At 47.9% G+C, this 69597-nt stretch overlaps 3 protein-coding genes across 6 annotated transcripts; all 3 read right to left on the reverse strand.

Moving 5' to 3' along the window:
- Positions 1-5200: 5200 nt before the first annotated feature.
- Positions 5201-5511, reverse strand: LOC128561255 (cystatin-A-like). Its single transcript, XM_053555205.1, has one exon. It carries the CDS (start codon positions 5495-5497, stop codon positions 5201-5203), a length of 297 nt encoding a protein of 98 aa, XP_053411180.1. The 5' UTR covers positions 5498-5511.
- A 10530-nt stretch (positions 5512-16041) lies between these two features.
- FBRS (fibrosin) lies at positions 16042-28793 on the reverse strand. 2 transcript variants are annotated; one of them, XM_053555028.1, is made up of 18 exons: positions 27237-28793; positions 26784-26960; positions 26018-26053; positions 25893-25922; positions 24811-24859; positions 24418-24718; positions 22710-23011; positions 22297-22502; positions 22137-22181; positions 21802-21897; positions 21503-21571; positions 20369-20398; positions 19919-19990; positions 19492-19609; positions 19306-19386; positions 18241-18324; positions 17903-18110; positions 16042-17814 (listed from the first exon to the last, which is right to left on the reverse strand). In XM_053555028.1, exons 1-18 carry the CDS (start codon positions 27690-27692, stop codon positions 17235-17237), a joined length of 2940 nt encoding a protein of 979 aa, XP_053411003.1. In that variant the 5' UTR covers positions 27693-28793; the 3' UTR covers positions 16042-17234. The 2 variants fall into 2 exon arrangements, with proteins under 2 accessions (XP_053411003.1, XP_053411002.1); XM_053555027.1 differs by having other exon boundaries at positions 26784-26963; positions 27237-28792.
- A 1349-nt stretch (positions 28794-30142) lies between these two features.
- On the reverse strand, positions 30143-36130 carry PRR14 (proline rich 14). 3 transcript variants are annotated; one of them, XM_053555063.1, is made up of 12 exons: positions 35711-36130; positions 34907-34978; positions 34615-34783; positions 33893-34014; positions 33640-33820; positions 33038-33081; positions 32728-32837; positions 31631-32219; positions 31425-31494; positions 31254-31345; positions 30914-30985; positions 30143-30530 (listed from the first exon to the last, which is right to left on the reverse strand). In XM_053555063.1, the coding sequence occupies exons 2-12, from the start codon at positions 34927-34929 to the stop codon at positions 30251-30253; spliced, it is 1752 nt and encodes a 583-aa protein (XP_053411038.1). In that variant the 5' UTR covers positions 34930-34978; positions 35711-36130; the 3' UTR covers positions 30143-30250. The 3 variants fall into 3 exon arrangements, with proteins under 3 accessions (XP_053411038.1, XP_053411040.1, XP_053411039.1); XM_053555065.1 differs by lacking the exon at positions 34907-34978 and having other exon boundaries at positions 35711-36129; XM_053555064.1 differs by lacking the exon at positions 35711-36130 and having other exon boundaries at positions 33706-33820; positions 34907-35416.
- Between the last annotated feature and the right edge of the window lie 33467 nt (positions 36131-69597).

Consider the following 69597-nt stretch of genomic DNA (forward strand, 5'->3'; position numbering starts at 1 on the left):
CTTGACAACTCCCTTTTTCACTGCATCAGGTTTTCCTTTAGCTCGGTCTGCAGCAATATCCTTTTCGTATTTTTCCTTCAGCTTTGCAGCCTTCTTTTCATCAGGCTGCGTGTCCTCCGCAGCAGTGTTACTCCACATCTCCCCCAGCTTCTTTGCAACATCACCAATGGATTGCCCGGAATGTTCTCCTTTGATTTTTGGGCGATATTCAGAACAGAACAAGAGAAAGGCCGAAGGAGGCCTCTTGGGTGCACTGGGATCCTTGAACTTCTTTCTTGTTTCCCCTCTAGGAGGGATCTAGGTTTTCATTTCTCTTTCATAACGGGCCTTGTCCGCCTTTGCCATATTTTCCTTTCTCTTTAGCAGACATGGTCTTCCCTCTCTCTGAGCACTTCTTAGAAAACTCTGAGAAGTTGACTGAAGCGTCTGGGTACTTCTTCTTGTGCTCCTCCCGACAAGTTTGCACAAAGAATGCCTATGATGACATTTTGCCTCTCGGCTTCTTAGGATCTCCTTTGCCCATGTTTAGTTATTTTTCCTCAGGGAGGCAAGAGTCGCCCAGTGCCCGTCCGGCTCTCACTTGCCCCTGCGCTGTCTCTATGGAGGTTAATGTACTGCAATGCTGTGAGAGGGGGAGCCAGATGCAGCCTCCTCCTCCTTTTTTTTTTAAGAGAAAAGGGGTCTAGCTCTTCCTCCATGCTGGAGTGTGGTGACATGATCAAAGCTTACTGTAGCCTTGATCTCCTGGGTTCAAGAGATCCTCAGCCTCTCAATTATCTGGGATTAGAGTTGCTGAGATGAGAGGTATGAGCTACCAACCATATCCAGCTCTCTGGCAACATTCTTTTTATTTATTTATTTTTATTTATTATTTTTTTTTGTAGAGACAGAGTTGCACTTTACTGCCCTCGGTAGAGTGCCGTGGCATCACACAGCTCACAGCAACCTCCAACTCCTGAGCTTATGCGATTCTCTTGCTTCAGCCTCCCGAGCAGCTGGGACTACAGGTGCCCCCCACAACGCCCGGCTATTTTTTGGTTGCAGTTTGGCCGGGGCCGGGTTTGAACCTGCCACCCTCGGTATATGGGGCCGGCGCCTTACTGACTGAGCCACAGGCGCTGCCCCATTCTTTTTATTTATTTATTTATTTTTATTTTTTTTGTGGTTTTTGGCCAGGGCTGGGTTTGAACCCACCACCTCTGGCATATGGGACCAGCGCCCTACCCCTTTGAGCCACAGGCGCTGCCCTCTTTTTATTTATTGATGTATTTATTTTTTGAGACAGAGTCTCACTATGCGGCCCCTGGTAGAGTGCTGTGGCATGACAGCTCACAGCAACCTCAAACTCTTGGGCTCAAGTGATTCTCTTGCCTCAGCTTCCTAAGTAGCTGGGAGCACAGCCACCAGCTACAACGCCCTGCCATTTTTTGGTCATAGTTATTATTGTTGCTTAGCAGGCCCGGGCCATGCTTGAACCCGCCACCTTCCGTGTATGTGGCTGGCGCTCTACTCACTGAACTATGGGTGATGAGCCACTGGGAATGTTCTTTTTTAGGGGGAGGGGGGAGGAACATTCTTGAACACGCATTTTTATGGCCTTTTTTGAATGTGTCTTCAGAAGAAACTTTAGGAAGTGCAGTTGATGGGCTTTGGGGAGATGATTCCTTCTGATGGGAAAAATCCGGGATGTATTTCACCCACAAACAAAAGTCATGTGCCCAGAGGATTGCCACCATATTACCTCTGCCACATTGAGTATTTTGCATTGACCACCAGACCCTCAGAGAAAATTAGGTTCACCTGAATTCTCATACACTGGGTTTGCAAAGCAGGCCAGGCTCCTAAATATCTCAGGGGGCCTAAGATATTCATAGACCCTGCTACTGTGTGGTCCTTTTAAAACCTAAATTGGGGGGCAGCGCCTGTGGCCCCATATACCAGAGGTGGCAAGTTCAAACCCAGCCCCGACCAAAAACTGCAAAAAAAAAAAAAAAAAAAAAAGACCTCAATTGGGTAATGTCATTCTTCTGCTCCAAAACTATCAATAAAAGGGGGGGAAAGTGCAGACAAAATAAACAAATTCTGCAATGGCTAGCTTCTGACTCACAGTAGAAGCCAAAGTCCTTACAAAGGCCTGCAAAATCCCACATGATCTAGTCCCTGCTTACTTTTTGGGTCCCCTCTCCTACTTTCTCTGCCTCAGTTACTCTGCTCCAGCCACTCTGGCCTCCTGGTGGAACTTCCAGCTCATCCAACCTTACTCACCTTGGAACTTCACATTGCTGCTCCCTCTGCCTTTCCCAGAGAACTGTGCTATTCCATCCTCACTCCGTCTCATCTCTGTTCCACTGACATTCCTTCAGGGAAAACTTCTCTAAACACCTATATAAACTAGCATTCCACGACTTTCTAGCCATAAGCTATTTTTTTTTGCTTTTATTAAATCATAACTGTGTACATTGATGCATTTATGGGGTTCAGTGTACTGATTTGATATACAATGTGAAATTCTTACATTGAACTGATTAACACATCCATCACAATTATACTCTTTTCTTAATAGTTTTGAAATGTATATTGCATCATGCACATTAGGTGAGGTCCCCCCAAATACCCTCCCTCCTCCCACCTCCTCTGCCCCTCCCCTCTCTCTCCTCTTCCCTTCTACTTTCTGGACTATAGTTATGCTTTACCATTTGTATGAATGTGTATATGATTATATATTGATTTCATAGTAATATTAAGTACATTTTTCCCCATTCTTTCTTTCTTTATTATTATTATTTATTTTTTATTATTTTTTTGTTTGTTTTTGTAGAGACAGAGTCTCACTTTACTGCCTTCAGTAAAGTGCCATGATGTCACAGGACTCACAGCAACCTCTAGCTCTTGGGCTTCAGTGATTCTCCTGCCTCAGCCTCCCGAGCAGCTGGGACTACAGGTGCCCGCCACAACGCCTGGCTATTTTTTGGTTGCAGTTCAGCCGGGGCTGGGTTTGAACCCGCCACCCTCGGTATATGGGGCCGGCGCCCTACTCACTGAGCCACAGGCACCACCTTATTTTTTATTTTTTTGAGACAGAGTCTCATTATGTCATTCCCGGTAGAGTGCTATGGCATCACAGCTCACAGCAACCTCAAACTCTTGGGCTTAAGCGATTCTCCTGCCTCAGCCTCTCAAGTAGCTGGGACTACAGGTGTCTGCCACAATGCCCAGCTATTTTTTTTTCCGGCTGTAGTTGTTGTTGTTTGGCAGGCCAGTGTATGTGGCTTGTGCCCTAGCCACTGAGCTACAGGTGCTGAGCCTTTTCCCCCCATTCTTTCTTTCTTTATTTTATTTACTTTTTTTTGGTAGAGACAGAGTCTCACTTTATTGTCTTCAGTAGAGTACTGTGGAGTCACAGCTCACAGCAACCTTCAACTCCTGGGCTTAGGTGATTCTCTCACCTCAGCCTTCCAAGTAGCTGGGACTGTAGGCGCCCACCACAACGCCCAGCTATTTTTTTTGTTGTTGTTGCAGTTTGGCCAGGGCCGAGTTTGAACCTGCCACCCTTGGTATATGGTGCCGGCGCTCTACCTACTGAGCCACAGGCGCCACCCATTTTTTCCCTATTCTTGAGATACTTTAATAAGAAGAATATGTTCCAGCTCCATCTTAAAAGATGTGAAGTCTCCATCTTTTTATGGCTGCAAAGCATTGCACGGTGTACATGTACTACAATTTGTCAATACATTCATGGGTTGATGGGCACTTGGGCTATTTCCATGCCTTGGCAATTATGAATTGGGCCATAATAAACATTCTGGTGCAAAAGTCTTTGAAGTAAAATGGGTCATCTGGGTCATTTGATCATCTGGGTATATACCTAGTAGAGGAATTGCAGGATCGAATGGTAGGTCTACATTTAGTTCCTTGAGTATTCTCCAAACTTCTTTCCAAAAAAGTCGTATTAGCTTGCATTCCCACCAGCAGTGTAGAAGCGTTCCCTTCTCTCCACATCCATGCCACATATATATATATTTTTAATTTTTTTGAAACAGGATCTCACTGTTGTCCAGGCTAGAGGATAGTGGTATGATCATAGCTCACTGCAGCCTAGAATTTCTGGGCTCCAGCAGTCCTCCTGGCTCAGCCTCCCAAGAGGCTGGCTGGGAATACAGGGATATACCACCATGCCCAGCTAAGATTTAAAAAACTTTTGGTGGCTGGGTGTAGCAGCTCACAGCTGTAATCCTAGGGCTCTGGGAGGCCAGAGCAGGAAGATCAGTTGAGTTCAGGAGTTTGAGATCAGCCTGAGCAAGCGTGAGACTCCATCTCACAAATAGACAAATAAGCCAGGCATTATGGTGGGCACCTATATAGTCCCAGCTACTTGGGAGGATGAGGCAGGAGGATCACTTGAGCCCAGGACTTTGAGTTCTATGAGCTATGATGCCATCACCACTGCATGCTAGCCTGGACGACAGAGCAAGACTTTGTCTCAAAAAATTTTTAGTTTTGAAAAAAAAAAAATTTTAGTTTTGTAGACACAGGGTCTCACTCTGTTGCTCAGGCTGATCTGGAACTCCTGGCTTCAAGCAATCCTCCTGCCTCAGCCCCCAAAATGCTAGGATTACAGGCATGAACTACTGTGCACTCAGACAATACCCTATTTTGTCCCCATCACAGTTACCAACAACTAACATGTTTTTCTTCTTTATTTTCTGTCTCCTTCTCTACATTTTATTTATTTATTTATTTTTGTAGAGACAGAGTCTCACTTTACTGCCCTCGGTAGAGTGCCGTGGCGTCACAGGACTCACAGCAACCTCCAGCTCTTGGGCTTATGCGATTCTCTTGCCTCAGCCTCCCAAGCAGCTGGGACTACAGGCGCCCGCCACAACACCCGGCTATTTCTACATTTTGTTTTATTTTATTTTATTTTATTTTTGAGAAAGAAAAGGTCATTTTTATTTAATACAATAATGAGAAATAGGGTGGCGCCTGTGGCCCAAGGAGTAGGGCACCTGTCCCATATGCCGGAGGTGGCGGGTTCAAACCTAGCCCCGGCCAAAAACCAAAAAAAAAAAAAAAAAGAGAAATAATTCAAGAAATAAGGTATTTGAAAAGAAATTCTTCTTTATTGATGAGCATATTTTACTAACAAGGATCATTTCTCCGTAGCCAGTGAAAGGAACCAAATCACCTTGGGAACATGCTGCTAAAAGCCGGTCAGCTCATCTTCCTTGCATTTGTCAGTCTGGTAACCAGAAAGCTTCAACTCCTGATTTTGATAAGGAAGACTTTGGAATACTTTCATGTGAATATAACGATTTTCGCCTACTCGTATCTTAACGTAGTAATTTATTCCAGCAACTACTTGAGTTTTATACTCTTCAGCTTCAAATTCTTCATAATTCTCATTTGTTTTTTCTTCAAGCTGTGGTTTAATCTTGTTAGCAATCTCCTGGATTTCTGGAGTGGCACGTTTGGCCTCAGTTAAACCTCCAGGTATCATTTTGGCTGGTTATTTCTTTGTTGGGTGAGTTGCTGGAAGAGAAGTGATCAGGTACATGTGGAGTCGAGTCTTTAAAAAGCTCCACCTCGGGCGGCGCCTGTGGCTCAGTGAGCAGGGCGCCGGCCCCATATGCCAAGGGTGGCGGGTTCAAACCCAGCCCCGGCCAAACTGCAACAAAAATATAGCTGGGCGTTGTGGCGGGCGCCTGTAGTCCCAGCTACTCGGGAGGCTGAGGCAGGAGAACCGCCTAAGCCCAGGAGTTGGAGGTTGCTGTGAGCTGTGTGACGCCACGGCGCTCTACCGAGGGCAATAAAGTGAAACTCTGTCTCTACAAAAAAAAAAAAAAAAAAAAGCTCCGCTTCTCCTTCTCTAAATTTTAATCTCTCAGAGAAAAATACCTTTGTCCTTTTTGTTCACTATCACATTGCTAAAACAGACTCTGATATATAGTAGGTGATCAATATATACAGTAGAACTTTTTTTTTTATTTTTTATTTTTTTGTAGAGACAGAGTCTCACTTTATGGCCCTCGGTAGAGTGCCGTGGCCTCACACAGCTCACAGCAACCTCCAACTCCTGGGCTTCAGGGATTCTCTTGCCTCAGCGTCCCGAGCAGCTGGGACTACAGGCGCCCGCCACAATGCCCGGCTATTTTTTTTTGGTTGCAGTTTGGCCGGGCCGGGTTTGAACCAGCCACCCTTGGTATATGGGGCTGGCGCCTTACCGACTGAGCCACAGGCACCGCCCTACAGTAGAACTTCTATAAGTTGACCACCCAGTGGATTGTAACAAACTGGTCAGCATAAGGAACTAGGCCTACTCTACTGATACGTACATATGGTGCATGTGTAATCCATGAAAATTAGGCAATTGGAAGTGGTCAATGTAGGGTGGTGGTCAACTATGGACATTCTGCTGTATTTGTTATTCATGGATAAATAAATGAATGAGTAGCTTTCACTGACACACTTAACAGGCTGTAAACAAATCCAAAGTCAGGGCATGGGCAAGAGTGGGGTGGAGCCAAATGGGCAGAGGAACTGAAGAGACAGTTCAAGTAAAGGAAAACACAAATGATCTTTCTTTCCTTTCTTTCTTTCTTTTCTTTCTTTCTTTCTTTCTTTTTTCTTTTCTTCTTTCTTTCTCTTTCTCTATCTCTCTCTCTTTTCCTTCCTTCCTTCCTCCCTCCCACTCTCTCTCTCTTTCTTCTTTTTGAGACAGGGTCTCTATCTGTCACTCTGGGTAGAGTGCTGCAGCTCAGAACAACCACCTCAAACTTTTGGGGTTTAAGTGATCCTCTTCCCTCAGCCTCCAGAGTACCTGGGACTATAGGCATGTGCCACCATGCCCAGCTAGTTTTTCTATTTTTAGTAGAGACAGGGTCTCACTCTTGCTCAGGTTAGTCTTGAACTCCTGAGCTCAGCCATTCCACCTTCCTTGGCCTCCTGGAGTGCTAGGATTATAGGCGCTAGCCACTGGGCCTGGTAGAAAACACAAATGAGCTCACGCCTGTAATCCTAACTTTGAGAGGCCAAGGCAGATGGATTGCCTGAGCTCACAGGTTCAAGACCAGCCTGAACCAGAGCGAGACTCTGTCTCTAAAAATAGCCAGGCGTTGTGGCAGGCACCTGTAGTCCCAGCTACTTGGGAGGCTGAGGCAAGAGAATTGCTTGAGCCCAAGAGTTTGAGGTTGCTGTGAGCTATGACGCCATGGCATTCTACCAAAGTGAGACTGTGTCTAAAAAAGAAAGAAAGAAAGAAAGAAAACACAAATGATTTCTAATTGTATGTCAAGATGTTCAACTTCCCTCATAATAAAAATGCAAATTAAAACGTCTATGAGTCACCATTTTTCACCTATTAGATCGCCAAACATCAAAAAACTTGTTACTTCTCAGTGTTAGCAGGGATGTGGGAAACAGGTCCTCTCACACATTTTTGGTGAGAGTAAAAACTGGTGAAAGGTTTATGGAGGACAGTTTGACAGCATCTACTTCATATTCTTTGGCCCTTGCAATTCCCTGTCTAGAAATTTATCCCGTAAACTCTTTTGCTCAAGTACAAAGATGTGCTTACTCACTGCAGTACTCCTTGTTCTAGTAAAAGACTGGAGAGAATGTAAATGTCTACTGGTGAAGGCTGGTTATTACTGTGTAGTATTACAAAGGAATACTATGCAGAAGTTAAAAAGAAAGTAGATCTTTATGTGTTAAAAACCAATAGACCCGGGTGGCGCCTGTGGCTCAGTGAGTAGGGCACCGGCCCCATATGCCGAGGGTGGCGGGTTCAGGCCCAGCCCCGGCCAAACTGCAACAAAAAAATAGCCGGGCGTTGTGGCGGGCGCCTGTAGTCCCAGCTGCTCGGGAGGCTGAAGCAAGAGAATCGCGTAAGCCCAAGAGTTGGAGGTTGCTGTGAGCCGTGTGACGCCACGGCACTCTACCTGAGGGTGGTACAGTGAGACTCTGTCTCTACAAAAAAAAAAAAAAACAACCAACAGACCCTAAGAGATAGTTCCTTGAAAAAAACTACTACACAGAACAGTGTGTATTATATGGTAACATTTGTTTAAAAGACGAAAAAAGGGCAAGGTGTCATGGCTCGCATCTGTAATCCCAGTGACTCAAAAGCTGAAGTGAAAGGATTGCTTGAGCCCATGAGTTCAAGGTTGTAATGAGTTATGATTGCACCACTAAACTCCAGCCTGGGTGACAGAGCAAGACTCTGTCTCTTAACTTAAAAAAAAAAAAAAAAGTCTCAGAGCTTAAAAAAAAGCCCACAAAAAATCCCCCAAAAAGCACCAAAGATAAAGGTCTGTCAATGAGACACAGGAGCCTACTGAAAACTGGAACAATTTAAGCATACCAAATAACCTAACGTATAAGATAAATATCCATGAGTCCATACTAATATAAATACACAGTACATGATTGAATAATAAATAAATGGGGGAGAAGAGACAAATCTCCTATGTGGAAGAATTCTAGACAATCTATGTAGAACCTTCAAAGCGGGACATAATTTTTCACTTTGGGCTATGTATAGTGACATCCTTCCAAAGGAAATAATATGGAAAGAGGGGCCCAAAAGAGTAACTTTGCAGTGGACTCTGAAAAGCACTACCTCAGCCATGTGACATGAAGTGATAAAAATGGCCCTTCACCCTCAATGAATCCCCAACAATAAAAAAAAAAAGAGTATGTTTCAGCTCCATCCATGTAAACATGAAAAAAAAAATGGCCCTTCATCTTTGCTTCCCCCCTCAAACCCAAGATTCTAGTCCAAACTTTGAGAAAAACAACATAAACATCCCAATTAAGGCATAATCTACATAAATGGTACCCCTCGAAACTGCCAATATCATCAAAAACAGGCCAGGCACAGTGGCTCACGGATATTTATCTTCGCACTCTGGGAGGCCAAGGCAGGTGAATTGCCTGAGCTCATAGGTTCCAGACCAGCCTGAGCCAGAGTGAGACCTCGTCTCTAAAAATAGCCAGGCGTTGTGGTAGGCGCCTGTAGTCCCAGCTACTCAGGAGGTTAAGGCAAGAGGATCGCTTGAGTCCCAGAGTTTGAGGTTTCTGTGAGCTATGACATCAGAGCACTCTATTGGGGGTGACAATGTGAGACTCTGTCTCAAAAAAAAAAAAAAAAATACGGGTGGAGCCTGTGGCTCAGTGAGTAGGGCGCCGGCCCCATATACCGGGGGTGGCAGGTTTAAATCGCAGCCCCAGCTGAATTGCAACCAAAAAATAGCCGGGCGTTGTGGCGGGCGCCTGTAGTCCCAGCTGCTCGGGAGGCTGAGACAGGAGAATCGCGGAAGCCCAAGAGCTAAAGGTTGCTGTGAGTCCTGTGATGTCATGGCACTCTACCGAAGGGAGTAAAATGAGACTCTGTCTCTACAAAAAAAAAAAAAAAAAAAAAAAAATTAAGGGCGTAGCCTGTGGCTCAGTTGGTAAGGCGCCGGCCCCATATACCGAGGGTGGCGGGTTCAAACCTGGCCCCGGCTGAACTGCAACCAAAAAAAAAATAGCTGGGCGTTGTGGTGGGCGCCTGTAGTCCCAGCTACTTGGGAGGCTGAGGCAAGAGAATCGCTTAAGCCCAGGAGTTGGAGGTTGCTGTGAGCTGTGTGATGCCACGGCACTCTACCGAGGGCCATAAAGTGAGACTCTGTCTCTAAAAAAAAAAAAAAAAAAAAAAAATTAAAAACAAACAAGCAAACATATATATCAAAACAAAGAAAAGTCTAGAAAACTACCACATCCAAGAGATGATGATTAAATATAATGTGTTGTACAGCGCCTGTGGCAGTGAGTAGGACACCGGCCCCATATACCAAGGGTGGTGGGTTCAAACCCGGCCCTAGCTAAACTGCAACAACAACAACAACAAAATAGCCGGGCGTTGTGGCAGGCACCTGTAGTCCCAGCTACTTGGGAGACTGAGGCAAGAGAATCGCCTACGCCCAAGAGCTGGAGGTTGCTGTGAGCTGTGATGCCATGGCACTCTACCAAGGGTGGTAAAGTGAAACTCTGTCTCTAAAAAAAAAAATAATAAATAAAATAAAAATAAAAAGTATATATAATCTGTTATCCTTGTGGGATCCTGGAATAGACAATGGACATAAGGTAAAAACTAAAGAAATTGGAACAAAATATGGACTATAGTTAATATTATCATTTTTGGTTTTCTTAGAGACAGGGTCTTGTTCTGTTATCCAGGATAGAATGCAGTGGCCTAATCACAGTTCACTGTTACCTTGAACTTTGGGCTCAAGTGATCCTCCTGCCTCAGCCTCCTGAGTAGCTAGGACTACAGGTGCCATCACGCCCTGCTAATTTCTTTTTTTTTTTGAGACAGAGTCTCAAGCTGTGGCCCTGGGTAGAGTGTTGTGGTGTCACAGTTCACAGTAACCTCAAACTCTTAGGCTTAAGTGATTCTTTTTTTTTTTTTTTTTGTAGAGACAGTCTCACTCTACTGCCTTCGGTAGAGTGCCATGATGTCACAGGACTCACAGCAACCTCTAGCTCCTTGGGCTTCCATGATTCTCCTGTCTCAGCCTCCCGAGCAGCTGGGACTACAGGCGCCCACCACAATGCCCGGCCATTTTTTTGGTTGCAGTTCAGCCGGGGCTGGGTTTGAACCCACCACCCTCGGTATATGGGGCCGTTGCCCTACTCACTGAGCCACAGCTGCCACCAGGCTTAAGTGATTCTCTTGCCTCACCCTCCCAAGTAGCTGGGATTACAGGTGCCCCCCACAAAGCCCGGCTACACGCCCTGTTAATTTTTAAGTTTTTGTAAACATGAGATCTGCTATGTTACCCAGTCTGGTCTCTAACTCCTGGCCTCAAGTGATCTTTCTGCCTCAGCATTCCAAAGGGAGGTATTAGCCACAGGGCTCTATTGTACTGATTAATTATAACAAAGGTACTATACTAATGTGAGGTGTTAATAATAGAGGAAACTGGGGCCGCACCTGTGGCTCAGTGAGTAGGGCGCCGGCTCCATATGCCGAGGGTGGCGGGTTCAAACCCAGCCCTGGCCAAACTGCAACAACAACAACAACAAAAATAGCCGGGCGTTGTGGCGGGCGCCTGTAGTCCCAGCTGCTCAGGAGGCTGAGGCAAGAGAATCGCGTAAGCCCAAGAGTTAGAGGTTGCTGTGAGCTGTGTGACGCCACGGCACTCTACCCGAGGGCGGTACAGTGAGACTCTGTCTCTACAAAAATAATAATAATAATAAATAAATAAATAGAGGAAACTGGGTGCAGGGTATATGGGGACTGTCTATATTATCTTTGTGATTTTTCTGTAAATGTAAAACTGTTCTGAAAGATGAATAATTAAGCGTCCCTTTTTTCTCTTCTCACCGTGGCCTCCCAGAGTGGTGTAATTACAGGTGTGAGACACTGCACTCAGCCTATTTCTAATCTGTAAGCTACAACCAGCACTTTCATTTATTGAATGATCATCGTGTACTAATTTCTGTGCTAAGCATCCTTTACATGCATTAGCTTGTTCAACCATCACAATGAACCTGGGCCTGGGATTACCATTTCCCTTATTTGCCTACTTGGAGAAAGGTTGCCTATAGGCCATAGAGCTGGTAAACAAAGGAGGTCAAACTCAAGCCTTGATCCATCTGATGTGAAAGACTTTTTTTTTTTGAGACAGAGTCTCACTTGGTCACCCTTGGTAGAGTGCCATGGCATCTTAGCTCATAGCAGCCTCAAACTCTTTTTTTTTTTTTTTTTGTAGAGACAGAGTCTCACTGTACCACCCTCGGTAGAGTGCCCTGGCGTCACACGGCTCACAGCAACCTCCAACTCTTGGGCTTACGCGATTCTCTTGCCTCAGCCTCCCGAGCAGCTGGGACTACAGGCACCCGCCACAATGACCGGCTATTTTTTGTTGCAGTTTGGCCGGGGCTGGGTTTGAACCCGCCACCCTCGGCACATGGGGCCGGCGCCCTACTCGCTGAGTCACAGGCGCTGCCCAGCAGCCTCAAACTCTTGGGTTCAAGTGATCCTCTTGCCTCAGCCTTCCAAATAGGTGGGACTACAGGTGCCCACCACAATGCCCAGCTATTTTTTTTTGTAGAGACAGAGTCTCATTTTACCCCCTTCAGTAGAGTGCCATGCTGTCACAGGGATCACAGCAACCTCTAGCTCTTGGGCTTCCGCGATTCTCCTTCCTCAGCCTCCCCAGCAGCTGGGACTACAGGCGCCCGCCACAACGCCCGGCTATTTTTTGGTTGCAGTTCAGCCGGGGCTGGGTTTGAACCCACTACCCTCGGTATATGGGACCGGCGCCCTACTCACTGAGCCACAAGTGCCACCCAGCTATTTTTTTTTTGAGACGGGGTCTTACTCTGGCTTAAGCTGGTCTCAAACATATGAGCTCAGGCAATCCACCTGCCTCAGCTTCCCAAGTCCTGGTACTACAGGTGTGAGCCACCGTGTCCAGCCAAGACTCTTAATCCGTGTTCTTCACTGACTCAAGTTCCTCCTTCCTCCTATGTTCTTGTATGTGCTGCCAACCTCGAAGGTTGTTTTGAAATATGTGCTTCCCACACAAACTGCATGTAAGTCAGCATTCTCCTTAATCGAGACTCTCAGAATCTATTTCTTAGAGTTGATCAGAAGGACATCACCATAAATCTTAAATTCAGCTGATTAAAAAAAGGCATCACCAGTAACGACAGCAATCATTCTTTGAGCACATTCTCTGTGTCAACCACTGTATGGTTATTATATTAGTTTACTGAATTCATACAGTAATGCTAGGAAAAGCTGTTAAAATTTCATCTTAAACCCTCATATATTCCTGGTAGGAATGTAAAATGGTGCAGACAGTTTGGAAACCAGTTTGGCAGCTCCCTGTAATGTTAAAAACAGAGCTACTGGGCAGGGTACAGTGGCTCACACCAATAATCCTAGCACTTTGGGAGGCTGAGGTGGGAGGACTGCTTGAGGCTAGTGGGTGGAAACCAGCCTGAGCAAGAGTGACACCTCATCATTCTAAGGCCATAGAGAAAAAAAGAGTGACACCCTGCTCTACAGAAAATAGAAAAATTAGCTGGGTATGGTGGCACACACCTGTAGTCCCAGCTATTTGGGAGGCTGAGGCAGGAGGATCACTTCAGCATGAGATTGCAGTGAGCTACGATTGTGTCATTGCACTCTAGTCTGACAATGGAGTGAGACCCTGTCTCAAAAAAAAGTAAGAGTTACCATTGGCTCAGCACCTGTAGCACAGTAGTTATGGTGCCGGCCACATGCACCGAGGGTGGCAGGTTCGAACCTGACCCAGGCCAGCTAAACAACAATCATGACAACTGCAAAAAAAAAAAAAAAATAGTTGGGTGTTGTGGTGGGCACCTGTAGTCCCAGCTACTTGTGAGGCTGAGGCAAGAGAATTGCTTAAGCCCAAGAGTTTGAGGTTGTTGTGAGCTGTGATGCCACAGCACTCTGCTGAGGGAGACATAGTGAGACTCTGTCTCAAAAAAAAAAGGGTGGCGCCTGTGGCTCAGTTGGTAAGGCGCCGGCCCCATATACCGAGGGTGACGGGTTCAGGCCCAGCCCCGGCTGAACTGCAACCAAAAAATAGCCAGGCGTTGTGGCAGGCGCCTGTAGTCCCAGCTACTCGGGAGGCTGAGGCAAGAGAATCGCTTAAGCCCAGGAGTTGGCGGTTGCTTGAGCTGAGTGATGCCATGGCACTCTACCGAGGGCCATAAAGTGAGACTCTGTCTCTACAAAAAAAAAAAAAAAAAAAAGAAAGAAAGAAAAAGAATTACCGGGGCAGCGTCTGTGGCTCAAAGTAGGGTGCTGGCACCATATACTGGAGGTGGTGGGTTCAAACCTGGCGCAGCCAAAAACAAAAACAAACAAAGAAGAAAGAGTTACCATATGACCCAGCAATTCTACCCCTAGATATATACCCAAGAAAATTGGAAACGTGTTCATACAAAAAAATGTACTAGAATGTTCATAGCATCATTATTCATAACAGTCAAAAAACATTTGTATTTTCAATCAAAAAAAAATTTTTTTTTGAGACAGAGTCTCACTATGTAGAGTGCCATGATGTCACAGCTCATGGCAATCTCCAACTCTTAGGCCCAAGCTATTCCCTTGCCTCAGCCTCCCAACTAGCTGGGACTACAGGCATCCACCACAATACCCAGCTATTTTTTGGTTGTAGTTGTCATTGTTGTCTGGCAGGCCTGGGCTGGATTCGAACCCACCAGCTCTGGTGTACGTGGCTGGTGCCCTAGCCGCTGAGCTACAGATGCCGAGCCTCCAAAATTATTTTAAAAAGTGGAAACAACCCAAATGTCCATCAGTTGAAGAATGGATAAGCAGAATATGGTAAATCCATGCCATGGACTATTATTTGGCAATAAAAAGGAGACAAGTTACAATGTGGATGCACTTTGAAACCGTGATGCTAAGTAAACTAGGCCAGTTACAAGAGTAGGTGAATAATATATGTGAATTATATTGCAATAAAGTTTTTCTTTTTTTTTTTTTTTGTGGTTTTTGGCCGGTGCTAGGTTTGAACCCACCACCTCTGGCATATGGGACCGGCGCCCTACTCCTTGAGCCACAGGTGCCACCAGTAAAGTTTTTCTTTTTTGAGATAGAATTTCACTACGTCGTCCTTGGTAGAGTGCCATGGAGTCACAACTCACAGCAACCTCAAACTCTTGGGCTTAAGCGATTCTCTTGCCTCAGCCTCCCAAGCAGGTGGAACTATAGGCACACACGAGAATGCCTCAGCTATTTGAGACGAGGTCTTGCTCTGGCTCAGGCTGGTCTCGAACCCATGCGCTCAGGCAATCCACCTGCCTCAGCCCCCCAGAGTGCTAGGATTACAGGTGTGAGCCACCACGCCCAGCCCTTGTGTCACATTTTGATAATTCTCACAATATTTCAGACTTTTTCAGTATTATTCTCTGTTAAGGTGATCTGTGAGCAGTGATCTTTGATGTTACTAATGTTTGGGGGCACCATAAATCATGCTCATGTAAGATATGGCAAACGTAAGTCAAAACTGTGCTCTGACTGCTCCGACTGTTCCCATATCTCTCTCCCTCAGGTTTCTCTCTTCCCTAAGATATGATATTGAAATTAGGCCAATCGATACCTTTCAATGGCTGAACTTAAGTGTTCATAGTTGTCTTATTTGAAGAAACTGCCAGTCACCCCAACCTTCAGCAACCACCACCCTGATCATTTAGCAGCCATCAACATCAAGGCAAGAGCCTCCACCAGCAAAAAGATCACGACTCGCTAAAGGTTCAGATGATCATTAGCATTTTTTAGCAATAAAATTATTTTTTAATTAAGGTACATTTTCTTTTAGACAATGCTATTGCACACTTTAATAGACTACAGTATACTGTAAATATAACTTTTATATGCATTTGGAAATCAAAAAAATGTGTGACTTGCTTTCATTATTTGCTTTATTGTGGGGGTCTGTAATAGAAAAATAACTGGAAGTATTTATCCCAACAATTAACAGCAGTTATCTCTGAGAGGTGGAATTATGGGTTACTTTCCCATTGTACTATGTATTTCTGTGTTTGCTTTATAATGACCATGTCTTTTAACAAAAAGTAGTAAATTTAAAACAATAGATATTTTCTAACATAACTATGAATGGACATACATGTGTAAACACATAGAAAGGAACTTGAAGAATGTATGCCAAATGATTGAGAGTGGTTACCTCTGGAGAAGGGAAGGGTACGGGGTTTGAGAAGGTTGGCAGATGTAGGGGAAAATGTCTTGCTCAGTGTCATTCTGTATTGTTTGAATCTTATATAGTATGTATTCCTGGGCTGTAAAAAAATAATGTGAAAAAATTCAGTGCCCAATACTAACTAATCCATCCAGAAGTAGCAGTTATTCTCTCAAGGAGGGAAAAAATTTCATCAGGATAAGGACAGCGTTGTCCTCACCCTGCCCCTACCCTAGGACCCAGCCCACCCCAACCCAGGCCACCCCATCCCACACATACTCAAAGAGGAGCCAGGGGCCTCATTGTAACACTCATTTTTATATAAATATCCGCAAGTCATGTTACAGAATAAGCCCAACCGGGGAAAAAAAGTCAATGTATGGTTTTGTTAAACTGACCCCTGCCTTCTAGGTCGGGCTCCAGCCTAGAGGCGCCTGTTGCTTTGGGAAGGCTGGGGTTGCTGCCGTGAGGCTGCTGAAGAAGCTGCCTGTGTTGCCCACCCCTGGGCCGACCCCCTTCTTTGGTGTGTGATACATGGTGACCTTCTTTGGCCCCCGTTAGCCCAGGGCAGGATTTTGGAAAACAGGGTTCAAGGGAGCAGGGCCCAGGAGTCCTGGGGGCACTTGGAAATGGGGTGAGAGGGATTGAGCCATTAAGAGATGGTGGAGTCTCAGGCTTAGAGGCTGAACCTTTTGGGTGTTGGAGCACACAAAGTTAACAGGAACAAGTGGGGGGAACCTGGGCTGTCAGCCAAGCAGAAGTATTTGCCTTTCCCTCCAGCCTAGGTCCTTTCCCCTGTTGGTCCACCTCCTGTTGGACCCCACATTCCCAGGGAGAAGCCCTAGGTTCCTGCCTATCTCCTCCTGGCTCTTCCCCCTGCAATCCCCCCTTTCCCCCACAGAGAGGCCAGAGGCTAGGAACACAGCACCAGTCTGAGGATTTAATTAACCAGGAAGGGGACTATTGGGAGGGGCACCCCTGTAAAAATGTACAAAAGGTCTGGGGGGCTATACGGAAGGGGTGATAAATATGTACATGGAACCCCCCTTCCTTTAGCCCCTCCTCCTCCAGCCCTAGGAGGGCATGAGGACTTGGGTGGTAGGTGAAGAGGAGGTGGGCACTTTGGCCTCTGGCTTAGTGAGCCCTTGGGGAGGCAGGCCAAGGGCCTAGAGGCCCTCAGTAGGGGTAATGGTGCACCTCAGGAGATCATCAGCTATGACCTCTGAAATGACCCCCACACTCATGTACACACATACACATACACCTCTCTCTCTCTCTAGAGGTTTGTGACCTCTACTCTCCCAGTGACCCCATGGTCCATGTGATGCTTATCTTATGGGGGTTGGGACTTCTGCTCCCAGGTTCCATGACCTCAGAGGTGGCTGGTGAGGTTACGACCTTTGCTCTCCAGCCCTGGCTTAAAACCTCAGCTCTAGGACCTTGTCAAAAGGAAAGGGGAGATGGAGCTTTGCCCCTGCCCTTCCCCTTCCCTCACCTGTCAGCCCGAGCTGGGCCAGGGGCCCTAGGTGGGGAATTGGGCCGAGGGGCGGGCACAAGTGGAGGTGGTGCCCCCAAAAGGGCTCCTGGTGGGGTCTTGCTAAGAAGGTGAGGGGTTCCTGGGGCCGCAGCAGGTGGTGGTGGAGGAGCCAAGCGGCTATATAGCAGGGGGTGAGCGGGCTCTAGACCATAGAGGCGGGCAGCAGCCACAGCGCCTGGTCCAGTCAGCTCTTCACCTGCCTCATAGAAGCGAGGTGGCCTAGCAAGGCGTGGGGGCCCTGCCAACCAGGTTGGCTCCAGGAAGCCGGCACAGCGCTCTGGTGGACTAGGGCCCAGAAAGGGAGGTGGCCGGGGCCTCTCAAACAGCAGGTGAAGGCCCTGAGGCCCGGTGGCTGCTGCAGCAGCAGCGGCGGCGGCGGCGGCAGCGGCAGCGGCAGCAGCGGCGGCAGCCTCCTCCTTTCGTTCTTCCTTTACCCGCACGGATTCCTTGGCTGGCCTGGCCCCTTCCTCACCAGCTCGGGCCTTGGGTGTAGCAGGAGAAACTCGAAGCTGGGGCCGTGAGAAGGGGAGGTCCCTGGGGACAGGTATGGGACAGAGAATGAAGGTAGTCCAGTGGTCAGCAGAGACTGAAGGGAGAGAAGAGAAAGCAGGGGCAAGCATACCTGTCTTTCTCCTCCTTGGTGATAGAGGGCTCCCTCCGCTCCACAGGCCGCTCCTTGTCTGAGCCTGGTGTCCGTGCGGCCTCAGGGGGACGGACCCAGGCAGGGAAGGCCAGAGGACTGCGATGCAGGCGGCCCCAGGGGTCTGGGGGGGAGGCGAAGGCTGGTGGGGCCCCTGGACTTTCTTTCTGGGCAAAGACGGCGCCGGAGTCTGGGCAGAGAGCAAAGCAGAAAGTGACAGGGGCCAGGAGAGAGAGACCCCTTCAGGTATCTTCCTAGGCCTCCAACTGAGCACATTACCCGCTGCCATAGCCCCCCACCATAACCCACCCCACACTTACTGAATGTGGGGCTGCCCAGGCCTCCAAAGGCCCCGTTGGAGAGGGCAGCCAAGGAGGCGAAGCTTGTGGGACGCCCAAAGGGATCTGTGGAAGAAAAAGGGGATGGTGAGAGACTGAAGAGTTGGCTCCAAGCAGGTATGAAGACACAGCTGGGAAGAGGCAGCAGAGCCATAAGCAGACCTGGAACCCCTAGCTGTGTGGTCTTAACAACCACACATTAAACATTTCCTTGGGCTAGACAAGGCTAGGGTTTGACATGCATGGAGTAGTATAACCTCACAACAAGCCCCATGAGGCAGACAGGATCATGCCTGCTTAGAGATGATGAAACAGGCTCAGAGAGGTAAAATGACTTGCTAATGGTCATCTAGCCAGTGAGTGGTACCATCAACCCAGGGCCTCTCTGATACCAGAGGTCAAGCTCCCACCTCCCACTCCTCTAAAGAGCCACCTGAATCCATCTTAGCATATCCCAGCCCTCTAGCAAGCCACCTGTCTCAAGACCACTGCTGGTTTCTCCCATCTGACATGCAGAGCCCTTCCCACCCTGACCCTAACTTCATGCATGTATCACAAAGCCAGCTAGAACTACCAACCTATCCCCCACCCCAGCCCCTGGGAAATCTCACAATTTCGACAACTAGGAACACTTTCCTCTATGTTATCAGGCCTCAACTCCTCCTTGTCCACTCAAACCCAGGATAAATGTAACAAAAAGCCTGCTGAGCTCTCTAGGAGTCAGTGCCCATGCCCACCCCTTACCCCAGATGGCCTCCCCCAGCCCTTTTCTTCTAGATGCCACACTACCTTCTACCACAGGCTACTTCAGAGACAGGGTATGACCTAGTAGAGACTGGAAATAACCTGTCTTTCCCTACTCATTTTATAGATGAGGAAATCAAGGCTCAGAGGGGATGGAGTAACTTGCCCAAGATCACAAAGCAAGTGAAACCAGGTCTACCCCCCATTCCAACTGCCTGTTAAGTCTGGTTTCCATCCCCAGCTTGAGAATTCCTGGAAGTCAGGGACAAGGCCTGGGTTGCCCAACATGCCCTTAGCTCTTACCAATGTGGGTGCTGGGGCTCAGGAAGGGTCCATGGGCCCCGGGAGCTGCCGTGAAAGGATTGGCTGCAGCATGGACGGCACCTGGGGCAGAGAGGCGGGAGATTCTGATGAGGCTAAGTGGGCGCAAGGTGAGCCTTGGGCTTTAGACAGGGAATCTCAGGCCCCGAGAGGGCTGGCTAGACTCACCAGTTGCAGTGAAGAGGGAGGCCGGGTGGGAGAGCTCCTGCCCAGGGGGCAGGGCCCCATAGGGCCCCGGAAGGCAGGGCAGGAGGTCGTTCCGAAAGTCAAGCTTGTGGGAGTCACCCTGCGTGGGACACAGGGAACAGTGAGTGAAGAGCCAGGTCTGGTCCTGCTCTTGCTCTCCCACCCTTAGTTCCCCTCTAAGGGCTAGCTAGCTGGCATGAAGATGGGGCTTAGATGCCTATCTTCTGCCTCTCTCAGAGCCTTCTCTGACCATTACCCTACTTAGCCAGAGAACTAAGAGTGCAGCAGTAACAGGGGACAAGAGAGAATGTCTGGCCGAGATTCTACTGAGATCTGTTGAAGGTAGATACCCAGAGCTCAGGCAACCCCTGACTCTCAGACCCACTCCCCAGCCCTCCAACCCCAGTACCTTCATCTTTTCCTGGTGTCTCAGGATCATGTAAGCCACACGCACATGCATGGCACACCACTTCCCTGGTTTCTGCCGCCCCAAGATGACCAAAGGGAAAGGGGAAGGAAAGAATGTTCACTCATCACCCATTCCAGACCTGGCCCTGGGCCCAGCCTTGCCACACAACAACCCCATTTATCATCCCTCCAACTGAGGGATGACTAGGTTCATTTTATAGCCTAGGAAACTGAGGCTCAGAGAGATAAACTGCCTTGCCCAAGGTCCCATGGCCAGTTACCTCTGAGCCTAGGCCTGTGATCTGAAATCCCCTTCATTTTCTGCTATTTTGCATCTGGCTGCCACCTGGTATTGAGCTTCTCACTTGTTCCCAAGCAAGATTCCCCCCTCAGTCAAACACCCTGACACCAGCCCCCAGCCTCATGCAGCCTGAGTCCTCACCCAACTCACCCTCAAAGGTGGCCGGAAATGGTCGGGGATCTGGGGATGGCAAAGGAGAGATTGGAAGCGATTCAGACCTGTTTACTGAGCTGGGTGCCTGATCTCCATAGCACCCATTCACCCACCAGACACCTCCCTGAGACTGCATAGCTCCTTTAAACCTTTCCTGCTCAGGCGAAAACTCCTTTCCCCATTTCTTCCCTTCTAGGCATCTCTCCTCCAACTTGACGTTTCAGAACTTGGCCCCAGGGAGGTACCCTGCTTGGACAGCTGGGGGGTGGGTAAGTGGGCAGGCAGGACAGATTTCTCAATTAGAGAAGCTATCCTATTAACAGCTTTGTTATACAGGGGTCTGTTTATGACTTCTTTAGAACAAATCCCTTTTAAGGAAGTCGGAAAATCTCTGGTCTAGTCTATCCTTTAGGAAACATGACCTGTGCTTTTCACAATGTTCTCAGAGCCCTGGGGTCTTAGGCTGCTACATATTCCAAGGGGGAGGGAAGGCTCTAGCTCCCCAGCCACTTCACAAAGGGGCAGCTTATCTTTTCATTGTTTCATGAACAAGGCTTCCTAGAATGATGTCATTTATTTTAAAAAAAGGTTCTGTGAGCTATAAAATTTGAAAACTCCTATAAAGACCACTGCTCTAAATAATCTTATTCCTAGAACAATCTCATGAAACTCTATTTTTTTTTTTTTTTTGACAGAGTCTCACTATGTCACCCTCAGTAGAGTGCCATGGCATCACAGCTCACAGCAACTTCAAACTCTTGGGCTTAAGCGATTATCTTGCCTCAGCCTCCCAAGTAGCTGGGAATACAAGCACCTGCCACAACTCCTGGCTACTTTTTTGTTGCAGTTGTCATTGTTGTTTAGCTGGCCGGGTTCGAACACGCCAGCCTTAGTGTATGTGGCTAGTGCCAGAACCACTGTGCTACAGGTGCCGAGCTACATGTACTCTTTCTATTCCTTATGCTTGGGAAATCCTGTTATTTACAGAAATTTCCTCTCATTAGATACTCAGAAAACAACTTTGATCATATTTTAAAGTGAGAAGACAGTAGTTTACTGTCTTTCAATCAACTCTGCTCTCTCCCAAAACACACTTCCAGCTTTCCCAGGACCTGCCCTAGCCCCCCTCACCTGTGTCCCCTTCTGGGGGAGCCCGCTTGGCACTGGCCCCAGTCGTGGTGGCAGCTCAGGGTTCGTGCTCTGGGAAAGGGGAGTGGAGGGATCAGACAGGATAACTGGCACGGAGTATAAAACGGGCCTAGAACCAAGCTAGGGGATGGGACAGGGTAGGGAGCATGGCTTTAAAGAAACCTGGGTTCAGAAGGGAAGGGCAGAAGGATGGTTTTGAGGAATGGGAAGAAGGTATATGGATCTGGGGTGTCTGGGCTTATAAAGGGTAGGAGGCAGTGGTGTCCAGATTGGGAGCTCACCTTGGGCTGGAAGGCCCCCTGCAGGGAGCCAAAGGAGACAGCTGGCGGGAGGCCCGGTGGTAGCCCAGGCACTGCGGGAGGGAAGGCCGTGTACGGCTGTGGAGAGAAGGGGACTAGTCCAAGCAGGGGGTACAGGTGCAGCACAAGTCTGGTCTGCCCATCAGTCCTCTGGCCTCTACCCTAAAACCTCCCAGGGAGTTCTCCCAGGCTCAGGGCTCTTGCTTTTGAAACTGAAGACTGGACCCCAATAGTCAGGGCAACACACATTGAAGCATCCACGCACGCACACACACGCACACGCACACACACACACACACACACACAAACACACTCACATTATGTCGGAAAAGGCCTTCCATCTTTCCTGGATATTTCTCAAACTATGGAAGAGAAGGGAAGAGTAAGCTGCCAGCCAGGGACCCAGGGCCTTACCCTGGAAGCCACACCCTCCCTCCAGGCCTCTGAGCCTCATCACCGGCCCAATAAGGAGCTCACCATGTGGGGGCCATGGGGTGGCAGCAGGCCCGGGGGATAAGGGGTGAAGTGCTGGTGGGTGTGCTGGTGGGTGTGCTGGTGCTGGTGGTTGTGCTGGTGGAACTGGAAGGCCAGGGGCCGGGCCGAGCCCCCTGTCCCCACCACCTCAGGGCCACCCTGGGCATTCAGGTAGCGAGAGTTCAGGTCCTGGCCGATCAGGTCCTGCTCTGTGGGATGGGAGGGGGAGAAGGCTTTAATGTCTGTCACCACCATATCAGCCTTCTATGGGCCCAAGTGACTGGCCTTCCCTCTGGCCTTGAGCCACTCCCTCTTTAAGCCCTACTATCTGCTGAGGCCCAGATGCCCCAAAGCAGACAGGGCCCAAGCCCGGGGCCATGGCCTCCCCCACCCCCCGGCCAGGACCCCAAACTCACCAGAAAGGGCGTTAGCGGCTGAGGCCCCAGGGTGCCCTGGCACCTGCAGCAGGGGTGGGGGTGGGGGCAGGGTGGGGCCAGGGGAGAACAAGGAAGGGTGGTGGGGTGGTGGTGGGGGCCGCAGCCCTGGGGGAGGGAAGCCGTGGGTGGACAAAGGCAGGGGCAGTGAGGGCGTCGGGGGCCGGTGGGTGAGCTGCGCGGACGAGGAAGAGGCAGATGAGGAGGAAGAGGACGAAGAGGATGATGAGGGGGGAGGCTGAGCCACGGGAGGGGCCGGGGCCTTGGGGGGCGGCCGTGAAGAGCTGGGGAGAGAAGTGGGGAGATGAGTGAGGGGTTTGGGAGGTGCCAGCTCTGACGGGAAGGGGTCAGAAGCCTGGGTGATACTGTGACTCTGGTTCTCCAACATGGGAGGTGGCAGAACCCAGCCCAAGGGCCCCCCCATGGAACCAATCCTCAAACTGAGGTACCTCCCACACCCAGCGACCCTTTCTTTTCTCTCTCTAGGTCTCTTCTTTCACACAACTGCCTCTGCAGTGTCTGGCCATTTGACTTTCCCTTCTAACTCAACCACAGCACAAAACAGATCATTCATTTTGACGCTCAATTATAAAAGGCCACCTGGGTTCCCACCCTAAGACAGTAGAAGCAGAAGCACCCTGGACCGGCCCAGTAGTCAGGAGACCCGAATTCTAGGCCCATCTTGCCATTAATGCCCTGGGTGACCTTGAGCAAGTCACTGCCCCCTCTGAGCCTTAGTTTTCTCAGTAATAATAACAATGATAATGATGACGACGATAAAAATAGTGATAGCATCAACTCTTACCCTTTGGTGAGCACTTACTGCAGGCTAAGTGCTGGCACCTGTTTTATATGCTAATGTAAGTCTCCAACATTTCACATCACCTTCCCAAGTGCTGTCCCCAACAGTTTCACCATCTGTACTACACTCCTTTACTTCTTTCTATAACTTAACTCAAGTTTCTTTTTTTTTTTTTACTTAGGTCTGTCCAAAGCAATAACATGTGAAATCAAGGGGTTGAGGTACCAGTCATAGTTTTCAAAAACACTAAAAACTAACTCATGACTATTTTTTTTTCACAAACAGGATTCTTTGTTATTAAACTCATAACTATTTTAAAAAGTATACTCATGTAGACTTGAAATCATCCCATGTACCACTAATGATGAGTGTACACACTTTGGGAAACACTGCATTCGTTCAGTTAATCCTCATAATAGCTTTAATATGAAGGTGCTATTATTTCATTTCACAGAAAGAGAAAATAAAGGCTGAGAGGGATTAAGTGTCTTGTCAAAAATCACACAGCCAGTAAACAGCAGAGCAAAAATTTGAATGCGGGTTTGATTGACACCAAAGCCAGCACCCTTAATCATGTCAGCATTTCCCAAAGTGTGTTCCAAAAAACACTATCCCTAGCAGATGTGCCTTACAGAGGACTCACCAGTAAATAAAATTAGTAAACAGCACAAACTGGATTTCTCTACTTGTGAACGTATAAAGGGCTCAGATAATCCTGTAGTAATCTCAGTAAATTTGTTTCACCCAGTCTCTCAAATTTTTCAGCCTCAGAATCCTTTTTCAAGACACATCCTATAGATGCCATCCGACTCCCCGGCACAGAATGCAGGGGTTGGCAACAACATGACCAGCTCCTTCCATGCCAGATCAAACCCCCAGACCACTCACCTGCCAGTGCTGAGGTCCAGGCTGCTGCCATAGGGAGAAGTGCGGAGGCCGAAAGGCGAGACCCGAAGCTGCAGCTGGGGCTGGGGTGGGGGTGGCAGACTGGGGGTGGCCGGCAGGGGTGCAGGGGGTGAGACAGGAGGCCGAGGGGCCGGTGGAGGCGGCGGTTCCTTTGGGGGGAAAGGCACTAGCAGCGGGTCGGGCCCTGGGGGCTGTTCCTGGCTCCGCTCCAGGCCCGACACTTTAGGGACCACGGAGAGTTTTGCTTCACAGTTCCCGTTGAAGGCGCCATGGGGACCCGAGGCTGTGAGGGCAGGATGGTGGACATGCTCAGTTGAGGCCCATGCTCACCCAATTTCCCTCCCTTCCCTCTAACTCCTAGCCTTTGGGACCAACCTTTGCTGGTTGAGACAGTAAAAGATGGGTCGAGGTCATCATCGGAAACCTAAGGAAGAAAGGGATAAGATGAGATTGTGGTCAATCCAGTCTCCACCCAGGAAGGTCAACAGCCTCTGGAGCCTGCTAGGAATTAGTGGTGGTGGCAAATCTGTTCCATCAGTTTAGTTGACATCCCTCAGAGACTGTGGGCTCTCGGTGTCCTAAGCTTGGAGAAAGGAGTGGAACACCTGAGCCCAAGACTCTGACAGGCCAGGAAAACTGAGTTGAAGCAGCACTGAAGTAGTAGAAAAGCAGTAAAATCAAAACAAAAATGTCAGATGCTTTGCCCCACAGGTCTACCTGGCCTACAGATTTGTTTAGTTCATAAGCATTAGCAAATATTTTAAACTAATTGCAGGTACTTAGAAATCCAGAGTGTTTGTTAAGACCCAGACTTACAGGTGCTCTTGAGAATGGGCTTCCATTCTCACGGCAACAATTAGCTACCACCAGACAGTTGGGTGGACAAGAACTCTCTGGTTCACAAAAGTGAACTTTTGAAATGGAAACAAGGTACACATCAGGGAGTGCAAATTTAATTACTTACAGGGGCCAAATGGGTAGAGCATTAACTGCTAAAACAAATCTCAAAACAAGTTTAATGGCCCAAATAAGAAACTGAAATATACCTTTCTGGGACAAGCTCTTACCATGACTGACTACAATGGTTTAGTATACTCACTACCATCATCATAGTCTCTGCTCAGACTCTACTCTATGAGACTTTCATTATAAGAACAGACTAATGGCTAGCAGAAGGACCAGCTCAGTTCTCCAGCCACTCTAGATTTTTGTAAAGAACCAATGGTAGCTCCAAGAAATTTGGAAAGGATCATTCTTTGGTCAGCTAGCCCTAGTCACCAAATAAAAGAAACCATTTGACTTCCCAATCCCCTCCCTTCTCAAAAATCTAATCCTGGCTCAACCTAACCCATATTCTGCACTCAAGGGGAGGCTTTCTGTCACACACATTAGGTCTTTAAGCTGCAATCTCTTTTGTAAGTGGTGACACTGCCCACCCAAGTTCTAGCCCCACTCACCCTCTCGTCCAGATCACTTTCCGCGTCACACTGGGGAGAAGGAAAAACAGAGGTATCACCAGAAGGAAGAGGAGTGGGGCCCAAGGTGGAGAGGGGAGAGGCCAGTACAGGTGGACAGCACTTACTATGTATCCAGCTTCCAGAGAGTGGCGGGAGGCGGCCTGAGAAAGACCAGAGTCCAGAGATAAGGGAGGCAGATAATGTCTCAGCTCCCAGCAAGGCCCTTAAGATCTCTCATGATTTACTCTCAACTTCTTTTTCTAGCTGCTTGTCACTACTGCCGACCCGTTCTCAATGCTCTTGCCTTTCCCTAAATACACCAGGTTCTCATATCTTTGTGATTTCCCCCAAAACAACTTTTTCCTCTAATTCTCCTCTTAGCAAACTTCTGAGTATATATTTTAGGGCCTGACTAAGACATCCCAGGGGGCTTTCCCTAACCACAGCCCTCTTCCCATCCCCCAGACAGAATGAGTGGCTTCCTCATGTGGGTTTCTAAAGCATCTCTCCCAGACCTCTGCCTTCTTTAGTTTCTCAAGTTAAGGCCTAAGACTTGCTTGTTGACTACTTCTTTGCTCATAGACTGCCATCGCCTTGAGAGAAGGGCAGGAACCACATCTAATCTACTTATGATTCAAATAAGTCCTTTGACGTGTTTCTAAATTATCAACATGTTTGAAGAAGACATAGTACTAGGCAAAATCAGGTGAGTCTGACTGTAAACAGATCAGATTATCCAAGATCTAGATAGAAGCAGGGTCTCAAATTTGCTCTGCTTTCCCCTTTGCCCTTAGAGACCCGGGTCACTGTTTACAGCTGCCATTGACACTGCTGATTCTATAAGTACTTTCTACCTAAGTTTTAAAGGATGGGTATTTGGAATAAGCTCACCTCTTTCCTTCTCCGCTTATTGGGCCATTTTCTGGCCCGATCCCCAGGGGGCCGGCCAGGTTCCCGATCAGAGCTGTCCCCTGGCTCCCCAGTGGCTCCACTGGAGCCCCCCCTCTTCCGTTTCCCAGAATGCTTCAGCCGATGTTCCAGTCGCTCTGGGGGCTGAAGAGATGCATCCTTCTGTGGAGAAGGAGGTGGGGCTGAAGTGGATGGAAAAAGGAAAGCTCCCAACCTCTCTGGGGGTGACCAGGCTACTAAAGTACCCTCAGGCCGGATAACCTGGTTGGTCCCCAGAGACTAGCTCTACCTCCTCCCACCCCAGGGTGGGGCAGAGGCCTGGGCAGAGGAGCCGGTTGCTCTGGTTTGGGGTGCCAGCATTCCCCCCTCAACTCCACCCACTCTAGTACCCTTCTCTCTACACCTCTGAAATCTCCAAGCCCCACCAGGCCCCACCTGCAAGGCCTCGAGGCTGGCGAAGCTAGCGATGGCGAAGCCATCGATCAAGTCCTCCTCCTCTTCTTCCTCCTCCTCAGGCTCCTCCTCGGCTTCCCCGTCGTCTGCACCCCCGTCCTCTTCTTCTTCCTCCTCCTCCCCGCGGCTGCCCGAGCCGGCAGGCCGCTTCCGAGCTCGGGGTCGCGGGGGTCGAGGCCTGGGACGAGGTCGCCGCCGTCTCGGGCCCCCAGGACGCTCTCCAGATGAAGCTGACGACCAAGGCCTGGCGGGCGGTGGGGGTGACGACGAGGACGAGGAGCCGCGCGGGGCAGCCAACAGGGCCCGGGGCGCGTCGCTGCCTGGACCTCGGCGGCGCCGCTGCTCCCTGTCTCGATCTCGGCGCGAGCAGCGTCGCCGCCGTCGCTCCCCCTCAGGTGCCCAGCCCGGGCCCGGGGCCGCGGCCGCTGCCGTCTCCATGACGACCGCCCTCAGCGCCGCATCCGGAGGTGGCGGGGCTCGAAGCGGCCTGTCCGCAGGCCCGGGGTCGCAGGCGCGGCGAAGACGGCTGCACAGAGACGAGAGGGCCACGACTTCCCCTTTAAAGCAGGATTTGCTGGCCCCAAGCTTGCCCCAAGGCCAAGGCTCTGAGAGCCGGCGCCGCCCCCAGGTCGACAGGCCCGAGGGGCCCCCCTTTGGGCCCGGCGGGGCCGCGACAGCGAAAGCGGGGCGGCCGTCGCTTTAAGGCGAGGCCTCAAGTTGTCCAGCCCCCGGTCCCTTTAAGACGATCCGACGTTGTCCGGCGGCCTAGTGCGGTGGCCGCCCCCTGCCAGGGGTCGAGACAAGTCTCCCCGAGGAAGAGGAAGGGCCACCCCTTTAAAAGGGTCCGAAAGCTCGCCCCGAAATGCAGACCTCCCCTTTAAAAGTGTCTCAAGTCCTCCGGCTAAAACAGACCACCCCTTTAAGGAGTTTAGGGTCCTTCAAACAAGAGGCCGTCCCTTTAAGGGCTCGGAGAGTTAGTTTCTGGTCCTCCACAGGCGGCCACTTCCCCTTTAAGCTTAATTTAAAGGACTTCTTGAGTGGGGGTGGGTAGGGAAAGGTGAGAAACCCCACTCGCCCCAATTCTCCAACAGTTCAGTTCTCAATTTGTCAGCTTCTGTTCAGCGGCTTCCCCTTTAAGGCTGGCGTCGGAGTCCGCCGAGTCCAGTGGCCACCCCTTTAAGAAGATTTAAAGGGGCCTCCTCCAGGCCCAGCTCCACCAGCCTCCGCCTCCGGTCGCCATGAAAGGCGCGAGGGGGGGCGGGGCCGCGAGGCCTGCCCTCCAAAGCCCCGGATGTGAGGCAACACTGACGGGTACAGCTTCTCTGTCCGCCGACATAAAAGTCTCTTCCTCCTTTCCTCCTCTGTCTGACTTGTGTCTTAGGGGATCCGAAACGGCTGCTGGGAAGCGGGGGAACTCCAACGCACGCTCCTGTTGCCTCCTGTGGAGTCTCGAGCCTCTTCTCCGTCAGGACTTCCCTGCCCCTCCTCCCTCTTCCTCCTCAGACTAAGCCTCCTTCCTCTCTCTGCCTCTTCCCAACTCTCCGCCCCCTTCCCTCAACAAACTCAGTCGTGGATAGGTTGAGAAATATACGTCAAGGCAAAGGGCGGAGTCAACCTCATGGGAGTGGGTAATATGTAACCGCCCTCTAATCTTGGATTGGGTTACGTCATATTAGCTCCGCCCTTCCTCAAATCTTGTGACTCGACTGGTTAGAAGTAGGTGTTTGGGGCGGTCCCCTCGCATAACCCCGCCTCTTCCTGTTCTTCGTTTATTGGCCGCCTCCTGACGGCGTCGAGGCGAGGAATTGGGATGTGGTGCCCGAGGCCTGAGGGCGGTTGGCCGCTGGGTGGCGCGCGGCTGAGCTTTTGACCACCAGTTACGTGGTCTTTCCCTTTCTGCCGCTTGGCGTAGCCCACTGGCGGCCGGGCGCCTCACGCGGGCGGTGTGGTGATGCCACGGTCTGGCTGGTTGCGCGGCGGATAGCCCTGTTACGCGGGATGGTCCGAGGATTCCGCGTGCTTTGCGGGCTCTGGACGCGCAGCAAGGAAACCGTGTCCGTTACCTCTCGGTCCAATGCGACGGTGCTGGCCTCCCTAACAATTAAAAAACACCTTGCACTTGCAAGCTGAGCGCTTTCTCACATATACTTAATGGGTAATAACGATTCTATGATACTGCTACTGGCCGCATTTTACAGAAAGGAGGGGAACTGACAAGTTGTTGGTTTCCCAGCTAGGGTTTGAATTCAAGAAGCCTAGCTCCTGAGTCTGTGCTCCAGCCACTGTTCTTGTTGCCTCTAAGTTATGAAAGATGGGCCCCACTGCTAAATTTGACTGGCTTAAGATGGACAATGCCACTTCTGTCCTTGTTGCAGGGGTTGCCATTTTGATGAGGACAGTGCTCTGACATGCTCATTTTATCTGTAAAATGGCTATCATTCCCTCTCAAAGTAAAATGTGCAGGTCAAATACCTGTGACAGGTTGTTATAGGTACTCAATTATGATTAATTACTCTTAGCTCTTGAATAGGTTTTGACCAACATGCTAGCAGGAATTCAGGGATATTTTGGTCAAGGCCTGGGTCCACTATAGCCCTTTCCGTCTCCTTGATGTAAGTGAATTGGGATAACCCTGACCAGAGTTCAGGGTCTCAGTATTATCTGGAGTTGATTTAGAAGTGTCCCTGCACTTCTGATGTTTGTGGGGAGGCAGGGACACCTCCTTTAGTTTCCCATATCCCATGTTCCGAGTGTCTCCAATGATCATTTCACCGTTCCCTGCACCTGTCACCTTCTTTGGCACCACCATTTCCCAGTCCTTTCGGGGCCAACATAGAAACAGCCAGTACAGCCAATCAATCTCAAACTCAGCTAGAGACAGAAAAGAATCAGAAACATATCGAAAACTTTACTAGAAATATAGAGAAAAAAATAAAACTGCCTTGGAGGTTTCACCTCCCTTGAGGATGGATAGATATATAAACCAACAAGAGCTCCTAGGTCCGATGAGGCTCCTCCCCATCTACTTTTTCCTCCTCCAAGAACAAGGCATCTAGCTCCTCCAGCCGCTGCTGCAGCAGGGGTCCCACATCTGGGCTGGGAGCCAGGTTGGGAGTCAAGGTCCTGCCAGCTGTAGCCCGGACCCCACGGGATGGCCGCCGGGACCGAGGAAGGCTGCTATCCCGAAATTCTACAGCCCGCCGGAGTTTCCTTGAGCTGGTGAAAATCAGAGTCCCATTTCGTTCCCGGGGTTCCTCAAAGATGGTCTCAAAGGTCCTGGACATGGGGGTGGGACACAATTATAAGAAGTACTTTACCTAACAAATGTAAGCAGTGTAACCTCGTTCTTTGTACTCTTAATGATTCCCCAACAATTAAAAAGAAAATAAAAATAAAAAGGCACCTATGGCTCAGTGGGTAGGGCACCAGCCCCATATACTGAGGGTGGCAGGTTCAAACCTGGCCCCGGCCAAACTGCAACAAAAAAATAGCCAAGCATTGTGGTGACACCATAGTACTCTACTGAGGGCAATAAAGTGAGACTGTCCCTACAAAAAAAAAAAAAGTCCTGTACAAAAGAGAGAGAGGAGCTGGTTGTCAGCATGACCCTTGATTCCAGCCTTCCCACTGTCACTCCTCAAGCCTTCTAAGTTTCTTACCTTCTGGTTGTAGGTGATTGGTAATTCTTGTTGGTATAAATTTCTTCTAAGCTGAACTCCTTCTTGTTCAACCTGGTAGCAAAAATGAGAGGTCATTGAGAATCCTTGGGTTAGTGAAACATGAAAAAATGGTAAGTAAAGCCTGGTCTCTATTTTCTGGGACGTGTCAGGGATGGAAGAAGCATACAGGCAGTTCTAAGCACAAACCATGTCCACGCTGAATCAAATCCTCTAGGCTTAACTGTGCTCCTTGAAAGGAGACAAAGCCACACTTCAGGGGACATGTTTGACCCCTACACCTGTTCAGCCAAGACAGCGCCATGCTCAATGAACCTCTCACCTGATTGGTCGAGGCAGCCCCATTGGTGTAAGGTTTGGCTGAGGACGAACTGGTGTCCTGCGTATTCTAAACCGAGAAACCTTTCCCATGGTCTGGAAAAATGGGGCAGAGGGTGAAAGAGTAACATGGGCTCAAGTCCCCACTTTTCCCCCTCATCTGTACTCTTCCTACCTTGGTCTCAGGGTCTGAAAGCACCTGGTCCTTTGAGGCTCTTGGCTCCTTCCCCTTGGTTGAGCCCAATCTGCCAAGAAGGTCAAGGCTCAGGGACAAAAAAATTCACAGCAATATTCCCATCTCCTGCCCACAGGATACTTAGGGAAGGAGGCTGGGCCCAGGCTGTGGCCAGGGCTTCAAGGAAGATTTATTGAGAGCGCTACCTGGGTTCTGCTGGTTCGGAGAAGGAGGAAGTGGATGCCGTGGACAAGCAAGATGTGGCGAGAGAAGGGGAGGCTCCCACTCCTCCGAGAGGGAAGACCTCTTTCCGGAGACAGGGCCGAGAGGGTGGTGGGGCTTGGGACATTTCCCCACCACCCACAGTGTGCCGCCGTGGCCGTGGCCGGATTGGTTGGGACGGAGCAGGCGGCCAGGTGCAGGTACCTGGGCCAGGGGGCCCCAGATCAGGACAGGAGTGGCTTCGGCCCAGAGAGGGCTTAAGGAGAGGTGCTGGGGTATTGCGGTCCTGAACTCGCCACTGGCGGATAGGGGGCCGGGGGCTGACAGATGTAGTGCCCTCAGCAGCCCCAGACTGCTCGGCCTCTGAGATGGCGATCTTCAACTCCAGCTTCATGGGGGTTGATGGGGGTGGGGGTTGTGGGGCTTTATTGGGTGTGAGGAAGATGTCAGCAAAGCTCTCCAGCTTGGAGCGGACGGAACGGAAGAGGGGGGCCAAGCCCCAGGGACTGAGACGGGGACGTAAAAGGCTGGACGGTAGTGGAGTGGATGGGGGCTCCAGAGCAGGATCTGGGGCTGAGGAAAGGAGAGGGTCACAGGTAGGTATCCTCAGCTACAAGTGTCTAAGCTCCCCCTCAGTGGCCTCAGCCCTTCCCCGCAAACACTAAATTTTGTCTACAGAGGAATAAAGCTAGCCCTAAGACACTAGTCTTGCATTTAGGACATGAACCTCAAGCCTCTGAAGTCTATGCCACATCTTCACACACCTAGTTCTGTCCCAAGTGGGGGTTAATCCCACCCCCACCTCCACAGAGTCTCACTTTATTGCCCTCGGTGGAGCGCCGTGGGGTCATAGCTCACAGCAACCTCCAACTCCTAGGCTTAGGCAATTCTCCTGCCTCAGCCTCCCAAGTAGCTGGGACTACAGGCGCCTGCCACAACATCCGGCTATTTTTTTGTTGCAGTGTGGCTGGGGCCAGGTTCGAACCCACCACCCTCAATATATGGGGCCGGCGCCCTACCCACTGAGCCACAGGTGCTGCCCAACTAGGATTTTCTAAGTCTCATCTCTCCAAGTCTTTACCTGGTGGTGGGCTCTCTGGAGGGTTTTCAGGCAGGATAGATGGCTGGAATGGGGCTTCTAGGTCCCTGAGTGGAGGCATTGGCTGGTGAACCATCCTCATGGGCTCAGCTCTGAGTGAAAAGGCAAATTAAAGGCTGGAGAAACTTCCAGGTCCAGATCGCACCTGAGCCAGCACCTCCCCTGTCCCTTAAGGATTCTGAAGGTAGGAAAAGGAAGGATTGAATAAGTCAATCCTCATGCCCCTAGGTTGGCGACCTGACTGATAGCTGTTGCCTGGATTCTGTTACAGTCCCTTCTCCAGCCCTCTTACCTTTGTGCTGAGATGATAAAATTGGGGGTCTCATGGACGAAGCCCTGGATAAAAACGGTGGATTTTTGTGAGGAGGCAAGGAAGCCTTCTTTAGCTTCCTTACCCTTCCATATCCTGACTTTTTTCAGTCTCCAGATACCTGCTTGGGTGTACACCAGAAACTTTCTCATATAGTCTTTGCTCAGGCAGTGGCTGCCACCTAAAATGTCATCCTCCTTACCCTGAAAGAAGTCCACTCAAGATTCAGGCCTCCTACCCTACTTCTTCTTCTTCTTCTTTTTTTTTTTTTTTGAGACAGAGTCTTAAGCTGTCACCTTAGGTAGAGTGCTATGGCTTCACTGCTCACAGCAACCTCCAACTCTTGGGCTCAATAGATCCTCTTGCCTCAGTTTTTCTATTTTTAGTAGAGACAGGGTCTCACTCTTGCTCAGGCTGGTCTTAAACCTGTGAGCTCAAGCAATCTACCTGCCTCAGCCTCCCAGAGTGCTAGGATTACAGGTGTGAGCCACCGCACCCAGTCCTCTCCTCCCCTACTCTATCCCCACTAGAGGGCCTGCCCCCAGCTGAACCCCAGACATCCTTATCCTAAGTTCCTATACTACCTCAGCTCGGGGTCTGGCAATGTCTTCCAGCATCACCACCAGGGTAGGTTGGGGGACCCGGTCCACCTTTTGTGAAGGGCCCTCCTCTGGGCCAGGGGTTGTCCTTGATTGCCGCCTCAAAGTAGAAGACCGGTGGATGCGGCTCAGGGGCTCTCGGCACAAATGCAGTGGGTCGGGAAGCCTAGAGAAGTAACAGGAAGATCAAAGGGGCTCAGCTTTGTTCCCAGCATACCTGCCATCCTGCCATGCTCACCTGGCCTGTGAGGACCATACAGCCTGCCGGAGTGGTGAGGCAGGTGGCTGGCTGTGGACAGAATCCCGATGGTAGCTGTGGTGCCATGGGATGGAGTTCTCCTCTTTGGGCACCAGGGGGACCTATGAGAATAAGAGGTTTCGCGAATAAGGTGATGGAATGTGGCTGGTCTGGACAGGGTCTCTCTGTGCTTAACAGTGCCTTTAGCCACAAGGGTGACAGATTATGACTAGAAATCAATCAAATCCCCAAAGAAGAAGTAAATTATGCTGAATTAATGGCCAGATGTTACAGAATACTAAACTGCAGGTGTTGGACCTGGGTAATCTCACTCAGGCTGTTTCGAAAAGTGAAAAAGACAAGGGAACCTTGGGTGAGTCATTGCCTTATTTGGAGCCTCAGTTTTTCTTATCTGTGCAATAGAGCCAAAGATCTCCGCCTGCTTTCCAAGGAAGCTAGGAAGAAACCAGAAAGGTTTCTCATAATTAAAAGTTGTAGGGATGTGGTTCCAGTGCAGTTGTTGGTGGAGGATGGGCACTGGAGACCCTGCCTAGGTTAGAGTAAGTGAGAACAAAGCAGGTCTCTAGCATTAAGAAGGCTGCCTAAAGAATAGGCATGAACATGAAGTATCCGGACATCAGTTATCTTCGGTTGGATCTGGTCCAACTGTGGTTGAGGAGAGGTGTGGGGTAAAAGAGGGCATCTTAGTTCGGGGGGCTCACCATATGGGAGGTCATGACATCTTCAAGCACCACTGCCAGAACCCGCCGAGAGGCCTTTTCCAGGGGAGAAGGGGCCCCCAGCGGTTGCAGCCTCGGCCGTTTCGGGCTTCTGGCTCCCCATAATGCTCGAGCCAGGGGCTGACGGCACAGACGCGGCTGGCCAGGCGGACTGGAGGGTGAAAGAAGCAGAGAACCGTCTCCTGAACCTGTCGTTGTCTCTATAGTTTCCCGGTACAGCCGCCAGAATCCCCGTCTCCCAAGCTCAAGACAGGCGGGCGGGGTGCGCTCTCACCTGGAGTCCCTGGGCAAGTCCATGGGGAAAGCGGCGGCTCCGGGGGGTCCCTGGGGGATCCCAGGCTGTGGCCTGGGGTAAGGGGGGAGTGGGGCAGTGGGGTATGAGGGCCGGTCCCTCCCCCAGGGCTCCGCCCTTCATGGTCCGCCCGCGGTTCCCGGTAACCCACGGGCCCAAGCCCTAGGGCGCAGAAGGACGCCCACCGCCGGCCGGCGGCCCGGAGCGGGTGTCCTCCCGCTGCCGCCGTCTGGATCAGCGGATCACTCGCGCCCTGCCTGGCACCTGCCGCGAGAACCTGGACTGCGGCAGCTCCAGTTCTCCCACTGCCTGAACCTCCCGAGGCCTTTGTCCCTGCAGATTCCACGCCGAGATCCCAGTCCTGGGAGGCTCTCTTTCCTCTGGATCCCTCCCAGCTAGTGGCCTAGGACTCCACAAACCAACGACCCTCCCTCCCACTAGAACCCCTAGACTGGATCCCTGCTGAAAGACTCCTTCAGCGCGGTTCCTCCAATCAGACACCGTGCGAGGCTTCTCCTCCCCCTATGAGCTTCGGCTCCGCGAAGCTCCACTCAGACATGGGCGGTTCGAGTTTGAGCATCACTAAACTCAGTTTGGATCCCCGGGGATCCACTGTCAACCAGGTACCCCCTTCACTCCAATCCCGGGAGGTCCCGCCCACAGACACCCCCTCCCTCCCTGGGTCCCCGCCCAGTGTTCTCCCCTAGCTTGGGACCAGACAGTTCAAACGTTTTCTTCCCCGCCCTCTCTCCAGCCGCTCCTTGCCCTCCCCCGCGCGCCGCTCACCGCCGCCTCCCGCGGATCCCGGGTCTTCGGCTGCTCCCACCTCCGGCTCCTTTAAAACCAGGCTTACCCAACACTGCCCAACCGCCGAGAGCCTTCTTTTCGGAGTCTTCGGGTACCGCCCAATCGCCGGTCCCCGTCTTCCGGGGTGGTAAGAAACGAAGTGAAGCCGCCTGGTGGCCATCACCCCTAGGGGCAAGAAGCCAAGTTAGGCAGCGCCGCCATTAGAATTGAGGGCAAATATCTTGGTCCTCTTGGAACCTCAGTGAAAAGGATAGCGTCATCTTTTCAGGGCCAGTCAGTGGCCAAATACAATGCCAGGTTTCCTGAGATATTGATGCAACCATAATGAAGCTAGAATATCGCCACGTTTTTTAAGGGCAGCTTCCGGTTCTTTCGTCCTTAAGCCAATAAACATCAACTGAGTACTAACGATATGTGACATTCCCAATTTCCTAGAGTGGCCTCATTTAAAGCTGGTTCCGGCACCATCCTGGTTTCCTCTTCGAGGTTCCCAGGCCACAGGTCTGAATTTAGGAGGGGGTGGGGAGACCCTGCGTCCGAACATCTGAGGTCGAAAATTAGGACTAGTACTGCCTTCGGCTCCGTTGCTCGTGCGATATCCAGGAGAGACTGGGCTGAGCTGAAGTGGGGCGGGAGCTGGGGGCTTGGAGCTTCACTTCGCTTCAGTGTTCTATATTGCACGTCTCCCGTCTAGAGTGGAGGTGTCAGCGACTGCGCAGAGGTCTCAGGAGCATCATTGCAGGAGACCAATAACCCTCCTTGGCTTGTTCCATGGGGCCTGGCCTGCTTCCATCTTTCTGTTCCCAGCTCCCAGATGCCACTCACTTCACGTGGGCCCTGCGTACTGGGGGTGTAGTAAGGGATCAGGGGTGGGATCCACTGCTGGGAGAGGCTGCATGGAGCCTTTACTAAAGAGACAGGTGGTTGGTGGGGAGGAAGTGGCATGTACTGGCTTTTTGCACTGTGAAGGCACCTTTACCACCTAAACCAAAGCACGTGCCTGCACTAATTCTCCCCCCCACCCCACCCCATTCCCTAGTCCAAACCAGCCCTTATTTTCTTGACAGAAGAAGAGCCAAAAGCCCTCCCAGCTCAGCCTAATTCATTCTCAGGGGGTGAAGGATGAAAGTAATGAAATAGAAAGGATACTGCGATATGGAAAGAGAATCAGTAAGAGCTTCTGTGGAAAGTGAAGACTCTCCAACTCTGTCCCCAAGGACTCCTGCATTTCTTTGTAACACACTAGGCCTCCTGGGTCCTTTATAAATCCATTATGAGACTTTTGGTGAGAATAGGCAGCAGTTCTTCCACCTAGAGGTGTCCTCCCTCTGGCTAAAGGTTGGCTGTGTGGTGCCTGAGGATATTTCTTGGAAGTATGGTGATGATTCATCCAGCTCCCAAGTGCTTGGAGATTCTTCCCAACCTTAGTGAGGTGCTTCCCTAGTCCCAGGGCAGAAAAAGCCTTCAAGAGCACAGCAAGCCTAATCTTAGGTCTCTGGAATAAGTCAGCAACATCAAGGGCAAAGGAAATAATCTAAAGAAAAGGTGAGAACCTGAGAAAACAGTAGGGAGAGTCCTGCCAAACCCTAACCCTAATTGTATGACCCTAACTTGGGGCACTGGAGTTCATCAAATTGACATCTAAGGCAGAAATGTGGCGATTATTGGGCCTTAGCCCAGGCCAGCAAAGGTGAGCTTTCACAGCTTCACAGTCTCACTCCTGCCCTTTTTGTGACTGTCATTTTAACAACTCCTACCTTGGCCAGGAGCAAGTGCTCATTCCTGTAATCCTAGCACTCTGGGGGGCCCAGGTGGTTGGATTGCTTGAGCTCACGAGTTCAAGACCAGCCTGAGCAAAAGCAAGACCCCGTCTCTACTAAAAATAATAATAATAATTATAGAAAAACTGTGGCAAGAGGATCACTTGAGCTCAAGAGTTGGAGGTTGCTGTGAACTATGATGTCACAGCGCTCTACCCAGGGTGACAGCTTGAGACTCGTCTCAACAAAACAAAAGGCTGGATGCCCATAGTTTAATGATTAGGGCGCCAGCCGCATGCTCTGAGGCTGGTGGGCCCAGGCCTGCTAAACAAACAAACAAACAAATAGCCAGGTGTTGTGGCGGGCACCTGTAGTCCCAGCTACTCAGGAGGCTAAGGCAAGAGAATTGCTTGAGCCCAGGAGTTTGAGGTTGCTGTGAGCTATGACACCACAGCACTCTACCGAGGGCAACAAAGTGAGACTGTCTCAGTTAAAAAAAAAGCTCCTATCTTACTCATCACCTGTTTACACACTGCAGGGTGTGGCCAGTGGGTACTGACCCAGTGGAAAGAAGCTCTAGTGGGGTTGGCATTGTGGCTGGAGATTGGCTGTTAATGCACTTGATTGTGTCATTCTGCAGAAACTGGGCCCCTTTATACTCTGGGTTTTCCATCTTCTTTATTATTCCTGGTTCCAGTGGTCTAATGTATAAGATGGGAACATTAAACCCTGTTAAACCCTGTTAAAACCTGCTTATCTCAAAATAGACTTGGAACCTTAAGGCAAACAAGACACATCCAAATGTGCTTGAAAATTAAGTCTCGATCTACGGGTGAAAAGAGGATCACAACTGCTTCATCTTGCTCTTTAGGGCCCTATCCCTTCTGGTCCTCAAGCCAGCTGCTTGCCTCATACCTTTCTGTCTATAAGCCTCTAGCTGGAGTTCCATACCAGCCAGGGTAAGTTGGGTTGGATTGTGACTGCAGAGTATTGAGATGGGTGGAATGGTCAGTTAGGGATGGATGACTCTTTGCCAAGAACTACCCCTAAGAAATGACAAGAAGCCTGGCTGCTCTGGTTTGTATAAACCATTCAAAAAAAATTTTAACACCTCCCACATGCTGTGTGCTGTGCCCTGGAGAAAGACAGGTGCCTATCCCCTGAGAGGTTGCAGTTTTGTTTTTTTTTTCTGAGACGGAGTCTCACTCTCTCCCCAGGCTAGGTGTTTGCCTGGCTCATAGCAACTTCAAACTCTTGGGTTCAAGCAATACTCCTGCCTTAGCTTCCCACAGGTGCCCACAACAATGCCCAGCTAATTACTCTATTTTTAGTAGAGACAGGGTCTCGTTGCTAGGCTGGTCTCAAAATCCTGAACTCAAGGGATCCTCCTGCCTCAGCCTCTCAGAGTGCTAGGGTTACGGGTGTGAGCCACCGTGCCCACCCTGAGAGTTCTTTTTTTTTTTCGTAAAAACTTTATCGCCCTTAGTGGAGTGCTGTGGCGTCACACAGCTCACAGCAACCTCAAACTCCTGGGCTTAGGCAATTCTCTTGCCCCAGCCTCCCTAGTAGCTGGGACTACAGGCGCCCACCACAATGCCCAGCTATTTTTTTTATTGCAGTTTGGGCAGGGCCAGGCCTGAACCCACCACCCCCGGTCTTTGGGGCCGACGCCCTACCCACTAAGCCACAGGCGCCAGCCGAGTTGAGAGTTTTTATATCCCTGTGTACAAGATTGCCATTGGCTCTACTGATTCCCTCAAGAATGATTCAGGCAAGTTTCAGCACATTCCTGCTCAAAGCAATGTCTCTGATGAAGTGCTTTCAAGACCTCCCGTGGGGGCTCTTCTATTCTGGTCAGCTACTTCAGGTTGCTAAAATTATTGTTTTTTATCTGAGAAACCTGGTCCTGCCCATGGGCTGTCTACTTCCTCTTCCCCAGTGTCGAGAGTCTCCCGCTACCAGTTCCATCCTTAACACCCTTTTCTTGGTGGGAGGATGGGGGTTGTAGGCAGGTTTGGAGGAGCTAAGTAGTAAGGTCATAAGGCATAGGTGAGGCTGTCAGGAAGGGAGAAGGCTGAAAGGATTGCAAAGAGAGGAAAGAAGGGTGAAGGACTCTGCCTGTTAATATCTGAAACAGTCTGTCATCGTGCCAGTCATCAATTTATTGTCTCTCAGCTCAAAATTCAGTTTTCTTTTTTTCCTGCTTTGTAAAAATGGATCTGGGCCCTTTAAATATTTTTTCTTTGCCCCCTGGCATCATGTGACATTTTGTCAATAGATGTCTTGGGAGACATTACAGGAAGAAAGGGTTTTTGCTTCCTGGCTCAGTAAGCCCTATAGGCAACCTCTTACAGAGCAAGTGGGTCCAGGTTCCCAGCTGCTGCAGTGCAGGCAGCTTCCTCCAGTGCCCTACATGGTGGCCAGCAGCATCAAAGGACCAATAGCTCCCCCTGGCGCACCCTCTGGCCCTCTGTGGATGGTTTTGTAATGAAGTGTGTTTCTTTTTCTTTTTTTTTAATTTTGGAAACAGAGTCTCACTTTGTCGCCCTGGCGTCATAGCTCACAGCAACCTCAAACTCTTGGGCTCAAGTGATTCTCCTGCCTCAGCCTCCCAAGTAGTTGGGACAACAGGCGCCCGCCACAACGGCCGGCTATTTTTAGAGATGGGTCTTGTTCAGGCTGGTTTTGAACCTGTGAGCTCAGGCAATCCACCCATCTCAGTCTCCCAAGTGCTGAGATTACAGGTGTGAGCTACCGCACCTGGCCAAGGCTTTTTCTTTTATGCTATATTTCATCCTGTATAGTGGCTGCTCCTTATATCTGCTATTCTTGCATTTTTAGAATTTTATTTTCTTCTTTTTTTGAGACAGAGTCTCACTTGGTCAACTACCAGAGTCTCACTTGGTAGAGTGCTGTGCTGTCATAGCTCACAGCAACCTCAAACTCTTGGACTCAAGTGATTCTCTTGCCTCAGCCTCCCAAGTAGCTGGACTACAGGTGCCTGCCACGACACCTGGCTATTTTTTAGAGACAGGGTCTCGTTCTGGCTCAGGCTGGTCTTGAACTCGTGAGCTCAGGCAGTCCACTTGTCTTGGCCTCCCAAGTGCGTGAGCCACCTCATCTGGCCTGTATTTGTGGTAATTTGTTATGGCAGGCCTAGGAAAATAATACACATATCTAAACCTTCATTTTTCTGATTCCCTGTTACCAGTTTTTTATTTTATTTTTTGTGTGAGACAGGGTCTCTCCTTCTGTTGCCCAGGTTTGAGTCCAGTGATGTTGTTATAACTTACTGCAACCTCAAACACCTAGGCTCAATTGATCTTCCTGCCCCAGCCTCCTGAGTAGTTGGGACTACAGCCATGTGCTACCATGCCTGGCTAATTTTTTTATTTTTTGTAGAAATGGGGGTCTCAATCTTGCTCAGGCTAGTCTCTAACTCCTGGCTTAAGCAATCCTCTTGCCTCAGCCTCCCAAAGTGTTAGGATTACCAGCATGAGCTATTATGACCAGCAGATGATTTTTTGCTTTTTTGGGACAGAGTCATACTCTGTTGTCCAGGCTAGAGTGCCATAGTGTCAGCCTAGCTCACAGCTACCTCAGACTCCTGGGTTCAAGTGATCCTTCTGCCTCAGCCTACCAGGTAGATGGGACTACAGCCATCTGCCACAATGCCTGGCTAATTTTTTAATTTTTGGTAAAGATGGGGTTTCTCTCTTGCTTAGGCTGGTCTTGAACTCCTGAGCTCAAAGGGTCCTCCTGCCTTGGCTTCCCAGAATTACAGACAGGCGTGAGCCACTGTGTCCAGCCTGATTTTTTTTTTATAGTAAAAATTTCTGGGCCAGGCTTGGCGCCCATAGCACAGTGGTTATGGCACCAGCCACATACACCAAAGATGGTGGATTTGAACCCAGCCCAGGCCAGCTAAACAACAATGACAACTATAACAAAAAATAGCTGGGCGTTGTGGCAGGTGCCTATACTCCCAGCTACTTGGGAGGCTGAGGCAAGAGAATCGCTTAAGCCCAAGAGTTGGAGGTTGTTGTGAGCTGTGATGCCACAGCATTCTACTGAAGGTGACATAGTGAGAGTCTGTCTCCAAAAAAAATAATAAATACATTTCGGCTCAGTGCCTGTGGCTCAAGTGGCTAGGGCGCCAGCCACGTACACCTAAGCTGGCAGGTTCGAATCCAGCCCAGGCCCAACAAACAACAGTGATGGTTACAACCAGAAAATAGCTGGGCGTTGTTGCGGGCGCCTGTAGTCCCAGCTACTTGGGAGGCAGAGGCAAGAGAATCGCTTGAGGCTCTGTCTCAAAAAAAAAAAAAAAATTCCAGGCCAGGTCCAGTGGCTCACATCTGTAATCCTAGCACTCTGGGAGGCCAAGGTGAATGGATTGCCTGAGCTCAGGAGTTCCAGACCAGCCTGACCTTGTCTCTACTAAAATTAGGAAAAGTAGCAGGTAGGGTGATGGGTGCCTGTCATCCCAGCTACCCGTGAGGCTGAGTCAAAGGGATATCCTAAGCCCAAGACTTTGAAGTTGCTGTGAGATACGATGCCATGGCACTCCACCAAATAAATAAATAAATAAATCCTTTACAAATTACCATGGGATTTCTCTCTTTGTTGGATCTAGACTTAATCTATCACCAACAGAAATACAGATATTAGTGTTTCCCATTAAATAAAATGGAATATCCAAATTTTGAAAATCCCTACTACAGGGCGGTGCCTGTGGCTCAGTGAGTAGGGCGCCGGCCCCATATGCCGGGGGGCGGGTTCGAACCCAGCCCCGGCCAAACTGCAACAAAAAAATAGCCGGGCGTTGTGGCGGGCGCCTGTAGTCCCAGCTGCTCGGGAGGCTGAGGCAAGAGAATCGCGTAAGCCCAAGAGTTAGAGGTTGCTGTGAGCTGTGTGACGCCACAGCATTCTACCCGAGGGCGGTACAGTGAGACTCTGTCTCTACAAAAAAAAAAAAGAAAAAGAAAATCCCTACTACAATTACTGTATTATACAGATATTTTGTAGGGCAGGCCATTTGCAGAAGAGGCATAAAATCTACATTACAGACATATTACTTAACATTGATTTTTTTCTTTGTGTTTTGTTTTAAATACCAAGTAGCACCAGGAGCTTAAATTTGTTTTGAATGCTACTGTCACACCTGACAAAAAATAGAAAATGAGGACAGATGGTGCCTGTGAGGACAGCTGGCTCAGCTGAAGGGAGGAAGTTGAGCTGGGCAGCTACCATGTTGTCTAAAGGTGATTCTGATCTAGATGGCGTCAGATCTAGATGGCATCAGAAACATTCAGAAATCATGTTTAGGCTGGGTGTGGTGGAACATGCCTGTAATTCTGGCACTCTGGGAAGCCAAGGCAGGAGAATCACTTGCAATCAGGAATTTGAGACCAGCCTGAGCAAAGCGAGACCCCATCTCTACTAAAAATAAATAAATAAGAGGCCGAGCACAGTGGCTCATGCCTGTAATCCTAGAACTCTGGGAGGCCGAGGTGGGTGGATTGCTTGAGCTCAGCAGTTCAAGACTAGCCTGAGCAAAAGGCTAGTGAGACTGTTTCTCTACTAAAAATAGAAAAACTGAGGCAAGAGGATCACGTGAGCCCAAGAGTTGGATGTTGCTGTGAGTTATGACACCACGGCACTCTACCCAGGGCAACAGTTTGAGACTCTGTCTCAAAAAAAAAAAAAAAAAAAAATTAAAATTAAAAAAAGGCTCAGCGCCTGTGCTCAGTGGTTAGGATGCTGCCCCCACACACTGGGGCTGGTGGGTTTGAACCCAGTCTGGGCCTGCTAAACGACAGTGACACCACCAACAAAAATAACAAATAATCTCCAGGCATGTGGCAGGCACCCGTAGCCCCAGCTACTGGGGAGGCTAAGGCAAGACAATCACTTAAGCCCAATAGTTTGAGGTTGCTGTGAGCTGTGATGCCACAGCACTCTACCAAGGGTGACAAAGTGAGATGCTGTTTCTAAACAAACAAACAAACAAACAAACAATTTCTTATTAAAAAAGAAAATAAAGGCTTGGCACCTGTGGCTCAGGGCACCCACATACACCAGAGCTGGTGGGTTTGAATCCAGCCCGGGCCTGCCAAACAACAATGACAACTACACCCAAAAAATAACCAGGCATTGTGGCAGGTGCCTATAGTCCCAGCTACTTGGGAGGTTGAGGCAAGAGAATCACTTAAGCCCAAGAGTTTGAGGTTGCTGTGAGCTGTGATGCCACAGCACTCTACCGAGGGTGACATAGTGAGACCTTGTCTCAAAACAAAAGAAAGAAAAGAAAAGAAGATAGCCAGGGGCAGTGGCTCATAGCTGTAATCCTAGCAGTCTGGGAGGTGGATTGCCTAGCTAACAGGTTGGAGACCAGCCTGCGAAAGTGCGAGACCCTCTCTAAAAACCAGCCTTTAGCCCCAGCTACTTGGGAGGCTGAGGCAAGAGAATCACTTAAGTCCAAGAGTTGGAGGTTGCTGTGAGCTGTGATGCTATGGCATTCTTCCGGGCAACATAGTGAAATTCTGTCTCAAAAAAGAAAGAAAAGAAAAGAAAAATAATGTATATGTCAGTACAAAGTGGTCATGTTCAAACTGTCATGTGTTTACACCCACTTGAGAGATTTCTATGAACTTAACAGCTACAAACAAAGATTGTCACAGGTGAGTGTTGGTAATTCAAATATCCCAAGTTTGGCCATCTGTCATGTTTTTCCAAAAATGAGAAACAATTCTTGGTAAAGTTCCAAACAAAACAAAATACCATGGCTCGGCACCCGTGGCTCAAGCGGCTAAGGTGCCAGCCACATACACTGGAGCTGGCAGGTTCAAATCCAGCCCGGGCCTGCCAAACAACAATGACAGCTGCAACCAAAAAAAAAAAAAAAAAAAATTGCCAGGCGTTGTTGCGGGCGTCTGTAGTCCCAGCTACTTGGGAGGCGGAGGCAGGAGAATCACTTGAGCCCAGGAATTGGAGGTTGCTGTGAGCTGTGATGCCATAGCACTCTACCCAGGGTGACAGCTTGAGGCTCTGTCTCAAAAAAAAAAAAAAAAAAGGTGTAAAAAAATTTTTTTTAATAAATAAAACAAAATACCATCTTTGCTCAATTTATACAGGTGTCTGCTTTTCTGGTAAAATCAGGATTAAAACTGTGTTTATATATTTGTGTTTACTTATAAGTGAATTTAAGTTCTGTACTCACAGTTTAAACTTGTTCTCAACTACATGACTGTCCATGGGACATTCTGGAAATGATGGCGAACAGGGACAGTTTTGCATTGAGCAGAGCTGTGTGGCACTATGTAGGACAATTGATAATCCGTGGTGAGGTTCACCCATTAATGCTAATAGACCCTCCATCCCTGTGACCAAAAAACCCCCATGAATTCACAAAACACCCTCTAGGGGGTGGCACTGTCCCTGTCAAGAGCTACTGCTTTAGAGCAGCAGGAGGTTCAGCATCTGAGGAGGGATCCACACAGATTAGGTTGTGAAAGGATTCTTAGGGGCTGTCAGGTAGCTCACGCCTGTAATCCCAGCACTCTGGGAGGCTGAGGTGGGTGGATTGCTTAGCTCAGGAATTTGAGACAATTCTGAGCAAGAGGGAGACCCCATCTTTACTAAAAATAGATAAAATTAGCTGGGTGTTGTCGTGGGCACCTGTAGTCCCAGCTACTTGGGAGGCTGAGGCAGGAAAATCACTTGAGCTCAGGAATTTGACATCAGTCTGAGCAGGAGCAAGACCTTGTCTCTACTGAAAATAGAAAAACTTGGCTCTGCGCCCATAACACAGTGTTTACAGTGCCAGCCACTTGCACTGAGGCTGGTGGGCTCGAACCCAGTCCAGACCTGTTAAACAACGACAACTACAACAAAAAAATAGCGGGTATTGTGGCGGGTGCCTATAGTCCCAGCTAATACTTGGAAGGCTGAGGCAAGAGAATCGCTTAAGCCCAATAATTGGGGGTTGCTGTGAGCTGTGACGCTACAGCACTCTACCGAGGGCAACGTAGTGAGGCTCTGTCTCAAAAAAAAAACAAGTAAATAAATAAATAAAAATAGAGAGGGCGGCACCTGCAGCTAAGTGAGTAGGGAGCCGTCCCCATATACCAGGGGTGGCAGGTTCAAACCCAGCCCCAGCCAAACTGCAATAAAAATAAAAAAATAGCTGGGTGTTGTGGCGGGCACCTGTAGTCCCAGCTACTTGGGAGGGTGAGGCAAGAGAATCGCCTAAGCCCAAGAGCTGGAGGTTGCCGTGAGCTGTGATGGCACAGCACTCTACCGAGGGCGACAAAGTAATAAAAAAAGTAATAAAAAAATAAAAATAGGGCGGCGCCTGTGGCTCAGTGAACAGGGCGCCGGCCCCATATACCGAGGGTGGCAGGTTCAAACCCAGCCCCAGCCAAACTGCAACAACAACAAAAATAGGCAGGCGTGGTGGCAGGCGCCTGTAGTCCCAGCTGCTCCGGAGGCTGAAGCAGGAGAATCGCCTAAGCCCAGGAGTTGGAGGTTGCTGTGAGCTGTGTGACGCCACAGCACTCTACTGAGGGCAATAAAGTGAAACTCTGTCTCTATAAAAAAAATAATAAATAAATAAAAATAGAGAAACTGGGGTGGCTCCTGTGGCTCAGTGGGTAAGGCGCCAGCCCCATATACTGAGGGTGGCGGGTTCAAACCCAGCCCCAGCCAAACTGCAACAAAAAAATAGCCGGATGTTGTGGTGGGTGCCTGTAGTCCCAGCTACTCGGGAGGCTGAGACAGGAGAATCGCCTAAGCCCAGAAGTTGGAGGTTGCTGTGAGCTGTGACGCCACAGCATTCTACCAAGGGTGATAAAGTGAGACTGTCTCCAAAAAAAAAAAAAAAAAAAGTAATCTTTATACCTCGGCGTCTATGGCTCAAGCAGCTAAGGCGCCAGCTACATACACCTGAGCTGGTGGGCTCCAATCCAGCTCGGGCCCGCCAAACAAAAAGGACAGCTAGGCGTTGTGGCGGGCACCTGTAGTCCCAGCTACTTGGGAGGCGGAGGCAGGAGAATCCCTTAAGCCCAAGAGTTGGAGGTTGCTGTGAGCTGTGATGCCACAGCACTTTACCCAGGGCGACAGCTTGAGGCTCTGTCTCAAAAAAAAGAAAGAAAGAAAAAGAAAAAGAAAGAAAGAAAGAAAAAGAAAAACTGAGGCAAGAGGATTGCTTGAGTCCAACAGTTTGAGATTGCTACAATGACGCCAAGGCACTCTACCCAGGGCAACAGAATGAGACTCTGTATCAAAAAAAAAAAAAAAAAAAAAAAGCTTGTGGCCCAACAACCATGTAAAACTATTTAGTAGCCATTTAGATGTGTGGTCCTAGAGCAGTGGTTCTCAACCTTCCTAATGCTACAACCCTTCAATACAGTTCCCACTGGTTGAGAGCCGCTGTCCTAGAGAAGGTTTCTCAACCTCAGAGCTATTAATATTTTAGACTAGATAATTCTCTGTTGTGAAGAGCTGTCCTGCACATTGTGGGATGTTTGGCAGAAGCATCCCTACCCTCTACCCACTAGAGGTCAGTAGCACATCTGTAGTACATCCTCGCTCTGACTCCCGGCTTATTTGTTACAACCAAAAATGTCTCTAGATTTTGCCAAATGTACACCAGGGATAATCACCCATAGTTGGAAATCACTGACCGGTAGTATATTGAAACCAAAGGAAAGAAAGTGGATGCCTGGACTTGGAGGAATGCACGTTCACAATGAGTAAATGAGTGATGAGGTAAAGAAGACAGAATAGGGGCGGCACCTGTGGCTCAAAGGTGTAGGGCCCCACCCCCATATGCTGGAGGTGGCGGGTTCAAATCTAGCCCCAGCCAAAAACTGCAAAAAGAAAAAAAAAAAAGAATAGTTGAAAAACAAAATCAACAAAACAAAAAAGATATAGAAGTCAATGGAAGAAAGTGGCAGTGGTTTGTTTTTATTTTTTTTCTTTTTTTATTGTTAAATCATAGCTGTGTACATTAGTGCAATCGCCTGTATTTATTTTTATTTTTTGAGACAGAGTCTCACTCTGTTACCTTGGGTGGTGCCCTGGGTACAGTACCATGGCATCATAGCTCACAGCAACCTCAAACTCTCGGGCCTAAGCAATCCTCATGCCTCAGCTACTTGATTAACTGTGTTCACAGCGCCCATGACAACACCCAGCTAGTTTTTCTTTCTTTTTTTTCTTTTGCAGTTTTGGCCAGGGCTGGGTTTGAACCTGCCACTTCCAGCATATGGGGCCGATGCCCTACTCCTTTGAGCCACAGGCACTGCCCTGTTTTTTATTTTTAAAGATAGGATCTTGGCCTGTTGTCTAGGATGGAGTACATCATCATATCTCACTGCATTCTGGAACTGGGCTCAAGTGATTCTCTAGCCTCAACCTTTGGAGTAGCTGGGACTACAACTGTGTGCCACTATACCTGGTATTTGGAGAAAATTATTTTAGTGGACTAGTGGGGCAGAAGCCTGATTGAAGGAGTGTATTTGAGAGGTAATGAAAAATGCAATGTAGCAGCTATAACAGGAACACCATCAAGCAAATATAGAACAGTAAGTGTCACGACCCCTAAGGCCCTGGTCTCAGTCGCCACAGGAAGGAACCAGGCATGACACAGATTAGAAGTACAAGCTTGCGGGAGGCAGGCTAACCTCAAGTGCAGGGTAGCCTAGAGCCTCCTCCCCAAAGGCTATTTATTAAGGTTATACACAACAGGTGTGGAGAGTTAAGGTAATGAGGCATTACATATGAGGGCTGCATGCTTAAGGATTGCCACGTGCTCTTTCCCCACAACCCTCATGAAGAACTACAAGAACTACTATGCATCAGTGTTTAACACATGCTTACTAGTGAGCGACCGATCGTATCTCATTCTGGAACAGAGTTACTTGGAGGATAAACGTCTCTAGGCTTGCCAGGAGACTGTCCTGTCCTCAGCATTTCCTTTTAATGTGATAATAATCAGTAACTGTCCTTTGCAAGCATGGTGTCCATTCTTCTACATATCCCCCATTTTTGTTTAAGACATTTTTTGGGTAGGATAAGGAAAAAATAGCCATTGTTCCTTTCTTTTTTTTTTTAATTTTTTTATTCAATGTTTTTCAAAAACAAAAAGAAAAAAGATCCAAATCGGAGGTAAAAAGGAACATGGAAAATTCAACTCAAGTGGTGTCATATCAGCCGTTGTTCCTTTCAATAGTTTTTCTTGTTGAGGAGCTCCTCTACTTCTTGCTAGGCAAAAGAACAAGAGGGCACATATAGTAATTAATAGAATTATACCAGTGGTGCCAGTGAGGGTCTTCGCAGAAGAAAAAAGAGAGAAATTAGTAACACTATTGGAAATGCTTTTTAATTTCAGTTCCTGCAACAGATTGTAATTATTTAATGAAGGTTTCAGGTGTATGTTGTTGTAAATCTATCCAAAAATGATGTTATGTTGTTCCAATCAGGCTAGGCACAGGGGGAGACATGCCTCCTCCATGCCAAACAATATAGGAATGGTTGGCTATGGTAGTTGTTCTTACAAAAAACAATGCATTTCTCCACCTAACTGTTTGTCTTGGGCTGACCCGTGGGGTCTCCAATCAATGATGCTTCCATAGGAAGTATTAACTAATGCTCAAGGTTTCATGCCTCTGCCCATTGTCCATTGCACCCATTATAAATAGGTAGCAACAGGCATAGTGCCGATTGGAATGTTAGGTGGGGGAAGGGTAGTGTTATACCCTTTCCAAGTTGAAATCTGGAGGAGCAGCATGGTTTTTATTATTATTATTATTTAATACTATTATGTATAAGAGAAAATCATGCAGTGGGAATGGGTTGAAGGTAACGACTGCCAGGACTTACATTGAAATGATAGGGTTAATCTAAGATATTGTTCTGTTAGGATTAGGGATATAGGCTCAATAAGTGAAGTTCTTTGTAGCAGCATATACCTTTGTCGACACTAGTGCAATCATTGCCAGAACAAGAAATCTTCCAGTAGAGGTTTACCTTGATGTTTTCACTAAATCTTCAGCCGCTGAATGACAGCTTTTTGATTTGACCCCAAGAAGGAAAAGTGGAATTAGTGGTTCTTGGGAGAGGACGACGTCTGTTCGTCTGCTTGATGGTCATGTTATTGAAGAGATCAGTGAGGGTGGATTCGTCAAAGTGCTGGTGAGGTCTTTTGCTCATATGGAGGCTTAATCCAGTGGGCGGATAACCACTGGTTTTCTTGCTGTTCTGTAATGATATGAGCAAAGACTTGACCCCAATGTAACACATAACTAGGTTCTCATTCAGACATATAGGGTTTCTTATAGAAAATAGGTTGCTGTATTTGAGAAGGTGGTGAATGGGTAAGAGATGTCCAGTGACGTTCAGCAGCAGTGTTTCTATCATTGTTGAGGTTCAAAAAATTAAGAGTGAACAGAGCTCTAGTAAGGATATATCTAGGACTGTTTTTCATGGGGAGTATACTATCTCCTCCTTTCTGTTTAAATAACATATCTTTTAATGTTTTGTGGTGTCACTGAATAATGGCCTGGCCTTGAGAATTATAGGAAATACCATGAGAAAGTTGAATATTCCAAAAAGATAGAAAGGTATTTAATTTTTGAGTAGAATAGGAAGGTGCATTGTCAGTTTTAATAGACTTGGAAGTCCCATGACATTAAAACATTCTAATAAATGTTGAATGACATGGTGAGTCCTTTCTCTAGGTAAGGCATTCTTTTGGACAGAATTATAAGGACTTTGAAAACTTTGGAGTTATTACCATCAGTATATCTAGCCTTGCCATGCTTGTTGGCATCTGTGTAAAAAGTGATAGCATCTGTAATTGGTGAGTCTTTGACAATATGAGGAAGGATCCAGGAAGTTTTAGAAATTGAAATTTTTTATCATGAGGATATTCATTGGTAATTAAGCCTGCATAAGATGCAAGAGCAATTTGCCAAGGTGAAGATACTTGAAAATTGAGTTGAACGTGCTTTTCTGTAAAAGGAACAATGATAGAACAAGGGTCATAGCCTGTAAGTTGGCGAATTGTGTTTCTGCCTTTAGCAATTAACTCACAAATTTTGTCTAAATATTGTAATTTTTGTGGTTTTATTAGGAAGGAATGGCCACTCTAAAGGGATGTTCTCTTGATAAATAACTCCAGTTGAAGAGTGAGAAGTAGCTATAACTATCAGTTGAATCGGCAATCTAATGTCAACTCAATCTAATTCTTTTGAGGCAAACTCTTTTTCAATTAGTTGCAGTTCCTTCTTTGCCTCTGGAGTAAGTGAATGAGGACTATTTAAGTCAGAAGGTCCTTCCAGGATTTTAAAAAGATTAGTTAAGGCATAGGTTGGTATTCCTAAAGTTAGATATAACCAATTAAATGACCTAACAGTTTTTGGAAGGTAGATAAGGAATCTAACCTAAGATTAACGTGTTGTGGGAGAATTTGTGTTTGAGTCAATTTGTATCCCAAATATTTATAGGGGGATGTAGTTTGAATTTTTTCGGAGTAATTTGAAGACCATAAGATTTTAGGGTAAGTACAGCTTGTTTAAATATGTCTTGCAAAACAGCTAAACTTTGGTGTGCAAATAAAATATCATCCATATAATGAATGATGTAGGCTGTAGGATATTTTTTCTTAGTGTGCTGTAATGGCTGATCAACAAAATGCTGACACGAAGTAGGACTATTTAACATACCTTGTGGCAGAACTCTCCACTGAAAACACTGATAGGGTCTTTGTTGATTACAGGAAGATAAAAGGCAAAACATGGTTGGTCTTCAGGATACAAGTATATACTGAAAAAATTATCTTTTTTTTTTTTTTTTTATTGTTGGGGATTCATTGAGGGTACAATAAGCCAGTTACACTGATTGCAATTGTTAGGTAAAGTCCCTCTTGCAATCATGTCTTGCCCCCATAAAGTGAAAAAATTATCTTTTAAGTCAATGACATATAAATACCAATTGGAAGGGATCATGGAGGACAAAGGAAGTCCTGGTTGCAGGGGACCCATGGGAACAATTGTTTCATTAACTTTGTGAAGATCAGTAAGCATTCTCCATTTGCCTGATTTCTTTTTTACAATAAAGACAGGATAATTCCAAGGGACGGTAGAGGGCTCAATATGTCCTTGCTCTAACTGTTCCTGAATTAAAAATTGTAAGGCATCTAGTTTTTCTGTAAGTCATGGACACTGCTCCACCCACACTGGATTATTACTCTTCCAAGATAGCTTGAGAGCATATTTTGGGGGCAGTGGCCTCTATGCTAAATTTGACATTTGAAAGGAATTAGTATGAGAGGAAGGTATAGTTATTACAGTTTTCCAGAGCTGAAGTAAATCTCAACCTCACAAGTTAATAGCAATATCAGCTATGTATGGTTGAATCTGAGCATTTTGATTGTCTGGTCCCAAACAAGGTAAAGGTAATGTACTTTGAAAGACTGAATTTAAAGTTCCTATGCCTGTAAAAGTGACATTGACTATCTGTTTTGGCCACTCCTTGGACCACAGATTTAAAGCCATGACTGAAACATCTGCACCAGTATCTAACAGTCCAGTAAAGGATTTATCCTTCCAAGTGAGTGTTAATTAAGGCCTGGTCTTATCAATAGATGTTTGCCAAAAAATGCTGTTTGTACTGCCAAGACCACCAGTGCGTTTTTTTGTTTTGTTTTGTTTTGTAGAGACACAGTCTCACTTTATCACCCTCGGTAGAGTGCTGTGGCATCACACAGCTCACAGCAACCTCCAATTCCAGCTTAGGTGATTCTCCTGCCTCAGCCTCCCAAGCAGCTGGGACTACAGGTGCCCGCCACAATGCCCAGCTATTTTTTGTTGCAGTTTCACTGGGGCCAGGTTTGAACTCACCACCCTCGGTATATGGGGTTGGCGCCTACTCACTGAGCCACAGGCGCCACCCTCACCAGTGAATTTTTTTTTTACCAGTACTTTGTAATTTAACATGAGGCAGGAGTAGCAATTGAGCAATCTTTTGTCCGGCTAAAATTTGAGTTGGTTGGTTTACTGAAATCATGATCTGTATTTCCCCTAAGGAGTCACTATCTGTAACACTCCTGTGGACAAACACTCCATAAGATATTAAGCTACTTGTTCCTAACAATAACCCAACAGTATCTGGGGGAATAGAACCACATATTCCTGTTTTTAATTTCTTTTCTCCCATGTTAGAAAGCAAAAGAACATTATCACATGCTGGTAAATCTAAAGCGGCACTACCTGGGATGGTGTGTAAAAGGGATTGGACGAGCTTAAGTTGCTTGTGAGTAGGTAGGTCTCCAGACCCATATTATTTGCCTGCAGCCCATTGAGAGTACTCTGGACTAGGAGGGATATTAGTAACTGTGACTGGGAAAAGCCCTATAGTATCTTCAAAAGTACAGTCACTGGTCTTTCGCCCTGCTAATAAAGCCTTCATAATAGAAGCCACAGGTGGATCATCTACATAGGGAAGCAGGGAGGGCAATGTTGAGTGATCTATGTTAACATTTTTATTTTATTTTATTTTTTTTTGGAGAGCGGGGTGCGCCCCCACCCTGCTGAGGTTGGCAATCCCAGGCCAGCCTGGATGGCCCCCACCGCCACCACACCACTCCCTGTCCGAGAGGGGAGGCCGCGGACCCAGCAACTTGGTAGACACTGCGGCTTGCTGCAGCCCCTGGTCCTGGCTGGGGCGTGAGGAGGTGGCAGGTACCCGAGGAAGGTGGGTGGGGAGGGGGTGGCGTCACAGGGCATCACCCACCCCGCCCCTGCTTTGCGCTGCCACCCAGCAGCTGCTGCCCCCCACCCACGTTTCCTGCTGCCTGCAGGTGGGAGAAGAGAGGACAGCAGCCGGTCGGTGGGATGGGCAGACCTGACCCAAGGGCGCTCACGGGCATGTGTGCATGCCAGGAGAAACTCTTGTGTCCAGGGCTATATTAGCATTTTTTTTTTTTTTTTTTTGTAGAGACAGAGTCTCACTTTATGGCCCTCGGTAGAGTGCCGTGGCCTCACACAGCTCACAGCAACCTCCAACTCCTGGGCTTAAGCGATTCTCTTGCCTCAGCCTCCCGAGTAGCTGGGACTACAGGCGCCCGCCACAACGCCCAGCTATTTTTGGGTTGCAGTTTGACCGGGGCCAGGTTTGAACCCGCCACCCTTGGTATATGGGGCTGGCGCCTTACCGACTGAGCCATAGGCGCCGCCCGCTATATTAGCATTTTTAACTGTGAGACTATTCAACCCGTCTTCCCACTGTTTAATCTGAGCTGCCATAAAGATCACTGGGGTATTTTCTTGCTTATTCATGTCTGTATCACATACTTCCTCCCCCAGGAAGGGCCAGAAAAACCTTCATGCACTCTGGTTCCCAATTCTCCTCAGGTCCAGGTTCCCACTGAACCTCACTATTCTCCTCACTTTCAAATTCTGCTCGAACATACCTTCTTCCTCAGTTTCTAATTCTCGTGACTCCCCAAACAGTAAGTTACCCATTATTTTCTCTAAGTATCTTTGCTTATTATTTACCAAAGGCCTCACTTATTCTGAGTCGAGTTCCTTTGTTTCTAGTATGGCCAAAAGTCCCGCTTTCTCTGAGCAAAGTTTCTCTTTGGGACTTCCTCCCACTGTCTACCAAAGGCTTCACTTACTTCCGAGTATCCTGTGTCCCCTTCGGTCCACGTCCCTGGTGTCCTGTTGTATCCTGCCAGATGTTGAGATCCCTAAGGCCCTGGTCTCGGTCGCCACAGGAAGGAACCAGGCACGACACGGATTAGAAGTACAAGCTTGCGGGAGGCAGGCTAACCTTAAGTGCAGGGTAGCCCAGAGCCCCCTCCACAAAGGCTATTTATCAAGGTTATACACAACAGGTGTGGAGAGTTACGGTAATGAGGCATTACATATGAGGGCTGCAGGCATAAGGACTGCCACGTGCTCTTTCCTCACGTGTTCTTTCCCCACAACCCTCATGAAGAACAACTAAGCATCAATGTTTAACACATGCTTACTAGCGAGTGACCGATCTTATCTCATTCTGGAACACTGAGTTACTTGGGGAATTGTCCCCAAGTCACAAAACGTCTCTAGGCTTGCCAGGAGACTGTCCTGTTCTCAGCATTTCCTTTTAATGTGGTAAGAATCAGTAACTGTCCTTTGTAAGCATGGTGTCCATTCCTCTACAAGCAAGACCTAAGACACAGGAAAAGAATGAAAGGAGAGGATGAGGAAGCTGACAAAATGAGAAATGAGGGACCAATTATGCACCCCCACTGGATTCTCCAGCCCTAAAAAGTCTTAGAAAAGACAAACTATCAGTATTCCTCCTCAAGAGTGAAAGGAAATGTTTATTCAAGGAAGAAGGGAGCAGAGAAGATCTTCACAAATTAAGCTGCAGAAGATCATGAAATACTTTCTGGGACCCACCCTTAATCTCCTCAGACTAATTTCAACAGAGATTAGCTTATTGGGATGGGATCCATAATAATTTTCTATGAAAGATCCCCATTTACTCTTACCTGCATGAACTAAAGCAAAAGCCTCTTCTCTGGGTTCTCTTCTTCCAAATCTTTTTTTTTTTTTTTTTTTGGAGACAGAGTCTCACTTTGTCACCGTCAGTAGAATGCCATGGCATTACAGCTCACAGCAACCTCCAGCTCTTGGGCTTAGGTGATTCTCTTCCCTCAGTCTCCCGAGTTGCTGGGACTACAGGCGCCCGCCACAATACCTGACTATTTTTTTTTTTCTTTTTTGCAGTTTTTTTGGCTGGGGCTGCGTTTGAACCCACCACCTCTGGTATATGGGGCCAGCACCCTACTCCTTTGAGCCACAGGCACCGCCCTACCAGGCTATTTTTTTGTTGCAGTTTTGGCCAGGGCCTGGGTTCAAACCCGCCACCCTCAGTATATGGGGCTGGCACCCTACTCACTGAGCCACAGGCACCACCCTCTTCATCCAAATCTTTTTTTTTTTGTAGAGACAGAGTCTCACTGTGGCGTCACACGGCTCACAGCAACCTCTAACTCTTGGGCTTACGCGATTCTCTTGCCTCAGCCTCCTGAGCAGCTGGGACTACAGGCGCCTGCCACAACGCCCGGCTATTTTTTTTGTTGCAGTTTGGCCGGGGCTGGGTTTGAACCCGCCACCCTCGGCATATGGGGCCGGCGCCCTACTCACTGAGCCGCAGGCACCACCCCCTCATCCAAATCTTAAAACCCACCCCTGATCTTATCACTCCATTACTTAAGAATATTTAACATCTCCCTGCTGCCAAAATGCTTGTTTAATTCTCAGGGAAAGGAAAGGAATAAACACTTAGCATACAGTAGGTAAGTGTCATTGAAAGAATTCTTTTCCTTTGGATATTATGATAAAGCACCCCACACGTAGTTGCTTAAAACAACAGAAATTTATTCTCTTACACTTCTGGAAACTACAAGTCCAAAATCAAGGTGTCAGTAGGTTCATGTTCTCTCTGAGACCCTCTGTAGTATCCTCTGGGCTCTTCCTAGGTTCCAGTGGGAGTCAACAATCCTTGGCATCATTTGGCCTGCAGCTGCATCTTTCCAATCTCTCCCTCTTTCCAATCTTTCCATCTCTCCAATCACATGGTGTTCTCCCTTTGTGTCTGTCCTCGTGTCTCTGTTTTCTTATAGGGACATCATATGTGGATTTTTCTTTCTTTCTTTTTTTTTTTTCTTTTTACACAGAGTCTCACTCTGTTAGCATGGCACTCATGCTAGAGTGCCATGGCATCAGCTTTGCTCACAGCAAACTCAAACTCCTGGGCTCAAAAATTCTTCTGCTTCAGCCTCATAAGTAGCTGGGACTACAGGCTCCCACCACAACCCCCAGCTAATTTTTCCATTTTTACTGGGGACTGGGTCTTGCTCTTACTTAGGCTGATCTAGAACTCCTGAACTCAAGAGATCCACCTGCCTCAGCCTCCTAGAGTACTAGGAATATATGTGTGAGCCACTGTGCCCCACCTCGAATGTAATTTTAATCTTAACTCAATTATATCTAGCAAGACCCTATTTCCAAACAAGGTCACATTCTGAGGTATTGGGGGCTCAGGTATTGAACCTCTGTTTTTAGTGGACCCAATCCAACCCATAACAATGTTATTTAAGTTTCATGAAAACTTTTCAAGGTAGAGACTATAATTAAATTGAGGTCCATAGATGGTAGGTTCATAGCCAGCAAGGTGACTGGCTAAATAATTAAAGCTAATAAATGATAAATATCAGAGTTGGGATGTCCCTATCCAGTCTATCAAGCCATAGATAAGTCGTGCTCATTTTATGTAGCATGATCTTACCCAAACCAACGTTTGCAAAAATTCTCCCTCAAATATTCTATGAGAACAAAGTGATCTAATTATTACTATTACTTCCATATGTTTCAAGCTTTCCCAACTTTTACCTCTTTTTTTTTTTTTTCTTTTTTTGGCCGGGGCTAGGTTTGAACCCTCCACCTCTGGCATATGGGACCGGCGCCCTACTCCTTGGGCCACAGGCGCCAACTTTTACCTCTTTTACTACTTCTCCCTTACTTCAGATTCTATCATCCTAGTAGCCTCTGTTCAAACTCCAAAGCCTTCTCAGGTCTCTCCTTTTTCTGATCTAAGGGTATTTTTTAAGGTCCCTCTGTCTTGCAATTGTGTTTCTTTTTAAAATGCTGCTCACCAACTAGGTGCGGTGGCTCACTCCTGTAATCCTAGCACTCTGGGAGGCTGAAGCAGGTGGATTGCTTGAGCTCAGGAGTTTCGGACCAGTGTGAGCAAAAGCGAAACCCCATCTATACTAAAAATAGAAAAAAAAATTAGCTGGATGTGGTGGCACACACCTGTAGTCTCAGCTACTTGGGAGGCTGAGGCAACAGGATCACTTGAGCCCAAGAGTTTGCGATCCCTGCGAGCTATTATGCCACAGCACTCTACCCATGGCAACATAGCAAGACTCTCTCTTGAAAAAATAAATAAAATAAAATGCTGCTCACCTCAAAGGATTGGATGGGGAAACTTTTTTTTTTTTTGTAGAGACAGAGTCTCACTTTATGGCCCTCGGTAGAGTGCCGTGGCCTCACACAGCTCACAGCAACCTCCAACTCCTGGGCTTAAGCGATTCTCTTGCCTCAGCCTCCCAAGTAGCTGGGACTACAGGCGCCCGCCACAACGCCCGGCTATTTTTTGGTTGCAGTTTGGCCGGGGCTGGGTTTGAACCCGCCACCCTCGGTATATGGGGCCGGCGCCCTACTGACTGAGCCACAGGCGCCGCCCGGGGAAACTTTTTAAACTATAGAATAATGCAATTTTTTCCCCTTCAGATGTAGTCTCAGCCAGGCATTATGGGTCATGCCTGTAGTCCTTATTGTCTGGGAGGCAGAAGCAGGTGGATTGCTTGGGCTTAGGAGTTGGAGACCAGCCTGAACAAGAGCAAGAACCCATGTCTACTAAAAATAGAAAAACTAGTGGGGGGGCGGTGCCTGTGGCTCAGTGAGTAGGGCGCTGGCCCCATATGCCGAGGGTGGCGGGTTCAAACCCAGCCCCGGCCAAACTGCAACAAAAAAAATAGCTAGGTGCTGTGGCGGGCGCCTGTAGTCCCAGCTACTCTGGAGGCTGAGGCAAGAGAATCACTTAAGCCCAGGAGCTGGAGGTTGCTGTGAGCTGTGTGATGCCACGGCACCCTACCAAGGGCCATAAAGTAAGACTCTGTCTCTACAAAAAAAAAAAAATTCTTCCTTCTGGGCGGCACCTGTGGCTCAAAGGAGTAAGGCGCTGGTCCCGTATGCTGGAGGCGGTGGGTTCAAACCCAGCCCCAGCCAAAAAAAAAAAAAAAAAATTCTTCCTTCTAAAAAAAAAAAATCATAAAAATATAAAAATTCGGGCAGCGCCTGTGGCTCAGTCGGTAAGGCGCTAGCCCCATATACCGAGGGTGGTGGGTTCAAACCCAGCCCCGGCCAAACTGCAACAAAAAATAGCCGGGCATTGTGGCGGGCGCCTGTTGTCCCGGCTACTTGGGAGGCTGAGGCAAGAGAATCGCTTAAGCCCAGGAGTTGGAGGTTGCTGTGAGCTGTGTGAGGGCCATAAAGTGAGACCCTGTCTCTACAAAAAAAAAAATAATAATAAAAAAATAAAAATAAAAATAAAAATTCTTCCTTCCTCCTTTCCTTTTCTTTCTGGAGACAGAGACTCATTCTGTTGCCCTGGGTAGAGTGCTGTGTTGTCATAGTTCACAGCAACCTCAAACTCTTGGGCTTGAGCAATCCTCCTGCCTCAGCCTCCCAAGTAGCTAGGAAATGCCCACTACAATGTCCACCTAATTTTTCTACTTTTAGTAGAGACGGGGTCTCACTCTTGCTCAGGATGCTCTCAAACCCCTGAAATCAAGCAATCCACCCACCTCAGCCAATAGGTTTCTAAAAGTAATACTTGGTTAGGATTACAGGCGTGAGCCACCACGCCCATCTAATAATAGGTTTCTAAAAGTAACCTTGGCTCTCTCTTCTCAACACAACTCTTCCTCAGGGAAGAGGAGAGATGGAGAGAGGGCTATGAAGTGGAGTTAGGCAAGGGAACTAAATTTTGTTCAGCATAAACTCTGGTCCTGTACCTTGTTCTTTACGAAGAGGGTCCCTTTAATCACATCTCATTTTATCCCCACAACATCCCTAAGAAGAAGAAATCATTATCTCTGTTTAACATTATCTCTGTTTAACAGGTAATCATTTATCTCTGCCCCAGGAAGGGGCAGAGGACAATGTTTTGTGAGAATTCAGGGGGAAACATGAGCTCTTTGTAAAGGGGCCCATAGATTGCATAAGTGTTTGGAATTTGAGGTACATTTCTTTGGTTGACATTGGAGAGTTACGAAAATCAGCTCATGGCTGGCTGGACGGCTGTAGCACAGTGGTTATGGTGCCAGCCACATATACTTAGGGTGTTGGGTTCGAACCCAGCCCCTGCCAACTATACAACTGCAACAAAAAAATAGCCAGGCTTTGTGGCGGGCACCTGTAGTCCCAGCTACTTGGGAGGCTGAGACAAGAGAATCACTTAAGCACAAGAGTTTGAGGTTTCTTTGAGCTGTGACACCATGGCACTCTACTAAGGGTGACATAGTGAGACTCTGTCTCAAAAAGAAGAAAAAAAAGAAAATCAGCTCATGTCCACAATCACTCCATAGTAAAGATCAGGGTTTTGTTGTGCCACTTGTTAAAAAGAGATTAGAATCTAGAGCTTTTTTAGGTGTCCAGATACACCTTTCTGAATACTCATGTGCTACTAATCTTGGGCCTGAAACTGTATCATTATCAAAATGTATTCTGCTGACTTGGTGCCTGTAGCTCAGTGGCTAGGGTGCCAGCCACATACACCGGGGCTGGTGGATTTGGCCCGGGCCTGCCAAACAATAATGACAACTACAACTTCAACAACAACAAAAAAATCCAGGTGTTGTGGTGGGCGCCTGTAGTCCCAGCTACTTGGGAGGCTGAGGCAAGAGAATCCCTTAAGCCCTTAAGTTGGAGGTTGCTGTGAGCTGTGATGTCACAACACTGGTAAGGGTGACATAGTGAGACTCTGTCTCAAAAAAAAGATGTATTCTGCTTTATATCAGAGTGCATCTTGGGCCTTTAGAAATCTGAAACATAAGGGACATTGTTAAAGTAGTTTTTCCAGAGATTGAGGATCTCAGGATCCTGGGTTTTCTATAGCTGGTCCTAGGGAGTTCCCATTATTGGAAAGGAGTATGAGGGGAAGGTCTGCCTTCACAGATGCGGGGCAATACCCCAACTGAAGTCTTTTATCAATCCACACGGACAAGATAATGGGCTTTTTTTTTTTTTTTTTTTGTAGAGACAGAGTCTCACTGTACCGCCCTCAGGTAGAGTGCCGTGGCGTCAGTCACACAGCTCACAGCAACCTCTAACTCTTGGGCTTACGCGATTCTCTTGCCTCAGCCTCCCGAGCAGCTGGGACTACAGGCGCCCACCACAATGCCTGGCTACTTTTTTGTTGCAGTTTGGCCGGGGCTGGGTTTGAACCCGCCACCCTCGGCATATGAGGCAGGCGCCCTACTCACTGAGCCACAGGCGCCGCCCGATAATGGGCTTTTGTTGAGGAGCTCTCAGGAGGTCCTAGGATTCTGTAGGGCTCCTCTTTTAGCCTGCTCTAATTCAAGTCTTTCAATTTTCCCATTGCTCTCATCCTCTTCCCTCCAAGAACAGTGGAAAGTTCCATGAACCAAAACAGGCTGTAGCCAAAGTGCTGATAGTCTCCCTCTTTTCCAGCAGAAGACAAAGGGAGGGATATGCAGAAGGAAGGAACCTAAGAAAACTTGGGAGATTCCAGCTCTTTGGGAAATGGCAAAATTAATTAAAGAAACTTTAGGAGATAGCAATACCAGTATGAGAGCTAGTGCTTCACCCTTAGGACCAGGGCCTGATACTCAAAATTCCATGGCTTATTTGAACATGAAATCTCTATCCAAGTCTGTACTAATCCCCCACTTTAAACCCTGGAATCACATATGTTGTCTTGACTGTAGCTGGACTTCTGCAAACTCTCCACCTTGGATTTTTGCCTGTAGGTGCTTGGTTTTACCTTTAACCAGAGTGTGGCTGTTGCTTTTCCAGGACCTAGGAGTTGATGAGCCACAGAAGCAATACCCAGAATTTTACAGTCCTTGTACTTGAAGTGTAAGGCTCTTTTCAGCTCTCACAAGAGGATCACCTGAATGAGTGAGTAAGAAGTGGTCTGGTACCTTCCCCAAAGACTTGAAGCACTTTTCTAGCATCTAGCTCTGATTAAGCATCAGCACAACCACCCTCAGAGGTAGGAGAAAGATATATGTTAAGAATTAGCCCAAAGAGTTGAGTTCTGAGTTCTTTGACTCAGATTGAGGACAGTAAGAAATTACCCAGATACCTTTTAAAAGTCTATCAGGGGTCCTCAAACTGCAGCCCGTAGGCCACATGAGGTGGTGTAATTGTATTTGTTCTTGTTTTGTTTTTTTACTTCAAAATAAGATACGTGCAGTGTGCAGAGGAATTTGTTCATAGTTTTTTTTTTTTTTTTAACTATAGTCTGGCCCTCCAATGGTCTGAGGGACAGTGAACTGGCCCCCTGTTTAAAAAGTTTGAGGACCCCTGGGAGAGTGAGGGGGTTACCAGGGATGTGGGAATGGGAAATACCTAAAGAGCCTGGAGACGGAACTCTGAAAGGAGGCTGAAGACTGTACCCCCAAGTTTCAAGACTTCTCCAAGAATAAAAATAATTATATATTATGGCATTTTCATTGTTTAGAGATAACAGAACATAGTAGGAAGCATCTCTCTTATTGGCCAAGCTCTATCTCCCTCAGGTAATAACTCCTTTGCAGTAACTGCCTACTGTAAACCCTATACTTTGTCATACAGGTAACTCATTTAAATCCCATGTGACATTTCTGTGAAATAGGTAGTACGGACCCAGTTTCAAAGATGAAGAAACCTACATTGGCAAGGTGAAATTTCTTGCTTACATTCAACTGCTACCATGAAGTGGAGCCAGGGTTCAAGGAAGATTCCCTTGATTGCAAGGCCTGATCTCTTTTCACCAAACTATGAGCCCACCACATGTCCTGTACCTTATAGTCAGTCTGTAAAAGGGGCTGAATTATGGAATGGAGTTCACCATAAACTTCTAGAAGTAGAAAGACAGGCTGGGTGAGGTGGCTCACACCTGTAATCCTAACACTTTGGGAGACCGAGATGGGAGGACTGCTTGAAGCAGTAAGTTCAAGACCAGCCTGAGTAAGAGTGAGGAGGTCCCCTCTCGACAAAAAGTAGAAAAATTAGCCAGGCATAATGGCAAGTGCCTGTAATCTCAGCTAATGGGGAGACTGAGGCAGGAGAAGTACTTGAGCTTGAGGTTGCAGTGAGCTATAATGACTGCACTGTAGCCCAGGCAACAGAATGAGACCTTGTCTTAAAAATAATAATAGGGCAGTGCCCATAGCTGAGTGAGTAGGGCGCCAGCCATATACACTGAGCTGGCAGGTTCAAACATGGCCCGCGCCAGCTAAAACAACAATGACAACTGCAACCAAAAAGTAGCCAGGCCTTGTGGCAGCCACCTGTAGTCCCAGCTACTTGGGAGGCTAAGGCAAGAGAATCGCTTAAGCCCAAGAGTTGGAGGTTGCTGTGATCTGTGACACTACAGCATTCTACTGAGGGCGACATAGTGAGACTCTGTCTCAAAAAAAGAAAATAATAATAATAAATAGCTGAGTGCAGTGGCTCACACCTGTAATCCCAGCACTCTGGGAGGCTGAGGTGGGCAGATTGCCTGAACTCAGGAGTTCAAGAACAGCCTGAGCTAGAGTAAGACCACGTCTTTAAAAAAAAAACAAACAGCCAGGCATTGTGGTGAGCACCTGTAGTCCCAAGCTATTAGGGAGGCAGAGGCAAGAGAATCACTTGAGCCCAAGAGTCTGAGGTTGCTGTGAGCTATGATGATACGGCACTGTACCAGGGGCGGGGTGTGTGTGACAAACTGAGACTCTCTCTGGAAAAAAAAAAAAAGTAGACAGTCTGGAGACAAGGAATGGGGAGAAGCTTCATTACTTCAATATTTTTGAGCAATTACTATGCTGAAGAGTAGCTGTATTGCACCGTTAAGATGCATGAACTTCAAAGCTGAATCCATTGGATTTGGTTGTGACCTCCTTACCAGTGTGTGACAGTGGAGCAGGTTTCTTACTGATCTGAGCTTGAGCGCCCCCATTTAGAAAGTTAGATGACCAGCCTTGTTGAGGATTAAATGAGACATTTGAAGTATTTTGCACAATTCCTGGCATATAGTGTGTGCTGTTTTTATAATTACCACTACAGTATTAGATGCTTAGGAGCAACAAAGAGTAAGATAACGACTTTTCTCACTCCTCCCTCAGTGCAGTGGAGAAAGGGAAAAAGGATACTTCTGTAAGTCACTGAAGTAAGCTAGACTAGAGGATCCACCTGAGCTATCCCAGGAGTGTGTGCAAGGTGCTTAAGGGCGGTGATGGCTCATAAGGGAAATCCCTAATGTTTGGGTCAGTAGAAAGAGCACCACACTTGACACATAGGCATGGGATATAGGCTGTTGCATACTACCTGGGGCAATGTTCCATGAATGAACCTGGCACCATAGATTTGGCTTCTCTCAGGACAGAAGCCCAGTTTGTTTTGCGGCCAGGACACACACTCGGAGGCCTTGTGGATCAGTGGAACAGAAGGAGGCATTAGGAATTGTAAGGGCCATAGCTGAATATTCTGAACTGATTTCTTTTTTTTCTTAATTTCTTTCTTTTCTTTTTTTTTTTTCTCGAGTTTTTGGCCGGGGCCGGGTTTGAACCCACCACATCCAGTATATGGGGCCGGCACCCTACTCACTGAGCCATAGGCGCCACCTTGATCTGATTCTTAACTGATAAGACCAAATAGAGAAAATGACACTCTTGCTGGACATGGTGACTTTACCCCTGTAATCTAGTACTTTGGGAGGCCAAGGAAGGTGGATTGCTTGAGCTCAGGAGTTCCAGATCAGCCTGAGCAAAAGAGAAACCCCCATGTCTACTAAAAAATAGAAAAACTAATCAGGCATTGTGTTGGGTGCCTGCAGTCCCAGCTACTTGGGCGGCTGAGGCAAGAGGATCACTTGAGCCCCAGAATTTTAGGTTGCTGTGAGCTATGATGCCATAGCACTCTACCCAGGGTGACACAGTGAGACTGTCTCCAAAAAAAGAAGAAAATGATGCTTTTCCGACTGAATGATGGTTGTGAAGGCAGGTCCCTGCCTTGTTCTCTTAAGGATTTTCTAATTCCATTGTCCATTCTGGTTACCAGAGGGACCCAAGCCATGGTGATTCCTCTGTTCTGGATGCAGGTTGGCCCCACATGAGGCCAGTACCAGGCTGGTTTAGATGCCAGATTTTGTGGGGCAGTGTGTCCTTAAGCTGGAACACCACTGGTCACTCCAGACCAGTGACCCAGGTCTGGAGTATCCAGGACTTGGGGGATAGGAGGGTCCAAGGTGCCACCCCCAGCCCTACTCCCCATGTGCATCCAAAGAGCCTGAAACCATGCTGAAGGCCATGAGCTTCTCAGTTGTGGTAGTGTATTTCTTCCTGAGTGGGTGGTGAAGTCTGTGACATGCATAGAGGGTCTTGTCCCTGATGCTTTTGGCCACCCAGTGGTGCTCAGCAAGGCCTTTCAGGCCTCTTTGTTCTGCCTATTTCTGCTCACTCTTTATTCGAAATGTTCCTAATCCAGTTCCAGGCCAAAAGCTGTAGAAGCAGAAACTACTCAAAGGGCACACAGTGCTTGGAAAGGTTGGGGAAACCAAGAGGCTAATAAAATTTTGGTTATTGGGTTTGGCTGAGGCCTGGAGAGGGACTGTCCCAGAATGTGTCCTGGCAGACTGCTTATTGTTTTGTTTTAAGATAGGGTCCCAGCTGAAGCTAGAATTCAGTGGTGCTATCATAGCTCACTGCAATCTCAGAATCATGGGTTCAAGTGATCCTCCTGCTTGAGCCTCCCAGAAAGCTACGATTACAGATCTAAGCCACCCCATCAGTCCAGTTTACCATGATCAATTTCCATGTCTTTCACTATTCATCCACAGTTTTTTTTTTGGAGGGGAAATAACACTTTTATTAGGGTATCATTTATATACCATACAATTCACTTAGAGTGTATAATTGGATTTTTTTTTTTTGCAGTTTTTGGCTGGGGCTGGGCTTGACCCCGCCACCTCCAGCATATGGGGCCGGTGCCCTCTACGTTGAGCCATAGGCACCGCCCACTTAGACTGTATCTTTAAATGGTTTTGTATATTCATGGAGTTGTGAAACACCTAAGCTCAGTGATCCTCTTGCCTCAGCCTTCCCAGTAGCTGGAACTACAGGCCCATGCACTATACCTGGCTAATTTTTTTTTTTTTTAAAGAGACAGAGTCTCACTTTACCGCCCTCAGTAGAGTGCCATGATGTCACAGGACTCACAGCAACCCCAAGGAAGCTCTTGGGCTTCCGAGATTCTCCTGCCTCAGCCTCCCGAGCAGCTGGGACTACAGGCGCCCGCCACAACGCCCGGCTATTTTTTGGTTGCAGTTCAGCCGGGGCTGAGTTTGAACCCACCACCCTCGGTATATGGGGCCGGCACCCTACTCACTGAGCCACAGGCACCACCCTACCTGGCTAATTTTAATTTTTTTTTGTAGGGACAGAGATCTTGCTATGCCCAAGCTGGTCTTGAGCTCCTGGCCTCAAGCAGCACACGTTCCCTCCTCAAACCCACTTCCCAAAGTGCTGGGATTACAAGCTTGAGCCACTGCACCTGGCCAAAATTTGCCATTTTAACCATTTAATGGTTTAGTAGTTAAGTATACTCCTATGGTTGTGCATTTGATTTTCAGAAGTTTTACATCTTGCAAAACTGAAACTCTATACTCATTAAGCAACTCTCTATTTCCTATTTCTTCCAACCCATGGTAACCACCATTCTACTTTCTGTTCTATTGATTTAACTACTTTTTTTTTTTTTGGAGACAGAGTCTCACTTTGTTGCCCTCAATAGAGTGCTGTAGCGAAACAGCTCACAGCAACCTCTTGGGCTTAGGCGATTCTTTTGCCTCAGCCTCCCGATTAGCTGGGACCACAGGCGCCCGCCACCTGTGGTTGGGGCCTTGTTTGAACCCACCACTCTCAGAATATGGGGCCAGCGCCCTACTCACTGGGCCACAGGCATCGCCAATTTAACTACTCTTAATACCTCATATTAAGTGGAATCATACAGTATTTGACTTTTTGTGGCTGGTTTATTTTAGTATAGGTCAGAATTTCCTTCCTTTTTAAGTTGGATAATAGTCCTTCTCTATATTTTTGTTTATCCATTCACTCACTGATGGACCCTTGAGTTGTTTTCACCTTTAGGGTATTGTGAATAATGCTAGTATGAACATGGATGTCCAAATATCTCTTTCAGACCCTGCTTTCGATTCTTTTGAATATGTAACCAGAAGTAGAAGTGCTGGATCACATGATATTTCAATGTTTCATTTTTTGAACAATCGATATATTTTTCACAGCAGCTGTACCATTTTACATTCTCAGCAACAGTGCACAAGGATTCCAAAATCCGCACCAGTACTTGTTATTTTCTGGTTTGGGGTATGTGTTTGTTTTTAATAGTAGCCTTTCTAATGAATATGAGGACAGTATATATATATATATATATATATATTTTTTTTTTTTTTTTTTTTTTTTTGGCTGGGGCTAGGTTTGAACCCGCCACCTCCGGCGTATGGGACCGGCGCCCTACTCCTTGAGCCACAGGCGCTGCCTGAGGACAGTATATTTTTTAATGTTTTCAATAGCCTTAACCATTTCTGCTGAAAATAATTACTTTTAAAGTAATTTATTTAGATCTTTATGTCTCAGCCAGTTGGAAACTGGTGCTTTTATATACCTTGAGCTTTTCAGATTTGGCTGTGTACTTCTCCCCAGAGTACCAGGATGTTATGTGGGAGACCTACGGCTACCTGGGTTCTCTGGGTGGAGGCCCAGTCCAACCCTTCTCCCATCTTGTGCGATCCAAGGACCTTTGGGACAGGTCTGAGAATGTCTATATGTTGGCTGGGGTTGGTGAGGTTGCATCCCACTTCTGCAGAGGAAGCACATTCTCTAGGTTCCTGCCTCTCACCAAGTCCTCTGATGGCCGTTTCTCCCTTAGGATTTGTAGGCCCCAACCCACCCCCAACTCCTGAATGGAGCAAAAAGAAGGAGGCATGGAGCCTGGAGGCCAAGGAACTTCAGGAAGGGGTGAGGTGACCAGATCTAGGATATGTGAGGAAAGTGGAGCAGAGGCCAAGTTGTGCTTTCTTGGGGGTGAGCCAAAGCAGGTCCTCTCCACATAGGGCCCTTATCTTTAAAGGATCCATTTGGAATGCCTAGGGTGGTGGCTCACACCTGTAATTCCAGTACTTTGGGAGGCCAAGGCTGGAGGATTGCTTGAGGGCAGGAGTTCAATACCAGCCTGAGCAAGATAGTGAGACCCTATTTCTACAAAAAAATAAAACTCCCAGTTGGTAAGAATCCTCAGAAATTTCTCCTCCAAAGTCCCCTTTCTCTACCTGGTCCCTTCCTTGGTTCAAGGGTAGCAAGGTAGGGAGAGGAGAAGTTGGGGAGAGAACTATTAAGCCTGCCTTCACTGCGCAGTGTCTGCATGCCTCAAAGAGGGGCCGGAAGTTTGCTTAATGAAGCCTGCATTGTTGATCCAGGTGGTAACCAGTGCTTTTATATACACTGTCCCACTGTCCATCCCAGTACTTTGAAAAAGCTCTGTCCCTACTGAAATGCCCACATTTAAGGTCTATTTATTATTTATTTTATTTATTTATTTATTTATTTATTTTTTGAGACAGAGTCTCACTATGTCGCCCTGGGTAGAGTGCGATGGCGTCACAGCTCACAGCAACCTCAAACTCTTGGGTTTAAGCAATTCTCTTGCCTCAGCCTCCCAAGTATCTGGGACTACAAGCACCTGCCACAATGCCTGGCTATTTTTTGTTGTTGTAGTTGTCATTGTTTGGTAGGCCCAGGCCAGGTTTGAACCCGCCAGCCCCAGTGTATGTGGCTGGCTGAGCTACAGGCGCCGCCCCTGAGACAGAGTCTCAAGCTGTTGCTCTGGATAGAGTGCCATGGTGTTATAGTTCACAGCAAGCTCCAATTTTGCTCAAGTGATCCTCTTGCCTCAGTTTTTCTATTTTTAGTAGAGATGGGGTCTCACTTTTGCTCAGGTTGTCTTCAACTTGTGAACTCAGGCAATCCATCTGCCTCGGCCTGGAAGAGTGCTAGGATTACAGGCATGAGCCACTGCGCACAGCCCACATTTAAAGTTTTTAATGAGACAGAAGTGATTGCTTTCTTCTGCCAAGCATTGCCATCCCCCACACTTTCAGACAAAACTATAATTTTCCAAGCCCTGAATGGGAAAAAAAGATGGCAACTGCAGGCCAGTGTGGTGGCTCATGCCTGTAATCCTAACATTCTGGGAGGCCAAAGTGGGTGAATTGCCTGAGCTCATGAGTTCAAGACCGGCCTGAGTCAGAGCAAGACTTCATCTTTAAAAATGGCATTGTGGTGGGCACCTGTAGTCCTAGCTACTCAGGAGACTGAGGCAAGAGAATCACTTGAGCTCAAGAGTTTGAGGTTGCTGTGAGCTATGATGTCACAGTACTCTACCAAGGGCGACGAAGTGAGATTCTGTTGACCCATGGCTTCACTAGAAGAGAAAGTAAATTGTGTTCTTTGATTAGTTGAACCATAATTTACCGCTGCTATCCAAAGAAGGTTTAGAACTCATTACAAAAAAGAAGCACCACACAGGAATTCCATATCCAAGTGAATGAAAACATTTAAAGAAACAGGTTCTGTTAATGATAAGTCATGGTCTGGTAGACCACATGTTAGTGAAGAAACCATAGCATCCATCGAAGGAACTTTTGAGGCAAGTCCAAGAAAGGTATTAAGATGGGCTTCACTAGAGCTGAGGCTTTCAAAGTCTACTGTGCATAAGATTCTGTAGATAAGACTTCACATGAAAGCATACAAAATTCAAGTGCATCAGATGTTGTTAGAAGAGGATTATGATGCACAACTTTTTGTCACTGGTTCAACAAAAAAGCAACGATGATGCATTTTTTTTTTGCAGTTTTTGGGCCGGGGCTGGATTCGAACTCGCCACCTCCGGCACATGGGGCCAGCGCCCTATTCCTTTGAGCCACAGGTGCTGCCCATGATGATGCATTTTTGAGTAATTTAATGTGCTCCGATGAAGCAACATTCCACATTAGTGGCAAGGTCAACAGACTTAATTGCCATATTTGGGGAACTGAAAATCCACATAAGTTTGTTGAACAGGAAAGAGATTCTCAGGTGGCGCCTGTGGCTCAGTGAGTAGGGTGCTGACCCCATATGCCGAGGGTGGCGGGTTCAAACCCAGCCCCAGCCAAACTGCAACAAAAAAATAGCCGGGAGTTGTGGCAGGCGCCTGT

The sequence above is a fragment of the Nycticebus coucang genome, chromosome 12, assembly GCF_027406575.1.
Source record: "Nycticebus coucang isolate mNycCou1 chromosome 12, mNycCou1.pri, whole genome shotgun sequence".
Classification (NCBI taxonomy): Eukaryota; Metazoa; Chordata; class Mammalia; order Primates; family Lorisidae; genus Nycticebus; species Nycticebus coucang.

Coding starts and splice junctions, on each gene's coding strand:
- PRR14 (XM_053555063.1), bottom strand. CDS start 34,929: ATGGACTTGCCCAGGGACTCCAG. Junction 34,784..34,906: donor GACTTGCCCAGGGACTCCAG/GTGAGAGCGCAC, acceptor TTCACCCTCCAG/TCCGCCTGGCCAGCCGCGTC. Junction 31,346..31,424: donor TTTCAGACCCTGAGACCAAG/GTAGGAAGAGTA, acceptor CCATTTTTCCAG/ACCATGGGAAAGGTTTCTCG.
- LOC128561255 (XM_053555205.1), bottom strand. CDS start 5,497: ATGATACCTGGAGGTTTAACTGAGGCCAAACGTGCCACTCCAGAAATC.
- FBRS (XM_053555027.1), bottom strand. CDS start 27,692: ATGGAGACGGCAGCGGCCGCGGCCCCGGGCCCGGGCTGGGCACCTGAG. Junction 25,923..26,017: donor CTCTGGAAGCTGGATACATA/GTAAGTGCTGTC, acceptor CCTTCTCCCCAG/TGTGACGCGGAAAGTGATCT. Junction 21,898..22,136: donor AAGGCCTTTTCCGACATAAT/GTGAGTGTGTTT, acceptor TTCTCTCCACAG/CCGTACACGGCCTTCCCTCC.